We start from the raw sequence: 66,980 nt of genomic DNA on the forward strand, positions 1-66,980 counted from the left end.
GTGACATTTGGGGTTTAAACCCTCTAAAAAAATGACATTGTTAGGTTGAAACTGCCCCAAAAGTGACACTGTGAGGTTGAACCCCCCAAAATGGGACATTGAGGGGTTAAACCCCCAAAATGTGGCACTGAGGGGGTGAATGCCCCCAAATGTGACACTGAGGGGTTAAACCACCCAAAATGTGACAATATTGAGTTGAAACTGTACAAAATGTGACATTGAGGGGGTGAACCCCCCCCCAAAATGAGACATTGAGGGATTGAACCCCCAAAATGTGACAAGGAGGGGGTGAATCCCCCAAAATGTGACAAATGGGGGTTAAACCCCCCAAAGTGTGACAAATAGGGGTTAAATTCCCCAAAGTGTGACACTGAGGGGTTAAACCCCCCAAACTGTGACACTGAGGGATAGAACCCCCCAAAGTGTGACACTGAGGGGTTAAACCCCCCAAACTGTGACACTGAGGGGTTCAATCCCCCAAAGGGTGACAAATAGGGGTTAAACCCCCCAAAATGTGACAATATTGAGTTGAAAATGTCCAAAACGTGACACTGAGGGATTGAACCCCCCCAAAATGTAACACTGAGGGGGTGAATCCCCCAAAATGTGACATATAGGGGTTAAACCCCCCAAAGTGTGACACTGAGGGATTGAACACCCCAAAGTGTGACACTGAGGGATTGAACCCCACCAAAATGTAACAAATAGGGGTTAAACCCCACCAAAATGTGACATGTAGGGGTCAAACCCCCCAAAATGTGACAAATAGGGGTTAAACCCCCCAAAATGTGACAAATAGGGGTCAAACCCCACAAAGTGTGACAAATAGGGGTCAAACCCCCCAAAGTGTGACACTGAGGGATTGAACCCCACCAAAATGTAACAAATAGGGGTTAAACCCCACCAAAATGTGACATGTAGGGGGTCAAACCCCCCAAAGTGTGACAAATAGGGGTCAAACCCCCCAAAGGGTGACAAATAGGGGTCAAACCCCCCAAAGTGTGACAAATAGGGGTCAAACCCCCCAAAGTGTGACAAATAGGGGTCAAACCCCCCCAAAGTGTGACACTGAGGGATTGAACCCCACCAAAATGTGACATGTAGGGGTCAAACCCCCCCAAAGTGTGACAAATAGGGGTCAAACCCCCCCAAAGTGTGACAAATAGGGGTCAAACCCCCCAAAGTGTGACAAATAGGGGTCAAACCCCCCAAAGTGTGACAAGTAGGGGTCAAACCCCCCAAAATGTGACATATAGGGGGTCAAACCCCACCAAAATGTGACAAATAGGGGTCAAACCCCCCAAAGTGTGACATGTAGGGGTCAAACCCCCAAAGTGTGACAAATAGGGGTTAAACCCCACCAAAATGTGACATGTAGGGGTCAAACCCCCCAAAGGGTGACAAATAGGGGTTAAACCCCCCAAAATGTGACATATAGGGGTTAAACCCCACCAAAATGTGACATATAGGGGTTAAACCCCCCAAAATGTGACATGTAGGGGTCAAACCCCCCAAAGTGTGACAAATAGGGGTCAAACCCCCCAAAGTGTGACATATAGGGGTCAAACCCCCCAAAGTGTGACAAATAGGGGTCAAACCCCACCAAAATGTGACATGTAGGGGTCAAACCCCCCAAAATGTGACAAATAGGGGTCAAACCCCCCAAAATGTGACAAATAGGGGTCAAACCCCCCAAAGTGTGACAAATAGGGGTCAAACCCCCCAAAATGTAACAAATAGGGGTTAAACCCCACCAAAATGTGACATGTAGGGGTCAAATCCCCCAAAGTGTGACATATAGGGGTCAAACCCCCCGAAGTGTGACAAATAGGGGTCAAACCCCCCAAAGTGTGACAAATAGGGGTCAAACCCCCCAAAGTGTGACATTGAGGGGTTAAATCCCCCAAAATGTGACATGTAGGGGTCAAACCCCCCAAAGTGTGACAAATAGGGGTCAAACCCCACCAAAATGTGACAAATAGGGGTCAAACCCCACCAAAATGTGACAAATAGGGGTCAAACCCCCCAAAGTGTGACAAATAGGGGTCAAACCCCCCAAAATGTAACAAATAGGGGTTAAACCCCACCAAAATGTGACAAATAGGGGTCAAACCCCACCAAAATGTAACAAATAGGGGTCAAACCCCACCAAAATGTGACATGTAGGGGTCAAACCCCCCAAAATGTGACAAATAGGGGTTAAACCCCCCAAAATGTGACAAATAGGGGTTAAACCCCCCAAAATGTGACATATAGGGGTCAAACCCCCCAAAGTGTGACAAATAGGGGTCAAACCCCCCAAAATGTAACAAATAGGGGTTAAACCCCACCAAAATGTGACAAATAGGGGTCAAACCCCCCAAAATGTAACAAATAGGGGTTAAACCCCACCAAAATGTGACATGTAGGGGTCAAACCCCCCAAAGTGTAACAAATAGGGGTCAAACCCCCCAAAGTGTGACAAATAGGGGTCAAACCCCCCAAAGTGTGACAAATAGGGGTCAAACCCCCCAAAGTGTGACATTGAGGGATTGAACCCCACCAAAATGTAACAAATAGGGGTTAAACCCCACCAAAATGTGACAAATAGGGGTCAAACCCCCCAAAGTGTGACATGTAGGGGTCAAACCCCCCAAAATGTAACAAATAGGGGTTAAACCCCACCAAAATGTGACATGTAGGGGTCAAACCCCCCAAAGTGTGACAAATAGGGGTCAAACCCCCCAAAGTGTGACAAATAGGGGTCAAACCCCACAAAGTGTGACACTGAGGGATTGAACCCCACCAAAATGTAACAAATAGGGGTTAAACCCCACCAAAATGTGACATGTAGGGGGTCAAACCCCCCAAAGTGTGACATATAGGGGTCAAACCCCCCAAAGTGTGACAAATAGGGGTCAAACCCCCCAAAGTGTGACACTGAGGGATTGAACCCCACCAAAATGTAACAAATAGGGGTTAAACCCCACCAAAATGTGACATGTAGGGGTCAAACCCCCCAAAATGTGACAAATAGGGGTTAAACCCCACCAAAATGTGACATATAGGGGGTCAAACCCCCCAAAGTGTGACATATAGGGGTCAAACCCCCCAAAATGTAACAAATAGGGGTTAAACCCCCCAAAGTGTGACACTGAGGGATTGAACCCCACCAAAATGTGACATATAGGGGTTAAACCCCCCAAAGTGTGACAAATAGGGGTCAAACCCCACCAAAATGTGACATGTAGGGGTCAAACCCCCCCAAAGTGTGACAAATAGGGGTCAAACCCCCCAAAGTGTGACATATAGGGGTTAAACCCCACCAAAATGTGACATGTAGGGGGTCAAACCCCCCCAAAGTGTGACAAATAGGGGTCAAACCTCCCAAAGTGTGACATGTAGGGGTCAAACCCCCCAAAGTGTGACAAATAGGGGTCAAACCCCCCAAAGTGTGACATTGAGGGATTGAACCCCACCAAAATGTAACAAATAGGGGTTAAACCCCACCAAAATGTAACAAATAGGGGTCAAACCCCCCAAAATGTGACATATAGGGGTCAAACCCCCCCAAAGTGTGACAAATAGGGGTCAAACCCCCCAAAATGTGACATTGAGGGATTGAACCCCACCAAAATGTAACAAATAGGGGTTAAACCCCACCAAAATGTAACAAATAGGGGTCAAACCCCCCAAAATGTGACATATAGGGGTCAAACCCCCCCAAAGTGTGACAAATAGGGGTCAAACCCCCCAAAGTGTGACATTGAGCCCCGGCCGGCCCTGCCCCGAAGGTGACATCGCGGCTCATGACGGTCACAGGGCTCCTCCGGGGCGGGGACACGGCCCTATAAATCCGCCCCAAAAGCGCCTTTTCCTCAATGAAAGGCTCGGGGAGGCAGAGCAGAGCCAGGGGGAGGAAAAGGAACAGGGACAGCGCGGGGTTTGTTCCCCTCTAAGTTCTTTTAGCCGTCCCAATTTATTTTTTTTTTCGCCCCCTCCCTCTCCACATTCCGGCTCAAGAGGCGACTCGGCAAAATGAAATATATTATAGGCATCGGAGGGTAAGTCCCTGCTAAAATCTGGCTTATTTTGTGTTTTTTCTGCTTTAATTTTTGGGGGTTATTTGTCTGGGATATAGGATTTGAGATATTTGAGGATATTCGGGGTGTAGGATTTGAGAGATGATGCAACTTGACGAGTGTTGAATCGTGGTGCTTAAATACAGCAGGGTGTATTTAAGGCACACTTAAAAGACATCAACTTTTATATATTATTTAATATATATCTTAATATATACTTTTAGATGTACTTTTATTTGATATTTCCTTTTATATATTTTATAGGATTTAAAGGATGGATGCTGCTTCAAGGGAGTTTTGCAGGGCAGCACATCCTTTCATGCAGACTTATCTATATACACTTTATATACATTTTTTGTGCTTATTTGTGTTATATACATATTTATATACAACAATTTTATACTTACTTTATATATTTTTAGAGGTACTTTCATCCACAGTTTTATATATCCTTTTATAGTTTTAACGAGGGATGCTGAGATGGCAGAAACTCTCTCAAGTAAAGTTAGAGGCCAGATAGACCAAGAAAATTATTTTTAAATTTTCTCTGAAAGACGAAGAGGGGGGAAATCCCATTTCTAATAAGATGGAGTGGTGGTGTATAAAAGGCATTGATTTTAATTTTAAAAGGCAGGATTTAAGGTGTGCCCGTGCTGGGACGGGGTGAGAGTGCGGCGGGAGAGTTCCGGAAATGGAACAGTGGAGGGTAATATGGGTTATTAGAATGATAATATATTAATAATATGCGACCAAGGGATTTATACCGCCTCGGGATTAAAAAAAATGAAAGGAGGAATAGTTAAGTTATTCAGGGCTTTTACATTAAACAGGTTATGGGGCGCATGAGGGAGCGGCGAGGCCGCTGCATCTTGAGCTGCGGGACCGCGGGCGTGAGGGACCGGCCATGGCGGCCCCGCTCCCTCAGGAGCCCGGGCTGTGAGGGACCGGCCATGGCGGCCCCGCTCCCTCAGGAGCCCGGGCTGTGAGGGACCGGCCATGGCGGCCCCGCTCCCTCAGGAGCCCGGGCTGTGAGGGACCGGCCATGGCGGCCCCGCTCCCTCAGGAGCCCGGGCTGTGAGGGACCGGCCATGGCGGCCCCGCTCCCTCAGGAGCCCGGGCTGTGAGGGACCGGCCATGGCGGCCCCGCTCCCTCAGGAGCCCGGGCTGTGAGGGACCGGCCATGGCGGCCCTTCAGGGGCCTGGGCTATGAGGGACAGGCCGTGGCGGCCCCGCTCCCTCAGGGGACCGGCTATGGCGGCCCCGCGCGCGCTCCCCCCTCAGCGCCGCCGTTGCGCGCGCGCGGGAACCGGCGCGGCCGTTACACGCGGCCGAGCGCGCGCGCGCGGCGCTGGAAGGGGCGGGACCGCGAGGGGCGGTGACAGCCAATCGGCAGCCGGGGAAAGGGCGGGTCTGTGGGTGATTGCAGCCAATCGGAGCGAGCGGCGCTGGAGGGGCGGGAAATTCAAACGGGGGGCACGGGCGGGGTTGGGGACCCTGAGGGTCAATGCCGGGGTCCCCTCAGAGGCTCGGGTTCCCCTCAGGGACCTCCGCCTCCGGGCCAGGTTCGGATCCCTCAGGGGCAATTCCCGGGTCCCCTCAGGGGCTGCCGGGCCAGGTTCGGATCCCTCAGGGGCAATTCCCGGGTCCCCTCAGGGGCTCCTGCTGCCGGGCGGGGCTCGGACCCCTCAGGGCTCGGCTCCTTCAGCGGTGTCGGTCCCGCCGCGGGTCCCCGGGGCTCCCAGACCGGTTCTAATGCGATTCTTTCACCTCTGTCTCGCCCCGCTCCCTGCAGGGTCACCAATGGTGGCAAAACCACCTTGACCAACAGGCTCGTCAAGGCGCTCCCCAACTGCTGCGTGGTCCATCAGGATGATTTCTTCAAGGTGAGTCTCCTCTTCCTTGCAGCGTTAATTGTACATGCAGGGCAAGTCAGTTTTGACAGCTTAGGAGCCACAAGCTTTCTGGTTTTGTGGGAGGCTTTATATATATATATATATATATATATATTTAATTTTTAAATGACTGGACAGGTGGGAAGTTCCTGACCTTTATAAATGCCACAGGAGCCTATAAGTGTTAACAACAGATTTAAATTTAGTGCTGATTTCAGACAGAGGTTATTTATTGTGCTCTGCATGAATTATTTTCTCCATATTGGGATTTCCCGCGTTATTTTATTAAATTAAGAATTAGACTGCTAAATTATGCTTCAGGATTTAAGCACCTCTATGCTGGTTTAAATATGGAAAGGGGATTTTATGGGGGGACTTTGATCGCTCTGTATCAGAACCCAATTAAAATATTGCAGAGAGTAATGCAGAAGACCTTCACTGCCTTCTGCCTGGGAGTGCAGAGTGTCCCTAAACCCTGCACATTTCATGGGAATGAGGATATCCCTGGACCCCACCACACGTGGAAGTCCAAGAGATGCAGGGATGGACTTGGAGCAGTTGTGGGTCGTTCCCAAAACAAGAAGTGCTCCAGCCCCAGCATCGTGTGCTCAGTCTGTGCTGCACAGATTTGATCACTTAGGAGCCCTCGGGGGAGGCATTCTGTTTGATTTTCCATAAAAATCTGTAACCTCTCTTTTGAGGGAATGCCAACAGGAGGAAAGTGATAACTGAGCAACCAAAGTGCTGCATTTTTATTAGAGGAGTTCAAATACCTATTCTTTTGAAAAACCCACACATTCTAGCACTGATTTAACTGTGATTTCCAAACAACGCCCTGTAGTATTTCACCAACTACCAAACAATCAAGTGATTAACGTGAACACCTTTATCCCAAGTGGTTTGAGTGGGCCAAGGGAACTCCCCAGAGCTCTTGGGGTTGGGGCAGGCTGGGAACGTGGCTGTCCCTGCAGGCCCAGCTGGGGCTGTGGCAGTGCCCAGGGGTGGTTTGTGTTGCACTGGTGGCCAGGTGCTGATGGCATCGGAGGGAACTGGTCCCGCTGAGGTTGCAGCAATGTTTTATTGCTCACTATATTTCAGCCACAAGATCAAATAGAAGTCGGGGAAGACGGCTTTAAGCAGTGGGATGGTAAGAGCAGTGTTCCCTATAGGATGCAGTAATGTATATTCTTTTCCTAAGTATTTCTTTTTTTTTTTTTTTTGTTATTAAAAGCTTTAACTGTAAATTTCCGTAATTGTAACTTTACCAAGCTCAATCTATTTTATACTTTGGAGCCCCTGGTGTGTGATGGTGTTTGATGGTGTCCCTTTTTCCCACCCACCCCCTTTCTCCTGACCAGTGTTGGATTCCCTGGATATGGAGGCAATGGTGAGCACCGTGCGGGCCTGGATTGAGAACCCAGTGAAGTTTGCCCGTTCGCACGGGGTGAATGTCACACCTGGCTCTAGAGAGCCAACCTCCCAAGATATCCATATTTTGGTCATTGAAGGCTTCCTGCTTTATAATTACAAGTAAGGTTTGGAGAACTCTTCGTGGTTTGCCAGGGAAGATCCTTAAATCCCTCGTGCCAGAGCTAAAAACTCCTTTTTACTAATTTCCCCTTCCTGCCTTGTTCTGAGTTCTCACCCCACAGAGTCTCCTGCTGAAAAATGTAAAATTAACTCCTAAATGTAGAAGTGAGGTGAATTTAAGGTTCTGATTTGGGTCTTGAACTCCAGGGGAGTTTCAGAGCAGGATTTTTGCAGGCTTCCCCTCATCCTCCCACCTTGGTGAGAACAGGGCAGCAATCCATTCACCACCTGGAATCTCTGCTGGAATTTTGGAACAGTTCTCTCCCATGCTTGCTTAACACTGACTGCACTGAGCTCAGTGAGAGGAGCAAGCTGTGGCAGAGATGACTCCCTGGGTTTTTGTGGAGGACCACGGAATCCCAGAATGGTTTGGAAGGGACCTTAAAGCCCATCCAGCCTGGCCTTGGACACTTCCATGAACATGAGCTGAGGAGTTGCCCTGTCCCAGATTTTGCTGCGAACTGATTTTGGAATGATCTAGGAAGAGGCAGGGTTCCCAGCCTGATCCTCCACAGGATCCCCCTGATCCCCCTCAGGACCAGTGGCAGGTGTTTGGCTGGGAGAAGTCCCTGCTCGGGCCATTCTGACCTTCAGAAAGAAACTTTCTGTGGTTTTGAGTTAACAAACCCGTGAGGGAAGCACTTACCCTTGGGTTGTCTTCAACAGACACAAATCCCATAGAGGCAGAGAGATTTTTGTGCTGTCTGGGGTATTTCATGCTTTTTGCTGTCATGAAAAGTGAGATCTCCACGTTCTGTCCTTGCCCCTCCCCAGACCTCTGATCGAGCTCTTTGACCTTCGCTACTACCTGGCAGTGCCCTACCACGAGTGCAAGAGGAGGAGGAGGTGAGAACATTGCTGGGTGTGCATCCAGGCCTTCCCTCCTGTCCTTCACCCTGCTCTCAGTCATGGAATCGTGGAGGGGTCGGGGTTGGAAGGACCTTAAAGGTCCTTAAAGGTTATCTCATGGAATCATGGAGGGGTCAGGGTTGGAACGTCCTTAAAGGTCCTTAAAGGTCACCTCATGGAATCATGGAGGGGTTGGGGTTGGAAGGACCTTTAAGGTCCTTAAAGGTTATCTCATGGAATCGTGGAGAGGTTGTGGTTGGAACGTCCTTAAAGGTTCTTAAAGGTTATCTCATGGAATCGTGGAGGGGTCGGGGTTGGAAGGACCTTTAAGGTCCTTAAAGGTTATCTCATGGAATCATGGAGGGGTCAGGGTTGGAAGGTCCTTAAAGGTCACCTCATGGAATCATGGAGGGGTCGGGGTTGGAAGGACCTTTAAGGTCCTTAAAGGTTATCTCATGGAATCGTGGAGAGGTTGGGGTTGGAACGTCCTTAAAGGTCCTTAAAGGTCACCTCATGGAATCGTGGAGGGGTCGGGGTTGGAAGGACCTTTAAGGTCCTTAAAGGTTATCTCATGGAATCGTGGAGGGGTCGGGGTTGGAAGGACCTTAAAGGTCCTTAAAGGTCACCTCATGGAATCATGGAGGGGTTGGGGTTGGAAGGACATTTAAGGTCATGTCATGCCAGCCCTGCCATGGCAGGGACACCTCCCACCACGCCAGCCTGGCCTGGGCACTGCCAGGGATGGACATCACAGTTCTGGGATGTGTTGGTGTCATGAGCTGGATTAGAGTGGGAAATTTGACCGGAAGGGGAGGAGGGGAGTTTGATGTGGTCAGCTTGGAAGGGCTGGGCTTGGAGAAGACCTCTGAGATGGAGCCCAGCCATGAACCCTTCACCGCTGACCACGTCCCCAAGTGCCACATCCACCACTCCCAGTCACAGCCACGGGGACTCCACCGCTGCCCTGGGCAGCCTGTGCCGATCCTTCACAAGCTCTCCCCTGAGAATTCCTTTTCCTAACACCAAGCTGAAGCCCAGCCCCCCTCCCTGACACTCCTTGTCCCCGCTGTCGTTCCAGCACACGGAATTACACCGTGCCCGACCCCCCCGGCCTCTTCGACGGCCACGTCTGGCCCATGTACCTCAAACACAGGAAGGAGATGGAGGACGCTGGGGTGGATGTGGGTGAGTCTTCCCCCAGCACAAATCCTTCAGCCTCGGCACTGGAATTTCAGACACTGGGTGATTTCATTCAGGGAGACTTCCACTGTGATGATGCAGGGTGATATTTTTACTCCCAAGTTGTAATCCTGACCTACTTTGGATAAATGCTGGCAGTTTTGGAGCTAAGAACTTCTCCCCTTTGATTTGTAGCCTTAAGGACTCAGAGGGGACAAAAAAGTTCCAAAGAAAAAGGGATTTATCACAGATAAGGATTTCATTTTCAGGATGGTTCTGTTTTTCCAAGTTGTCCTTTGGGTCAATAAATAGGAAATATTTAAAAACTAATCTCCCAAAATGTTATTCTGCTGGGAAGCCCAGCCTGACTCCCCCTTTTTCCTCCCAGTTCATTTAGACGGCCTGAAGTCCAGGGATGAACTCTACAACCAAGTCTTTGAAGATATTCACAACAAGCTCCTAAATTGCTCCTAGGTAACTAAACTCCAGAGGGTGGGAGATGAGGGATTGTGCTGGGAACAGTCTGGATCTCACTCTTTTTGCCCTCCTCCTTTCCAGGGTTGGGAGGATCCCGAAGATCGGTGTACAGCGATGTAAATAATACTTGGAAGTGGGATTGGGAATTTGTGTGAACTCCTCTCCCACTGCCCTTTGGCAAATCCCTTCTGTATATAATTGAAAACTGAGGATAACTTATTCCCACCACGTGGACAGGATGGCCTCGGTGGGGTTTATTTTTTAATTATTTTATATTCCACTGGCTTACAGAGAAGCTGGAAACAGCATTTTTATAGCAGAGCAAGTAGAGCTGTGCTGGGAAAACGAGAGAGCTCCTGCAGACACAAAGGCTTCGTGCAAGGCTTGTTTGTGACATCCCCAACTCAGTAAAAATCCACTTCAGTCTCCTCTTGAGGTCCTGATTTAATTCACCACTCAGCTTTATTGCAATAAAGTGGGTATGAAGCTCATCCAAAACACAGCAGCTCCTTTTTCCTGGGTGTTTGGAATTCCAGCCCTGGGTGGCCTCAAAGCTCCTTCCACGGGTCACTGCTTGGGTTTGGGTGCTCACGTAGGCCCCAGCCAGTGGGAATGGCTCAGTTTGTGAGTTTAAACCATGAGGTGAACTGGGGGATTTCTCAGGGAATGAGAAACGAGAACTGTGCTTCCCTAGGAACTGTTTTAGGCATTAAAGCTGAAACAGCACCCAGATTTCAGCCTGGGAGGGGCAGTGCCATCCCTGAGTGTGTGGGGCCTGCCCTACAAACCCTGGGGATGAGCACGGGCAGCTCTCAGGCACTGAAATAACTTGGCTGGGGGTCCCTTCCCAAGATTTTGGGGCCTGAATTAGAAACTGCTCTGGAAAAGCAGCTGCTCTGGATTAATTAATTTAATTTTAGTTAATGAGGAGTCACCCAGAAACCCACCAAGGGGGGCTTTCAGCAGCCAGAGGGGAGCCAGATCCATCTCCTTGCCCTCATCCCACTGCGATGGTTTCCCAGTTGTGCTGCAGGGATGGCGTGGCCAGCAAGAGCTCTGGGGACACCCACCCCACTCTGATGGCACCGTCCCCAGGCAGGGACACCGTGCTGTGAGCTGTCACCCTGGGCAGCAGTGCCCAGAGCTCAGCTCTGGCAGGAGCAGCAGATCCCGGGGGATGCAGCCCTGGGGTTTCCCTGGGCCTGCACGGGTTGGTTTGAGCCGTGCAAAAGCCTTTGGGGTTTGGGAAGACTTATAAGGGAAAAGCCCTCGCTCCCACCTCCTGCCAAACTCTGGGAAGCAGAAATGGGAGCCTAAAAAAGGCATTTTGGTGTCTGTCCACAGAGGAGGGAACGTCACGGGGTGGTGGCAGCTCCAGCTGCTAAGAGGGGGCTGGAGCAGAACATCCTGGAAACGTCCCAGCCCTGGAACCCCCTGGGGCAGCACAGCCCGGTCCTGAGTTCCTACAGGCCTCAGATTAGGAGACTCGTGGCATCATGAATCACACCCCAAATTCTGCTTTTCTAGAGCTATTCTGGTGTCATTTCGTGCACCCACGTGAGTGAGATTCCCCTGCTGCTCCGGGGCCAGGGTGAGTGACCGGTGACTTCCAGGAGCTTTTTGGGAGAGTGAAACCCAAACCCACGGCAGGAAGAGAATCCAGGAAATGTTTCTCACTATGTGACCTTTGCCTGCCTTGGGAACAGCTGGGCCTATAGGATTTCCATACATCCTTTCACCCACTGCCTCTGCAGAGAGCTGGGGCTGCAGCAGATCCACCCTGAGGGCCCTGAGCCCCCAGGTGTCCCCTGACTCACGTGGCCAGAGCCCGTGGCCTGGGGGACAGCCCCAGTCACGCCACCTCCCCTGGCAGCCAAGTGCCTTGGCAGGGAGCACCAGGGCAGATTAAATTATCACAGGTCCACGTGTCCCGTGCATGGGGGTGAAACCTACACCTGCTGGAACGTCAGCAGGGCCAGGGACATGGGGCACAGCCCCTCGGCCCCCCTGATCCCCAGGGAGCCACTGGGGACATGAGAGCAACAAATAAATCCTAAATGGAGCAAATCCCCTGGGCCCGGAGCTGAGCTGGAGGTGAAGCCACCCTGGCCAGCCAGGGGGACGCCTGCCATCCACTGGCATTTGGCTGGTGATTCCCCCGGATCAAATTCTGCTGCATCTTGGCTCCAGGGGGCCACAGGCAGTCGGAAAGCCCGCGGGGCTCCCGGGGGAAACGTGCTCCCTGCTCTGGTGTTCTCTGGAATGTGGCGCTTGGGACCTGGCTCCCCCTGTCCCCAGGAGTGAGGGATCTCAGGCAAGAGGAGCCGAGGGCTCCCCCAGCCTGGGAACACCCCACAAACCACCCCCAGCCCTCCCTCCATGCCCACAGCGAGCTCACCCACCAGCACTGGCTCTCATAAGGAAAAAAAAAGCATTTTTTCCCCCCAAATTAAGGAAGTTGCTCTGGGATGGGAGGACAGGGGGGAGCTGTCACCACAGGGCACATCCTTATCTCCCTCCAAGCCCTGTCCCGCCGTGGCAGGAGCTGAGGCAGCCAGCCCACTAGACAGAAACCTTTATTCTGGGAAAAGGGGGAGCCAGGGCTGGGACAGGGGGACAAGGGGTGCAGCCCCCTGGGGGGAACGTGGGCTGCAGGGGCTTCTGGGGGGCTGCGGAGCGTGAGGCCACGCAGGGATCAGTCCTTGGTCCCAGCCCATGCGTGGCTGCTGCTGCAGTGCAGAGGGGAGCTCTGCCCACCAACCCCCCCACGGGGCGCTGGGGCAGCTCGGGGACCCGGGTGACAGGGGGGGACAAACGTCCCGGGGAGCGCAGGGACACGAGCCAGGCAGGAGCTGCACGCGGGAAGCCAAGCCCCGGGGTGGCACAGCCCCAGCCCCCCGAGGTGGGGGCTCCAGGGAGGCACAAGCCCCCCAGGCACACCGGCAGGGCCGGGGCACTGCCCTGGGGCGAGCAGGGGAGCAGCGGAGCCCCCGGGGCCGGCCGGGCTAGCGGATGCTGCCGTCGCCCTCGCTGCTCTGCAGCTTCTCCCTCTCGATGGACCACACCAGCTCCTGCACAAACTTCATCTCCGAGGCCACCTGCTTGGCCAGGGCCTCGTAGTGGTTCTCCAGCTTGCGGTAGCGCCGCTTGAGCCCGTTGGCCGCCTGCACCACGCTCTTGGTCTCCTCCTGCGCCTGCTTCTTCAGCGCCTCCGTCTTCTGCAGCTCCTGCCGGATCTGCCGCAGGTCCTGGCTGATGCTCTCGTTCTCCTCTTTGTACCACGACTCCTTCTCCTCGTAGATGGACAGCAGCGCCTCGATGTCCTCCTGGAAGGACTTCTTGTTCCTCTCCAGCTCTCGGAGGCTCTCCTCGGCCGCAGCCACCTCCTCCATGACCTTGGAGAAGCGCTCGAAGTTGATGTAGGTGTTGTTGGGGGGCATGCTGGAGTGGGATTTGATGGTGTACTCCTTCAGGCGCGTGGTCTTCAGCCGGCGCCGCTCGGGCTTCTTGCCGCTGTCCTCGTTGCGGACGTTCCTCCTCTTGATCACCTGTGGCAGGGACAGTGGTGGCTGCAGCACCCACTCCCAGGCCGTGACACCACACCGGCCCCCACAGGGCTGGGGGAGCAGCAGAGCCCCGGCCTCGGGGGGTCAGGCACCCAAAAAGTGCTGATTCTTTGACTTCTCACCTTAATCCAAGGGTGCTCCAGGCTCTGGGCGATGGTCATTCGCTTCCTGCAAGCACAGCAAGGCTGGGATCAGGGCAGAGGCTCTGCTCCTCTTTCCCTGTTACAGCCCTGGAAAAGCAGCTTGGATCCGGTGATTGCCTTTGGGGTCAGGCTGAGCCTTGCTGCACTCAGGGCCCCCCAGGCAGGAGCTGTATCCAGCCCCCAAGCCCTCAAACTGCCTCCCAAGAGAAACACAGGCAGAGGATCCTGTGGGTGTCCCCTGACCCCACTGCTCCTTCCCAAACCCTGAGCCCTGGGGGCCCAGCTCAAACCCTCCCAAAGCCCAGTGGAACTACTGCACCCTTGGGGTGATCTCAGAATTCATCCCACCCTGGTGCAGGCAGGAGAGAGAGAGCTGCCTGTGCACAGCAGGGTGGGCACGGGGGACTGTCCCCTCTGCCAGAGACACCCCCAGCTCTGCTCCCTGTCCCTCACTTGGGGTCCTTGACGAGCAGGCGGCGGATGAAGTCCTTGGCCAGCTCGCTGGTGTTGCTGAAATATTCCTCGTCGAAGTCGTAGTTGACAGCAGAGATGTTGGTCAGCGTCTCCTGCTTTGTCTCCCCCAGGAATGGGGAGGCTCCACTCAGCCTGAGGAGAGAGTGGGTTGGGACACCCCAAAAAGGCTCCAGCCAGAGCTGGGGGGCTCATCCTGCAGCCCTGTCCCCTCCAGAGCTGCCTTATACTCACAGGATGTAGGTGATGACCCCGATGCTCCTGGAAGAGAGAGGGAGGGGAGGCTGGGGTCACACTGAGCTTTTGGCACGAGGGGAGACCCACCAGCACGAGGGGATTGGCTGCTGGAGCCATGGGAAGGGGCTCGGGAGGGGAATCACTCACCACATGTCGGCCTCCAGCCCCAGGGGCTCGTAGTTCACAATTTCTGGGGCTTTAGGAGGAAAGGGGAGAAAATGGATTTATTGTAGGGGAAGGAAGCCTGGCCCCAACAGACACATCCTGGCAGCAGCACCAGAGCGCTGGGTGTCTCTCCAGGATTAATCCAAAGCTTTCAGTACCCCAAGGAGCCCCCAGGAATGCTCACCTACAAACTCTGGGGTCCCAAAGATATTCTTGAACTCGTTCCCAGCCTCGATCTTGTGGGCGATCCCGAAGTCGATGAGTTTGATGCGAGGGCTTGGCACGTTCTTGTCCAGCAGCATGATGTTCTCTGGCTGTGGGGGGAGAGGAGCTGGGTCTGTCCCTACACACCAGCCCCTGGGCTCCTCATTCCAGAGGAGAGGATGAGTGCCTCAAGCTGGGAGAAATCCCAAGCACCAGCCCCACTGCTCTGCAGGAGAGCTCTGACCCCCACTCCTCAGCGTTGATTTCCAGACCCCACCTGGGAGTTTATCCCTGCTCCCAGTGTGGTGTCTGCAGCTCCCAGAGCTCACCTGGGGGCTCATCCCTGCTCCCAGTGTGGTGTCTGCAGCTCCCAGAGCTCACCTGGGGGCTCATCCCTGCTCCTGGGGGGTGTCTGCAGCCCGCAGATCTCACCTGGGGGTTCATCCCTGCTCCCAGTGTGGTGTCTGCAGCTCCCAGAGCTCACCTGGGGGCTCATCCCTGCTCCCAGTGTGGTGTCTGCAGCCCGCAGATCTCACCTGGGGGTTCATCCCTGCTCCCAGTGTGGTGTCTGCAGCTCCCAGAGCTCACCTGGGGGCTCATCCCTGCTCCCAGTGTGGTGTCTGCAGCCCCCAGAGCTCACCTTGAGGTCGAAGTGGGCGATGCGCTTGGAGTGCAGGTAGTGCACCCCATCCAGGATCTGCTTGAGGAACTGCGTGGCCTCCTCCTCCGTCAGGGATTCCTTCTCGGCCAGGAAGTCGAAGAGCTCCCCGCCGGACACCAGCTCCAGGATGAGCACCACGTCGGTCTTGTTCTCGAAGATGTCGTGCAGGGTGATGATGTTGGGGTGCTGGATCTCGCGCAGGATGTCCACCTCGCGCTCGATCTCCTCGCGGCTCACGCCCCTGCGGCTGGACGACAGCCGCCGCTTCTTGATGAACTTGGCCGCGTACTCCAGCCCCGTCTTCCTCTCCCGGCACTTCCTGACGATGGCGAACTGCCCGCTGCAGGGGGAGGGAGGAGAGCATGTCCTGCCTGGCAGCAGCTCCAGGATGGGCACGGCAGGGTGAGGTTCCCCCCCAAGGAGTGCCCTGAGCTGGGATCTGGGGATGCCCGCCAGCTCCCGGGCTTTGGCAAAGGGTGGAGGGAGGAAATTCCTGCCAGGACTGTGGCAGCTGCCAATCCTCCCTGGGCTGTCCAGGTGCTGCTGTGATCACCCAGGGTGGGAGATGCTCCCATCAGCCCTCCCTTCCCAGCCAGGAGCCCCCAGGAGCAAATCCTAGAGCCCAGTGGTCCCGGGAGACCCCAAAGCCCTGATGGAGAAGGCAGAAGCCTGAAATCAGAGTGACTGCACCTGGACCTGAGACTCCTTTACACCTTTATACATCCCTGGATCATGGCCAGGGAGACTCCTCTATACAGCCCTGGATCATGGCCAGGGACATGCACAGCCCTGGGGGGCAGAGTGGGGTCTAGCCATGGGCACCACATCCCTCCCCATGGCTCACAAACAACCCCAGCCACAGAGAGGCAAAAGAAACTGCAGAAACTCCTGGACGTCCCTCTGCTTTGAAAAAAACCCCACTGAAGTGACCCAAAACGTCTTTGGTGCCCAAGTGCCCGAGGAGGGGCCACGGCACGGGGCTGGCGCGGCCGAGGCAGCGCTGGAGGATCCCGAGGCGGCTCCCCCAGCGCCGCCTCTGCATCCCGGCTGATTAAATCCCATCTGCGGGCTCTGAGTCACCCTGGATCCCTCCCACAGGCGCCGGGCCAGGCGCAGCCACCGAGGAGGGCGGAAGCCGCCAGCCCCGGACGGGAGCTCCACCGGGAACAACGTTAATTAACGCTTTTTAAAAAAATCTCTGTCTAACAGAGGTGCCTGACTCTGCACAGCCCTGGCCCTGCTGCCTGCAGAGGGGGCACAGGGACACCGCGGGGGATCCAGCAGCCGGATCCAGCGAAGCTCCTGGCAGGGCTGCAGCCATGGAAGCCCCCCCAGACCGCAGTGGGATGTCCCTCACCTGCCCAGCTCCTCGCCCATCTCATAGAAGTCCTCCACGCTCTCCTGGCGGAAGGTGGACATGGCTGTGGAGCCCTCTGGAGCGGGAGCCGCCCCGCTGCTGTCAGCGCTGGATGTCAGGAGCAGGGAGCAGCCGGGGATCAGCACCTGTGGCACCGGGAAAAGGGGGGGCTGTGTCCCGGGAGATCACACCAGCACCCAGGGATCAGCACCTGTGGCACCGGGAAAAGGGGGGCTGTGTCCCGGGAGCTCACACCGACAGCCAGCACGGGGTCCCCGGGGGATGCACAGCCCCGGGCCGGGCGGTGAAGGGCGGCCGAGCCACGGGCTAGTCCCGGGGATGCCCCCCGGTCTCACCACGCCCCAAAACCCAGGGGACAGAGAAGGGAAGGGGGCCACAACCTTTCCCTGCTCCACACCCGCTGTCCACCCAGTGTCCTCCTCATCCCTTTCCTGGCCCATTTCCCCTCCTCTCCCAGCCCTCCACTGATCCTCCCTGCCCCACAGCCCCCCCTCCAACCCCCACACCCACTCAGCTCCCAGTCCCTGCGCATCCCTTTCCTGCCCCACAGCCCCTCCCCACCCCAATTCCCCAGAGCCCCTCTCACACCCACAGCCCCCCAGTCCCTCCCCATCCTAATCCCTACCCCTCCTTTTCCAGCCCCACGGCCCCTCCCAATCCTGCTCCCACACTGCCCCTCCCTATCCCACAGGCTCCCCAATCCCTCCCCACCCCAATCCCGACCCACAGCACCTCCCAGCCCCACAGCCCCACACCCACAGCCCCCCCCATTCCTCCCTTTCCTTCCCCACCCCACCCCACAGGCCTCAACCCCCACACACCGCTCCCCGCGCCATCCCTCCCTCCCCACCCCACGCAGCCTCCCTCCATCACCCCTCTCCCACCCGCACAGCCCCTCACGTCCCCTCCCGACCCCACATCGCCCCTCACGGACCCCTCATTAGCACCGGTCCCCCCTTCCCAACCTGGGCCGCCGCCGCCCGCGTCGGCGCCGCCACATTCCAGCACAGCAGGCCCCGCCCCCTCCTACACAAACCACGCCTATCTCCGCATGAAGCCCCGCCCACGTCGCGGCACCCTCATGCGAACAAGCCCCGCCCATCCTCCGCCAGAGGCCCCGCCCCGCCGCTCACGGATGGGCGGGGCCAAGGGTAGCACCACCCCTTCACGCCCACCAGAGGGCGCCACCCTGACCCTTAAAAAAACCCCAAAAATTCACTTTTCGTCACCATTTATCCAATTTTATTAATTCCAGTGGCACTAATACAGGCGGCGATGGGCACGACGGACAGTCAGGCTGCAGATAAGGCATCCTCACCCCCTCTCTCTTACCCCCCATTTTCCTTGTCCTCTTTAAGCACGCCCCCACTCCCTTCCAGGCCATTCTGCAGCAGTAATTTTTTTTTTTTTTTGAGTCAAATAAATACAGAATTGGGCAGATCTAGTGGAAATGTTTTAGTTACAATGGCAAAGATGAGTCATGTGCAACACAGAAACCTATAAGGCTTTTTTTTTTTTTTCTTTTTGTTTGTTTTCCTCATTTGAAGTTCTCAAAATCGCTATGAAACCCATTTAATTAACAAGATGGTGGTCACAGGCGTCTAGCCCCTGGCGGCATGGGTGATAACGCTAATTAATTAAATTTTTCCTGCTCTCCCAGAGTTCCATGAGTGTCATTAGAGTTTGTCCAGGAAGTTGTCGAGGGCAGGGATTCCTTCCTTCAGCCCTTTGCGTTTGCGGGTCTCGGCCACCACCTGGCACGGCCGGCTGGCACTGTCGAAGGGATCCCCGGGCAGGATCTGCCAGTGGTCAAAGACACACTGGGGGAAGGCCTGGCCACCCGTGTTGGACCTCAAATCTGCTGTGAAACCTGCGAGGGACAAGATAAAAGGTGAGGTGGGACAGGACTGGTCGTAGTTCAATGTCGGGTCCGTAGAGAGACCAGAGGCAGCCAGAGCAGCGCTCAAAAGGCTCCTGAGATCCCAACCAATGTGAGGTGGGAATGGAAAAAAGGCTCCAGGAAGAACTTCGAGACCCTTCCAATGCCTAAAACTGGAGAGGGACTTTGGACAAACTTATGGAAGGACAGGACACAGGGAATGGCTTCCCACTGCCAGTGGGCAGGGACAGAGGGGATATTGGGCAGGAATGGCTGGGAGGGGCTGGGATGGAACTCCCAGAGCAGCTGCAGCTGCCCCTGGATCCCTGGAAATGTCCAAGGCCAGGAATAGCGGGAAGGTGTCCCTGCCCATGGCAGGGGTGGCACTGGAAAACCTTGAAATGTCCCTTCCAACCCAAAATGTTCTGCAACCTTGGTCTCTTCTCCCAGGCAACAAGTGACAGGATGAGAGCAAACAGCCCTCAGCTGCACCAAGGGAGGGTTGGAGATCTCTAGGAACACTTTATCCCTAGAAGGATGGTCAAGCCCTGGCACAGCTGCCCAGGGCAGTGCTGGAGGCCCCATCCCTTGGGAGCTTTCAAAGCTGTGTGGATGTGGCACTTGGGGACACTGCTCAGCGCTGGGTCAACAGCTCGACTCAAGGATGTCTCGATGCCCTTCCCAAGGCTGTCCCTCCCAGGAGGGCTCCAGGACTCACCGAAGGACTCGTTGACAGGCAGGTAGGCCTTGACCACGAACATGGGGGTCCCGGCCACCTGGGTCTCCTCAAACACATGGCCACGCTTCCTGTTCAGCACCCCGTAGATGCCTCCCACCACCTGCTCCGGGCACTGCAGGAGAGACTGGAGTCAGGACTGCACCCAGCTGCCATACCCCCTTCCCTGAGGGCTGGCAGGGGCTGTGTTGTGTTGTGATTTCAGAGTTTACCTCAGAACCCCAGGTCCCTCCCCTGAAGATTCCCTCCCAGGTGTGTCACTCAAGTCTCCTCTCCCCTCCCTGACCCCTGCTGATCACTGTCAATCCTGGAATTCCAGAAGGGCAGTGAGTGATTGGCAGATTCAAAGGATGCCCTCCACCCCTGGGGGGACCCTGGGCTATCCAGGTGTCCTTTGTTCCTTGAGACCTCCCCTCCTGCACCTGGCTGGTGGCACCCTACCCCTTCCCTACCCTCTCCCTGGGGTTAAAAGGAGCAGCACCCACACGGTTCAGGAGTTCTGTTGGAGGAGCTGCTGGATTCAGAAGCCTGTAGGCCAGAACAAAGCTCTGGATCCAAACCCTCCATCAGAACCGACTCCTTTCCTTCACCATCGCCTTAAAGCTTCTCCACAGTGGGAAACCTGAGGAGCAGCCCCTCCACAGGAGGAAGTTCCATCCCACCACCACCAGAGCTCCTGCAGCACCCAGCTGGCCAAGAGTGTCTCTGGGCTGAAACACCACAGTGCCACTGTTTGGTTCAGCACCAAGGGCCACACAAGCTCAGGAACGTCCCGTCTGCAATAGTGGTAAATTTTTCAAGAGGGCTGCTCACCTGGATCTCCACCAGGTAGATGGGCTCCATGAGGCGTGGCTGGGCCGTGAGCACGCAGGCGTAGAGGCAGCGCCGGGCCGTGGGGATGATCTGGCCGCCGCCGCGGTGGATGGCGTCGGCGTGCAGGGTCACGTCGTGCACGTCGAAACGCACGGCGCGCATGTTCTCCTCGCACAGCACCCCCTGCCAGGGCACAACGGGGGCACGTGTCACCACCCCGGGCACACCCACATGGCTCACAGGAGCTCTGTGGAAGCAGCTCCTTGAGCAGCAAGCCCATCCAGGTGCCACTCAATCCGCCTGCTGAGGGATGAACCTTCAAACCTACAAAGGTTGGACTCTGGGAGGTCTTTTCCAACCTCAGGGGTCTGTGGGGCACCAGCTCCCAGCCATGTACCACCACTGCAGCATCCTTGTGATCAGCTCAGAGGTTCAAGCCACAAGAGCTGTCACACGTCTATGGTGCTGAAACCCAAGTATTTGGCCAAGGGAAATGTTTTGTTTTTTTTTTGGTCTCAGTAATGTCACAGGAGTTGCTGGCTTGGAATCTCCTTGAGACTGAAAGCGAATGCTATACAGGAAAGTGAATCCTTCCTGTTGCTGTTCCCAGTCTGTCAATTTACCCTGCAGTCCTCTCCTGTCTAATCCTGAAAATAATTGCCAGATAAGGCCAGATCCCTGTCAAGACCCTCAGAGCACCTTTCCTCCTGAAGCCAGTTACGTTATTCACCACACTGTCCAGATATTACATTTTGCTCCATGAGAAACATTAAAAAAATAAGGATGTGCAGAACGACAGATGCCCCCCAGACCAAGACAGCAGCCCTCACCTCCTTGGTGGCCCACTGGAAGCCGGCCACCACGCTGTCCTTGATCTCGTTGAGGTACTGCACCCCCTTGGTGATGTCGGTGAGGATGTTGGGGCCGGTGCCGTCGGGCCCGAAGCACCAGATCTTCCTGGCCTCGGTGACGTCCCACTCGTACTTCTCGGCCAGGTACCGCGCCCGCTGCTTCAGCTCCTGCCGGGCCGACACCTCGCCCTTGTCGATGTCCTCGGCCAGCCCGTCGGGGAAGGGCCGTGCCTTCATGTACAGCCGGTTGTGTTTGTTGGGGGACTTGGAAAGGCACATCACGTTGGACTCCTCGCTGACCGTCTCGCGGTAGGACACCACGGGATCCGATTTCTGCGGGGACACGGAGGGTGTGAGGCACCACAGGCGGACAAACCCCACCCCGAGCTCAGCCAGCACTCAGCCTCTCTACCTTAATGGGGATGCAGGCATGGTCCTCCTCCAGGTCCTTCAGGCAGATCTCCAGGTGCAGCTCCCCGGCGCCAGCGATGATGTGCTCCCCAGACTCCTCGATGATGCACTGGGAACACCAGGAGAAGCTTCAGAGCCACAGCCACGAACAAGAGCAACTCTCCATGTTTTCTGTGTTTGACCCACAGAGCTACTTCCAGATGCTCTCCCCACTGATCTGGTGGTGTCACAGACCAAGCCACCGACCAACATTCAATACTTTCCCAGGACTGGAAGCAGCACCCCTGGATCCATTCCTGCACCATGCACTCACCTGCACCATGGGGTCAGACTTGGCCAGGCGCTTCAGCCCCTCCACCAGCTTGGGCAGGTCGGCCGGGTTCTTGGCCTCCACGGCCACACGCACCACGGGGCTGACGCTGAACTTCATCACCCTCATGTTGTGGGCGTGCTCGAAGGTGGTGATGGTTCCAGTCTTCACAAGGAACTGGTCCACGCCGACCAGCCCCACGATGTTTCCACAAGGCACGTCCTCGATGGGCTCCACGTAGCGACCCATCATGAGAATGGTCCTTAAGGGAAAGTTGGGTTAGTGAGGGTGGCAAGGGGAGGAGATCCCACTCAGCCCATAGATCCCTCAATGCCCCAGCCAGGACACACCTTTGAATTGGCTTCAGGTACAGATCCTCCTTCTTGCCAGGGGTGTAGTTTGGTCCCATGATTCTGACTTTCAAGCCAGTTGAGACGAGACCGGAGAAGACACGGCCAAAAGCGTAGAAACGTCCCTTGTCAGAGGTTGGCACCATTTTGGAGATGTACATCATCAGGGGGCCTTTGGGGTCACAGTTCTTAATGCCTGGGAGGGGGAGAGAGACCAGCTTAGCCCAGAGTTATTGATGTATCTAGCACCCAGCCGAAAACCCCAACTCAAGACCTACCCCAACTGTCTCAGCCCAAGGGCTTTTGTCTGGACAAGAGGAAATGGAGAATGGCTGCCCACTACCAGAGGGCAGAGACAGATGGGATATTGGGAAGGGATTGCTCCCTGGGAGGGAACTGAGGCCTGGCAGCAAAGCAGCAGCTTGTCCTACCTATGGCAGCCTCATCGTCAGGGGGGCCCTCGTAGAGCAGCTCGCAGCGATACTTCTGGGCTGTGACGGGGGAAGGCAGGTGGATGGTGATCATCTGCAGCAGGGCATCTCCAGCTGGCAGCCACCGCCTCATCACGGCCTGGGCAGAGCAGCAGGACCCAGTCAGAGTGTTCCCAACAGGGCTTCACCTCTCCCTCCTTCCCCACCTCCCAATCTCCTAAGTAGGATGACGGTGACACAGCTGGAGCAGCACAACTGCTCAGCTGCTCCCCAGAGGACTCAAGACCAGCCTCACCTTCAGCAGGGGTTTGCCCTCCTTGTCCTTGTCCTCACTGTCCAGCTTGATGTCCAGTTTCTCAATCAGTTTAGCAGCCTCTTCTTTCTTGAAGTTCATGATTGCATCGAAAACCTGCGACAAGAGCAGCCCTTGGAGCGTGACCCAGTTTGGAGCAGCTGCACCACTGCTCCTGCAGAGAATTCCTGCTCCTCCTCAGCACCCAGCCTCCCCCCAGGAGATAGAGCCCATGTGCCCTCAGAGTAGCCAGGTGTGTCAGACAGCTGAATTTCTTCAATCAAACAAGTCAGGTCAAAGTGAAGAAATTTTCCATCATCACGCACGGAACAGAAGCGCAGAGTGGGAGGCGCCGGCCAAGGAGGAACTCTGAGGAACTCACCTTGAAGATGGGGTCAAGGATGAGCTGGCAGAAGGTCCTGGGCAGTTTCTTTCCATCAGGGCTGGTGGCAGATTTGCTGAACTTGCCAGTAGCAGGGTCAAAGTATCTGCAGCGAGAAGGAAATCAGACAAATGTCCATGCTCAGGTCAGCTACGGACATACAGCTTGTTCTGCCTGCTCAGGGCAGAGCCAAGGGCTGCTGAGGAAGAGCCAGTCCTGCTTTCCCCCTCCTTCAGCTTTCCAGCACTCACCAAAATGTAATTAACTCCTGTTAAACGAGGCACAGCCACGCCCTGCCCCCCTTTACCCATCCTCAGTGTCAGGCTGCAGCCAGGCAGAGCTGATCTGGAATTCCAATCTCCACCGTTTCCCTCCTCACCTGTCTCCCCACAGCTTCTTCATCATGTCCTCGACTTTCTTGGCACGCTCGGCTGGGCTGAGCTGGGCATCTCCCTTGGCAGCAAACTTTGCCACGTACATCTCAGCAAACTGCTTCAGGGTGAAGGCCCAGCCGTGCAGGCCCGAGCCAAAGCCCACGGTCCCGAGCACCGGGTCAATCTGAGAGGGAACAGCAGAGCTGGCTCAGGGGAGCAGCCTCAGCCCACCCCATCCCAAAACCACTCCAGTACAAAATGGGCCTTCAGAACACAGATTGTGAAGTAGCTCTGTCCACCTCTGAGGTCTGGGACGGGCACCACTTTAGCTTTGCACCACAGAACTGGGTTGGTTTTCCTCCACTCCCACCGGGTGTGCGCTCAGGTTCACGTGCAGGTAGGATTCCCATCCTTCCCAGGAGGATCAGGAAGGCATGGACACCTCCAGCTTCTCCTCAGAACCTGACACCCAGCCCTGCTTCCTTCCCAGGAACCCAGCAGCAGAGCAAGCGGCAAGGCAAGACCATCCCACTCCACCTCTGCCATGAGCAGGGACACCTCCCACGATCCCAGGGTGCTCCAAGCCCCATCCAGCCTGCCCTTGGACACTTCCAGGGACTGGGCAGCCACAGCTGCTCTGGGCAACAATCCCAGCCTTTATTTGCTCAGGCCTTGAACAGGAAATTTGGGAGGGGAGCCAGCAAGAGCCCCAAGCCATCCCAAGCCTGGGAGTTCAGGCACCCTCACAATCCCCCATCCTGCCCTTGGGATAGGGAATTCTCCCTGAGGAGGGAGCTGCTCCCTCTCACCAAAGTGGCTCCATCCCCGTACTGAGAGCCTCCCTCACCATGATGTTGCCCATGGGGCCGCTCTCTCCCTCTCCATAGGTGGAGATGATGACATTGACGTTCTCCACGATGCGCTGGAAGGTCTGGTACAGCTCCTCTGGCTCCAGCTGCAGCTCCAGCAGCGCTCGGTCCATCTTGTTCATCATCAGCACAGGCTTGATCCTCTCGGCGATGGCCTGACGCAGCACGGTCTCTGTCTGCACACACACGCCTGCCAAACACAGCAGCAGTCAGGAATGAGCTAGCCCCAGCTCCAAATCCCAGCTCCAAATCCCCCAAAGTGCTCTCCAGCTGCACAGAACCTCACCAGAGACACAGTCCACCACGACCAGGGCACCGTCAGTGACTCGCAGAGCTGCAGTGACCTCTGAGGAGAAGTCCACGTGCCCAGGGGAGTCAATGAGGTTGATCAAGAAACCAGAACCATCCTTGCTCTGCTTGATGAAGGCCAAGTCGTTCTCTGACAGCTCATAAAACAGAGAAATGGCTCTGAAAGGAAGAGGAACTATTAAAACTGTGATCTGTGTTATTCTTCCATAAAGTCTAGAAATGTTTTGCTCCACACAAACAGCTGCCATTCAGTGCTCTGCTCTGGGTTGGAGTTGGTGACCTTGGAGAGCTTTTCTAACATAGATGCTGGGCTCCAGGATTTCCTGAAATCCATTCCAGAGAGGTCAGTTTGAGAGGTAACAGGAGCACAGGCTACAACCTGTCCTTTCTAAACCATAACACCCTCCAGAATCCCAACCTCCTCCAACTCCCTGCAGTTCTCCAGCATACATAAAGGGTTCCATACCCAAACCATGGATTTAAGCTTTTCCTACTAATCCAAACCATATTCTCCACCCCTTTTCCAGCCCCTCAGAGTCCTCACACTCCCTGTGGCAGCACAGAAACCACGAACATCCCCAGAGATGCTCCCAAGGGTCTCCACACCACATCCACGGGACATCCAACAATCCTGGTGCTGAGCTGGGATGATGAAGCTCCTGCTTTTCCAGTGCCCAGCAAAGAACTACTCAATGACTGAGCACAAGCCAATCAACGCTTGTTCCATCGTTCAACACCCTCAGGAGCACAGAATGAGCTTCTGGACTAGACCAAAGGCCAACAGCATTTTCTTCCACCTCCTGGAGGAGCCCAATCCCCCCCGAGCCCAGCCCAGGGAGCAGCAGGAGCCCAAGGGGAGGGCACTCACGTGGATTTGATGGTGATGCACCGTTCCTGCTCGTCCTTGCGGGTGTCGGTGAAGCGGGTCTCACCGGCCCGTGCCGAGGCGATGATCCCGGCCTTGCACACCAGGGAATCCGTCAGCGTGGACTTGCCGTGGTCCACGTGGGCGATCACGGACATGTTCCTGATGTTGGCCTTTTTGTCCATGATGGCCCGTATCTGGTCTACTGTGAAGTTCACCTTGAGGGAGGGGAGAAAGGGGACTCAGCGTGTACAAAAACAGCTTTGGCGACTGAGAGGAAGCCGAATCTCCAGTAAATACCTGCCATAATCATGGTGACACCACCTCTGCCTGGCTGACAACACAACCCCGCAGCAAGGGCAGCGCAGTGGGGCTGCAGCACCAACCCCTCCCTGCCCAGTGTCCCTCAAGCCCGGTGTCAGCGGGTGCAGGGCGCAAATCGCCCCCAAAACCGAGCCCGGGCCGGTGCCGGTGCTAGTGACAGCCCAGACCGCAGCGTTACATAAGGCACGACCGGCACCGCAGCGCCCCGTCCCCGGCGCCACCAGCGCGGTGCCACATCAGCGCGGCCGCTCCCGAGCCCCGCGGGGCAACGGCAGCCCCGGCACCGACACCGGCGGCTCCTGACAGCCCCAGGGGTGTCACGGCCGCCCAGACCGGCCCCCTCTCGCCGCCCCACCCTCTCCCCGCAGCCGCGGCCCAGCCCGGCAGCACAGGCCGCAGCCGCTGCCGTGGGACCCGCGGCGCTCGCGGAAGCCCCATCCCCGGCGATACGGGAAGCGCGACGACCGCTCATCCCGCCGGGAGCGGCGGAGAGCGGCGGGGGCTCACCATGGTGGCGGATGGCGGCGGATGCTGCGGGGCGGGGGGGGTCACGGCAATGGCGGCGGCTCGGCCCTGTCTCGCTGGCGAGCGCAGAGCGGGCGGAAGAGAGCGCTGACGTCAGCCGGCGCCTTCTTATAGGGCGGCGCCACCGAGGGGCGGGGACTGCGCAGACCGCGTGCGCGGCCGTGCCGCTCTATCCCGCAGCCTCTATGGTCGGGAGGCTGTTCCGCCTCGCCGGCACCACGTGGGTGTCACCGCGGCTGCACCGGGACTGCAGCGAGGCGACACCGCGGGAACAGCGACCGATAGCGGCAGCCCCGCCCCGCCCGGGCTGCAGTGGGTTGAAAGTCACACCGGCAGCGGGAGGGGCGAAGAACCGGCCCGGGGCACCGGGGTCAGTGAGGCCGCCCTCAGAGCGGTATCACCGAGCGGTAGCCGAGCACGGAGGCTCGGCCACTAGGAGCAGGCGGTAGGGCCGAGCCCGGTGGCATGCGGCGGCCCCGGGCACCGGTGGGTCCGAGCCGCCCCGCCCCGGTCCCGCAAGGTGCCCGCAGTGCGCATGCTCCGGGCGGGCCGGTGCTGCAGCGCCCCCTGCGGGCGGGGAGGAGCGCGGGGGCAGCACCGGCCGGAGCCCCCGCCGGGCCCGGGGTCACCGGGCTGGCACGGAGCTCAGGGCCTGGGGTCTTCGGGCTGGCATGGCGCTCAGGGCCTGGGGTCACCGGGCTGGCACGGAGCTCAGGGCCCGGGGTCACCGGGCTGGCACGGAGCTCAGGGCCCGGGGTCACCGGGCTGGCACGGAGCTCAGGGCCCGGGGTCACCGGGCTGGCACGGAGCTCAGGGCCCGGGGTCACCGGGCTGGCACGGAGCTCAGGGCCTGGGGTCACCGGGCTGGCACGGAGCTCAGGGCCTGGGGTCACCGGGCTGGCACGGAGCTCAGGGCCTGGGGTCACCGGGCTGGCACGGAGCTCAGGGCCCAGCCTCCGAGCCCTCCCTGTGCGCCCTCATCCACCTTAGAGCCGGCAGGAATCACGGAGTGAATGGTTTGGCTCAGAAGGGACACGGAGGAACATCCAGTGCCATGGCAGGGACGCCTTCCATCGTCCCGTCCAGCCTGGCCTTGGGCACTGCCAGGGATCCAGGGGCAGCCACAGCTGCTCTGGGAATCCCATCCCACCCTCCCAGCCGGGAATTCCATCCCAAAATCCCATCCAGCCCTGCCCTCTCGCAGTGGAAGCCAGTCCCTGTGTCCTGCCCCTCTGTCCCTTCTCTCTCTCCGTGTTTCTTGTGGGGTCCCTTCAGGTCCTGGAGGCCACAATGAGCTCACCCCAAAGCTGCTGCTCTCCAGGCTGGGCCGTGCCAGCTCTGTCTCTGGCAGCTCCCACATTCCCAGCACATTCCCAGCACAGCCCCAGGCTGCCCATGTGAGGCAGGGACAGGCAGGACAGACAGAGTGACACCCAGGATGGCTTTGGGCCTGGCTCTGCCACCGTGACGGGATGAATTATCGGCCTTTGGGGTTTCCATAGCAATCTGGTGGGTTTTTAGCACCGACCCTGGCTTTTGCCAGCCTAGAAGGGAAAACTGGGAAACCTGATTTGCATCCTACTCTTCCTGAGAAACTGTTAATTGCTTTTTTCTTTAATTAGTACGTGGGGTCGATGGCACGGAGAGGAAAGTGCTGGAAAACCTCACCCAGTGCAGCAATTCACCCCAAACACTGCAGTTACCCTGAAATCATCCAGAACAACTCCTGGCCCTGCACAGACACCCCAACAACCCCACCCTGTCCCAGAGAGTTGCCCAAAGGCTCCTGGAGCTCTGGCAGGTTGGGAATGTGCCCATTCCCGGCGGAGCCTGGCAGTGCCCACCACCCTCAGAGGCAGAACCTTTCCCTGAGCTCCATCCCAAATCCCTGGCACAGCTCCAGCTGTTCCCGGGCTCCTGTCCCTGCTCCCAGAGCAGAGATTGGAGCTGCCTATTGGGAGGAAGACGCAAACCACAATATATTTATTACTATTATTATTATTATTATTATTAAGGTATTGTTAATTAGCAATGTGTTAAGTTGCAGAAAGGGGCACAAACACTGACTGGCGAAGGAAGGCTTGGGGGTCTCTGGGACGTTGCTGCCACGGAGCAAATTTTGGCCAGGAGATTCCCCTGTCCTCCCATCCCCATCCCTCCTCTCCCAGAGCCCCCCATCCCCTTCCCTCCTCACCGGGGACGGCGGCGGAGCCTCAGGCCAAGCTCACCGGGCCCTGCCCTGCCCTGCCCCGGGGCAGCCACCTGCCGCCATCTTGGGGGCAGCCCCCATCTCCTGCCCACCCCCAACCCCTCCCGCAGTGCCCGCGGGGCCGCCTCCATCCCCGCCCCCACCGCTCCCGCCGCCGTTCCCCCGGTTTAGCGGAGCGCGGCCCCTTTAAGACTCCCGGGGAGGCGTGGCCTGGTGGGGCGTGTCTCGAAGGGCGTGGCCGGGGAGCGAGGGGCGCGCTCGCCGATTGGGCGGTGTTCGCGGCCCGGCCCCGCCCTCCCCCCGGCGCGAGGGCGTCACGTGACCCGGCGGCGGCGGCGCCCGGCGCGGTGGACGCTGGAGGCCCAAGATGGCGGCGGAGCTGGTGGAGGCGAAGGTGAGGGAAGCGGCGCCGCCGCCCCGCCCGCGGGGCCCGGCTGGCACCGGGCGACTCCCGGCGCGGGGGAACGGCGGGGGGCGGCGCTGCGAACCGCGGGGGCGGCGCTCCGGGGCCTCCCCCTCGCCTTTTTACCTCAGAGACTGCCCCGCCCCGGCCTCAGGGCCGCAGCCCCCGCCGGACCTCCCGGGGCCGAACCGGGCCGGGTCGGCCCGCGGTGCTGCCCGCCCTCCTCGGGGCTCTCCCCGCGGCGGGCCGCCCCCGCTAAGTGCCGGCATTAAGGAGCGCTGGTGCTGCCCCCGCGCCCCCCCGGGCCGGTCCCGCTGCCCGCCCCGGGGTGGAGCGGCTCGGTGCGGAGCTGTCCGGCGGGCGGGGGTCGGGGAGCCGCCGGGACGGCACTGCCGGGGGCACGGGCGGCCGCAGGGCCCCGCTGGGATGGGGCGAAGCGAATCCCTGCTCGCAGTTGTGTTTCCAAGGCGGTTTGTGCCTTGGGAAGCAGCGGGAGCATTTCCCGGTCCCCTCGGGATCCCGGTTCTGCGGGAGCCGGGGCAGCGGCCGGTGGCAGCCGGTGCTGAGGGCGGTTAAGGAGCAACGGCAGCGGCCGGGAAGCGTTCCCTGGAAGTGTTCCCAAGGAAGTGTTCCCCGGGAAGCGCTCCCCGCCCGCAGGAGCAGCCCTCGGCAGGGATGGGGCTGCATGGCCGCAGCCATCCCGGCGGGAGAGGCTTTTTGGGGGGCTCTGCCAGACGGGGAACGCGCTTCCCAGGCATCGTGGTCGCCGCAGAGGCTTTTGGTGGGGTCGGAGCCGTCCCACACGAGGGGTCTGAGAGGAGGAACGGCCGGGAGTGTCGGGAATCTCGGCAGTCCATGTGCTCTCCCTGCTCTCACGGGGCAGCTCGAGCCCTCGGTTTGCTTTGTCTGGGGTTTGTTGTTGTTGTGTTGCTGCTCAAATCTCATCAGCTTTAATTCCTTCAAAATGGAAACTCTGGGCTCCAGCTCCACTTTCCAGGCCGAGAGTCCTGGGTGAGGTGCTCCAGGAGCAATTCCCACAGGAGGAGTTCTGTCTCCTGAGCTCCTGGGATGCCCTGGTACCTCCTGCTGCTGTGTCTTGATGAATTTATCTTTCCAAATACACCTTTTATCCTCAAATCCCTCGGGGACCACAAGATTCTCTCCATTTCCTAGCACAGTTTAATGATCCTGGTGGGATTTCATCAGAGTTGATGATCTTGGAGGTCTTTTCCAACCTTAATGATCCTGATTCTAATTTTGAGTTGAAGAGAACCGAGGCACAAAGTAGATTTCTCCAGGATTTCACAGGAGGTGTGTGCTGGAGCAGCACCATGAATCCAGGGCTCTGAAATTCTGACTTTCTGGCAATTAAACATCTTTTCTCTCCTCTTTAGTCATCAGGCTTTTTTTCCTCTCATCGGGGATATTTTGGGACTCATCACGACTCCCAGAAGTTCTCACTACAGACAGTGACATAACAGCTTTTGGGTTTTCAGATTAAATGACATATGTAAGGGAAAAGGAGAAAATCAAATGGCATTTCTCTCTCTCTCATCTAATTCCCACACATCCAAAAGTGGTTGTGAAATGTTTCTAGAAACAGTTGTGTATTTCTTAATTAAAAAATAAAAAAAAAAATCTGTAGCTGGTTTATTCTAGGAAATTATAAGATTGTTAGATTATTTTTTATGCTTTCTTTTTAATTATTAATTGAAGAGTAGGGTAGAGGTTGGGGAAGATCTGCTGGATTTTTTTGGTGGGGTTTCTTCTTGAATTCCCACATTCCCCACAAACTAGGAAGGATGTGGAGTGAATATGTGTGGATATCTACCAGGTTTATTTCCAGGGCAGCTGGAATTTCCCAACCCATGAACTTTATTAGCCACTACTTTGTGATTTTAAGGTTTGGTGTTTGGGGATCTGAACTGCCAGCCTGGAGCTGTGGGTTCAACAGGAAGAATTCCTGGTTTCTGATGGGAGGTTGCCTTGTGGCCTTTGACTCTGCTGACAGTTCCAGGCCTGAGTTGCCAGAGAGAGGGAATTCTGGAAGCCTGAGCTGGGTTTTGCTGCTTATCAGACTGAAATTGATAACTGCAAGGCAGCTGCTGGCTGGGATCGCAGGGGAGTGCTTGGCATTGTTCTCCTGGGAACACACTGCTCTCCTCAATAATCTCAGTATCCTTCCATACTCTGAAATATGTGGGTTTTTAAAGATCCCTGGATGTGGAGAGGATTCTGGAGGGGTTTTCCCATCCAGAAATCCAGCATTGGTGGCCCCAGTTCACCTCAGCCTCACCTGACTCGTTTTGATTTTCCCCTTGTGCCTTGCACTGGCACCGTTTGGGATGAAGTTTTCCGTGTTTCTCTGGGAATTCTGGATCCTCAGGCTGCTGAAGGAGTTCATCAGCTCTTCCACAAGCATGGCCTCTTGGTTTAGACCTTTGAGGTCGCTCCTGCTTCCAGCTGAGCTGTCTTGAGGATGTCCAAGTGATTTTTGAGTCATTTGATGACTGTGCTGGTGGTTTTGTCCTTCAGTGGGCGATCGCCGCGTTTGTGTTGCTCAGACAAGAAATGGGAACCAGAGTCAGGTGACAGCGCTGGGTTTGGACAGGTTTGGGGTCTTTCTTTGAGGGGAAATTTTTAATATCTTGCCTTGTAGTTATAAAGTGACAACGAAACCTTTGCCTTTTATAACTATGAGAACATCTTTTAATTTTTTATCCCCCAGAACATGGTGATGAGTTTCCGAGTCTCAGATCTTCAGATGTTGCTGGGTTTTGTTGGCAGGAGTAAAAGCGGACTAAAACACGAACTAGTGACCCGAGCTTTGCAGCTGGTCCAGTTTGACTGCAGCCCCGAGGTGTTCAAGAAGATCAAGGAGCTCTACGAGACTCGCTACAACAAGAAGGGCTCGGAGGTGGCGCCGCCGCCGGCGCCGCCCCGTGCCGAGGCGCTGGCCCTGCACTCCTCCTACGACCGCGGCAGCGCCGTGCCCCGGACCCTGCCGGCCGCCAGCATCGACTACCCTGCCCTCTACGGCAAATACCTGAACGGACTGGGCAGGTTGCCCCCCAAAGTGGCCAAGCCCGAGGTTCGCTTGGTCAAGTTGCCCTTTTATACCACGCTGGACGAGCTGTTGAAGCCCACAGAGTTAGGTGAGTTTGGGGGGGTGTTGATAAATAAGTTATAAGGTGAATAAAGTTGATAAATATAAATGGATAAATAAGTTGTGGTTTTGAGGACTTTCTGAAGTTGTGTGGCTGGAGAGGCTGATGGTTGGGGTGGTGAGACCCCCTCTCTTCTTCCCCCTTTTTCTCTTTCTCTCTCCCTCTCTTCTCCCATTTCTCTCTCTCTCTTTCTCTCTTTCTCTCTCTCTTCTTCCCCCTTTTTCTCTCTCTCTCTTCTTCCCCCCTTTCTCTCTCTCTCTCTCTTTCTCTCTCTCTCTCTTTCACTCTTCTTCCCCTCTTTCTCTCTTCTTCCCCCCTTTTTCTCTCTCTCTCTTCTTCCCCCCTTTTTCTCTCTCTCTCTTCTTCCCCCTTTTTCTCTCTCTCTCTTCTTCCCCCCTTTTTCTCTCTCTCTCTTCTTCCCCCCTTTTTCTCTCTCTCTCTTCTTCCCCCCTTTTTCTCTCTCTCTCTTCTTCCCCCCTTTCTCTCTCTCTCTTTTCTTCCCCCCTTTCTCTCTCTCTCTCCCCTCCTTTCTCTCTCTCTCTCCCCTCCTTTCTCTCTCTCTCTCCCCTCCTTTCTCTCTCTCTCTCTTCTTCCCTTTCTCTCTCTCTCTCCCCCCTCCTTTCTCTCTCTCTCTCTTCTTCCCTTTCTCTCTCTCTCTCCCCCCTCCTTTCTCTCTCTCTCTCTCTCTCTCTCTCTCTTCCCCCCTCTCTTCCCCCCCATGCTCAGAATATACAGAGGAATATTCATCTCTGGGCTTGCCAGTGCTCAAAGGTAACTGACAAAAGAGGGAGAGTGGCTTTTTACAGCGAGGGAGAGTTCTGGGAAAGGGGGAATGGTTTCAGACTACAAGAGGAGAGATTGAGATGGGATGTTGGGGAGCAGTTCCTCCCTGTGAGGGTGGGGAGGCCCTGGCACCGGGCAGGAGAAGCTGTGGCAGCCCTGGGAGTGTCCAAGGCCGGGTTGGAGCACCCTGGGACAGTGGAAGGTGTCCCTGCCTGTGGGATGGAGTGGGATGAGCCCTCAGGTCCTTCCCAATCCAAACCCTGTGCTCCTGTGATTTTCCTCAGGCCTGGAATGTGGTCACTTTGGAATCCCACCTTGTTTGGTTCCCATGGAGTGTGGAGCCATATTCCACACTAATGCTGGTTTTCAGCACTAAAAATCCCTGACCTGAAGCATCCTATGGATAAAAAAGATGGTGGCCACACCTCAAACTGTCTTTTTGACCTTTCTGTGTGTGCTTGTCACAGTTATTTGTGCGTGGTGCTGTGTGTTCTGAGGGGTAACCAGAAAAACTGGAGGAAAAGCTTTTTCCCTGGGGTGTGGAGACTGATTTTTCATTATTTTGGTTTGGAGAAACAAAGGATGTTGTTAACTGATGTTAAATAGAATGTTCTGGTAGCAAATTCAGCGTGTCCAGAGAAGTTGAGTTCTGCTGAGTGTCTCATAAATTCATGTGGTAATGTCAGAATTCTCTACCAAATGATTCTACAACTTGAGCTGGTCTGGCTTTGCTGAAAATATGTTTGTTGTGGCTTGGGGGAAAAAAAGTAGAAAAAGATTTGATTGTGCAGAAACAGAAAGATAAAGGTCTAATTAGTCAGATTTTATGTAATTTCTTCTTCATTTGAAGGCGTTAATGCTGTGACAAAACAGCTGAGTGGTGACAGAGTCAAGCTCAAACATGATAATTGTGTGGGGAATGGTTTGTTCGGTGTTAAATGTGTGTTAGTCAGCAATTCCAAGATGGGATTCTGAAGGAAAACAGATCTCCAAGAGGTGGAAGCACGCAGAGGCAGAAGAGGCTGGGTGCACTCGCTGGGATTCCCAGGTTTTGTCCCAAGTTGCCATTAAATGTCCCCTGCATCAGCTCAGACCCGAGGGCTCGTTACCTGCAGCTCTGGCCATGGTAGGTGACACCTCCCCTGGGCCAGCCAGGTCCCTGCAGGGCTCTCTGGTTTTCCCTGCTGGTGCCTGAGGTTTCTGTGGAGCCAGCAGGAGCTGGGCACCAGCAGAGCTTCAGGTCTCACACCTGACCAGGCTGCACCTCCCAGATTTTGGGTTTCTGTTCCAGCAGCAATTTGATTTTTGTGTAAAGGAAGAGTGAGCTGATAGAAATGCAAAATAAACCACGAGCAGCTTCTCACTTTTCCTAATCAGGTTTGCTTTGTCTTTGTGTGGCTGAACAATCAGCAGGACTCAGTTCATTGGCAGTTTCTTAATCAGAAACATTAAAATTACTTTTTGTTACTGTCCTTGTCAATCATCACTTGCTAAAAATACCTCATGAAATGTTTTACTTTCTGCTGGTTGTTTTTGTCAGGAGATATTTGGGTGGAAACTGGAATTAAACAAAAAGTTCCACAACGGTATCTTAATTCTTACTTCTGAAATGTATTTTTGAAAGTTCCATTTGCATTTTTAAAACAGAAATGGGACCAAAGGGGAAGCACCTGGAGTGACTCAAGCTGTCACCAGGTCTTCCAAGAGCTGCTGAGGTTTTATCCTTGCTTCATCTCCTCTTTTTCATACAAAAGTGAACTTTCCTCCTTCTGAGCTCCTGTTGGCTTTGAATAACCATGCAGTGGAAGGGAGGCAAAGCAAAACACCCAATTCTTGCTAAATAATTTTTAGAAAGCTGTTTTAGCACTTCTTCTTTGTGTTCCTCCCGTGACTTTCAGCAGCTCAGGGGCTGAACTTTGCTTCGAGACACAAAACTGAAAATAAAACGTGTTTGGATTGAAGCACAGGTTGCAACAAAAGTTTCCCACGTCTCAAGCTTCATCTTCCCCACGTTAAATGCACTGGATGTTAAAATTATCAGTGTGCAAAAGGCCCCAGTTAATGCTGGGCTCTCTCCAGCCTCTCTGCTGTCCCACCCTCAAGGTCAGGGGGTTTGAAGTTGTGTTTTGTCTCTTCCAGCTGCTTTTTGTGTTGCTTTTTTATTATCTGAGCTAATCTTTTTTTGTTGCTGGGGTTGTTTTCTTTCTTTTCCAGAACCCGCCTGCTCAGTCTGGTTGGTTTTGGGCTTTTGTGTCAGGCTCAGGTCTCCTCTTGGGCTTCTTGAGGATGTGGTCACACTGTGACACCACTGATGTGGTGAGCTGATGGCTCTTGAATTATTTGAGGGGAGGAAAAATAATTTTAAAAAGAGAAAAATCAAATCCAAAGCTTGTGCTGGTTGCACTGAACAGTGAGAATAAATGAGCAAAGCTCTGATCAAAGGAGAATTACCAAAACAGGTGAAAACTGCAATTCTGGGGGTTGGGAGAAAACAAGACTTGGAGATAAGCAGAGCATAACAATCACCTCGTGCTCAGAGCTGCCGTTCTCACTTTGATGGACACTCTTTTCTTCCCTCCTCAGTTCCACAGAATAATGAGAAGCTTCAGGAAAGTCCGTGCATTTTTGCATTAACACCAAGACAAGTGGAGCTGATCAGAAATTCCAGGTACTCCTCACTGGGTGTTAACAGTTCCAGAAAATGCAGCTGCATAATTCCATCATTCCCCTGCGTTCCCTGCCCGGGGAAGCTTTTGTTCTCTGCAAGGGAACAGGATTTGTGTTAGGACATCAGGCTGCTCCTCATGGACAGCAAAGAGCTTTGGGGGGAGTGGGAGCTGCAGATTCCCCCATGCAGGTCCTTAAGTTTCACTTGTGCTGCTCTAATCTCCCTCTGGAATGGTGCATTTGGGCAGGAGAATCAGGATGAAATCATCGATGACCTAAATTCTCTGCTGAGCTGGTGGTGTGAGTGTCTGCAGCCCTTCCTCTGTGCCAGGTTCAAAAGGCAGAGTGTGAGGCTGTTTGCATCTTAAAGGAACTTCCTTGGTGGGGAGGAGGCTGCAGGAACTGCCCCAGGAAACATCTCGGATTAGGATTTACCCTGACCTCTGTCAGCTGCAACTTTTGAGTCAAACAAAGGCTCCCCTCAGAGGTGGCAGTGCAGGCAGGGAGGTTTCCTCTTGGCTGACCTGCTCCCTTCTTCACACAGAAGAATTCCTCCAAAAATTCAACATAAAACCTTTGACTATTTCTCTTTGTCATAAATTAAAGAGCTGGAGGAAAAATATCTTGGTTATTTTGTTCTCCTGGTAAAACATCCTTGTTGTGTCTTCCATTTCTTTCCTGATTGCAGTTAAAATCCTGTCAGGAATAGCCCTGGTGGAGGTTGCAATATTCACAGTGGGGCCTTAACATTCAGTCCCTTGGTTTGCATGAGCAGCTTCAGCTGAATAATTAAACACAGAGAGTCTTGAACACTGTCAGGTAAACCTGACCTTAAAACCCAGTTTTTATAAATTCTCACAAATCACCAGAAGGCACCTGAACAGTTTTGAAAACCCAGAGAAAAGCTGTAGGTTGGTGCATCAGGAAAAAAAAATAATTACAGGACAGCTGATATTTGCAGGGGGAATTGTACTATTTAAATAAAATTCTGTGAGGTATTTTTTTGAAGTTCTATTTTAAAAAATTAGGAACAACTAAAGTTCTTGAGTCTGGCAGCTGGTTTGGGTGATTCTTTTGGGGTTAGGGATTTTTTTTTTTTACATAATTAATTTGAAGTTTTCTGTTCTTTCATTTACCAGGGAGTTGCAACCCGGCGTGAAATCGGTTCAGGTGGTGCTCAGGTAGGTCTGGGCTGGGCTCATTGAACATCAGGGGCAGCAGGGGGGAAGGGAACGTTCTAGCAAGTTCCAACATGGATTCCATGGCTCCAGAGAGAATTTCCAGTGAACTTTTTGTTCTTGGGCCTCACAGGAGCATCTTAAACTCCGCTTTTGAACCTCAAGCAGAAGCAGCAGAGTCCCACCTGGATGGGCTCTGCTGAGGGAGCCTGGATTGGGATGGGGATGGGCATTGGGACAGGGCCTGTGGGAGCTGGGGATGTGCAGAGTGTTGAGCTATTATGGGATGTGTTGTTTGTGCCCAGAATCTGCTACACAGACACCAGTTCCCCCCAGGAGGATCAGTACCCTCCCAACATCGCCGTCAAGGTGAACCACAGCTACTGCTCCGTGCCGGTGAGCACTGGGGGACTGGGGAGGAAAATCTGGGGGGAAGTCTGTGGGCTGTGGAAGGAAATGGCTTCCCTGATGAATGCCACACTATAGAAGTGCACTGCTTAGTTCAAGACTAATTTTTTAATGGATTAGCCATGTTGTTAATGAGCTGTTCTGTATAAAGGCTCGATCCTGTTTACTTTGTGCTCCAGATGTACTCAGCTCCTTCCCCCCATCCCTGAGACTGAGTGCAATTTAATGGAGCTGATCAACAGATGTACCTTGAGTAAAAAAATAAATATCTGTACTTCATCTTCCTGCTCTAGGGCTACTACCCCTCAAACAAACCCGGGGTGGAACCCAAGAGGCCCTGCAGGCCCATCAACCTCACCCACCTCATGTACCTGTCGGCGGCCACCAACCGCATCACGGTCACCTGGGGCAACTACGGCAAGGTGAGAGCCCAGGGAGCCCCCAGAGGTGCCCAGGCAGCCCTGCAGAGCAGCCTCCTCATCCTCTCCTCCCTCTCTCCCCAGAGCTACTCGGTGGGGCTGTACCTGGTGCGGCAGATGACCTCAGCAGAGCTGCTGCAGAGGTTGAAAACCATCGGCATCAAACACCCGGAGCTCTGCAAAGCACTGGGTGAGTGGCTCAGGAAGGGCCTGTCTGCAGCCTGCTGGGGAATAACCTCCACCTTTCACACCTCTGCTTCCCTCCAGCTGTGTAAACCCCACTTTTTATCTGAACAGACTTGCTGAGCTGTGTGTGAGCCGTGGGAGGTCACCCCAAAGCCGTGGTTCTGGTGGCTCTGCGGCAGCTCTGTAGTTGGCTGTAGGATTTGTGCCGGTGTCGTTGTGACTGGAAGGGCTTCATGCCTTCAGCTGAGTCAGTATGAGCAGCACTGACCTCGGGATTCCCAGAGGAGATTTCTGGAGCGAGGGATCCTGGTGACAATGTCCTGCTGCCCCAGTCCCTGGGACTCCTTGGGGTGGCAGTGGGATGTCACCAGCAGCACTTTGATATGCCTTGAGAGCTTCAGAGAAGAGATGGTCCCCAGAGATGCTTATCCCAAACCACTCAGGTAAATCCTCCTGGTATGAGGCTCATGTAAAACATTACTGGAAATGAGGGGAAATTACTTTTCCAAGGTGGAATGGAAGCTCATGACTCGGAGCTCATGAGTGTGAAAGATTCCCAGTTTCTCATGTTGCTGGACAAAACCTTCTCACTGTTTCATTCTGCGTGGAAGAACTGCCCCCGTGATCCTGATGGTCTTTAAACCTGTCCAGATCCTGGAAAACTCCCAAGGATAAGAAACTGTCAGGAAACCCCAGCTCAGTTTGGGTTGGAAGGACCTTAAAGCCCATCCAGTGCCACCCCTGCCATGGACAGGGACACCTCCCACTGTCCCAGGCTGCTCCAAGCCCTGCCCATCCTGCCCTTGGGCAGTGCCAGGGATCCAGGGGCAGCCTCAGCTGCTCTGGGCACCCTGTGCCAGGGCCTCACCACAGGGAGGAATTTCCCCTGCACATCTTAACCCCAGTTTCCCCTCTTCAAGCTGTTCCCCCTGGTCCTGTCACTACAGTTCCTAAAGAAGAGCCCCTTTCCAGCATCCCTGGAGCCCCTTCAGGGACTGCAATGCTGCTGGGAGGTCTCCACTCAACCTTCTCTTCTCCAGGCTGAACTTCCCCAGCCTGCCAGTCTTGGAGGTGGATGGTGGTTCCAGGTGTACCCAGCCTGCAGACACCTGGATTTCGGGCAGGGATCAGTTGTATTTGGTGACTTTAAATAAAACCAAATAAGAGCAATCTCTTATTTCAGCTCCTTGGTGTTTTCGTGCTTGGAAGTTGTTTAGATATCCAGAACTGGCCAACCTGAGGAGATCCTAAACTTTGCTTTTCTAGCTCTGGCCTGCTCTGCAAGTAATTCCCGGTCACTGAAGCTGTCCTTTGGCTTCAGTCACATCTCACTGCTGACTCATCTTGCTTTGCATAAAATTCTGCAGAACTTAATACAGGAACATTGTCTGAGAACAGATTATGGCTTTGGATCCAAAATCCTGATCTGGAGATCCTAGAAAATTCTGCTTCCCAGGTCTCCCAGTAACTGATGCACAGAGAAAGCTCTTACAAAGAACTTCATAAAAAATTAAGCTTGGATGAAAAGGCTCCTAATGTGAGGAAAACAAGCCCAAATCTTGTAATCTCCTGGGAATTTCACATCTGAGAAGTCACTCTCTAATTAAAGCTGGGTGTTGCAGAGCTGCATGTAGCCTCATTGTCTGGAGACATCTTGTTATGATCTGAAAAGGTCAAAAGAAATGGTTGACTTGCTCCAAAGAAAAACGGTGATGGAAGTGTCAGAGGCATTGCAGACAGCAGTGGGAGCAGCAGCTCCTCCTCAGGACTTGGGGAGCAGTTCAAAGCTCGTTTTGTTGATTTTTGCACCTTGGTGTGGGACCTGCACGCGTGGGACCTGCCCATCTGCTGCTTTCTTTGATTTCCCTGCTGCTCCTCTGGGTTTTCTTTTCAGGCTGCAGCAGCAGGGGCAGGATTCCTCCTTTCCTAACATCTGATTCTTCCCAGATCTGTGCTGGATGGCTGCTGTGCCTGGTCTTGCATGGCTGCCTTGCTCTGAGCTGTCTGCCTGGGTACGTCTGGGCCCATTTGTGGTTCCTGTGGAATGTTCTGGAATAAAGGAGGTGGCCAGTGTAGAGGAGCGGCAGCCCAGCAGTGCTGAGAGGAGGCTTGATAACCTGATGGCAGAAGGATGGGATGTGTTTTCCCTCTCAGTTTGTTTGCTCACTTGTGGGGGGACTTGCTCTGAGCTGGAAGTGCCAGGGGGAGACCTTCCCCCCATCCTGCTGCCACTGAGCTCAGGAGGGAATTAACCCCAGGTCCGTGTGTTCATTCCCTCCCTGACAGGGAAAGGGATCCACTCTCACTCCAGGGCAGGGGTGAGCTGCTCCCCCAGAGCTGCCAGGGGCTGAGCTTTGTTAAATGCTGTGTCCTCTGCTCTCCCTGCAGTGAAAGAGAAGCTCCGCCTGGACCCTGACAGTGAAATCGCCACCACCGGGGTCCGAGTGTCCCTCATCTGTCCGGTGAGACCCTGCAGGCTCCTCGTGGAGTTGGAGTTCGGGTTGGAAGGGAGCTTGAAACCATCCAGTGCCATGGCAGGGACACCTCCCACTGTCCCAGGCTGCTCCAGCCTGGCCTTGGGCACTGCCAGGGATCCAGGGGCAGCCACAGCTGCTCTGGGCACCCCGTGCCAGGGGCTGCCCACCCTCACAGCCAGGAATTCCTTCCTGATATTCCCTCTGGCAGTGGAAGCCACTCCCTGTGTCCTGTCCCTCCATCCTTTGTCCCTCTCCAGCTCTCCTGGAGCCCCTTCAGGCACTGGAACCCAGCCCTCCCAGTTTAATCCAGAACCAAGGAGCTCCAGCTCTCTTTTAGTCTGGTTTTGTCAAGAACCCAAACCATACTCCCAGACCAGCTTTGCAAACTCACAAATGTTTTTCCTTCTGAGGGGATCTGGGGGTTCCTTGCCAGGTGTCCTGGCTGATGCTCTGCTCTCTGCCCCACAGCTGGTGAAGATGCGCCTGTCGGTGCCGTGCCGGGCCGAGACCTGTGCACACCTGCAGTGCTTTGATGCCGTCTTCTACCTACAGATGAATGAGAAAAAGCCCACATGGATGTGCCCTGTGTGTGACAAACCTGCCCCCTACGACCAGCTCATCATTGATGGGTGAGTTTTGCTCCTCTCTGCCCTTTCCCCTTCCCCACTGGGTGCAGCATCCAGCTCTTGGTTGAAGTTCACTTTGAAACTGATGAAAGTTTATTCTGCTGGTGCTTAATATTCTGGTTTCAGTGTTTTGGTGTGTTAGAGCAAGTGGGAATGGGCTGGGGGGGAACAGGCTTGTGGTGCAGCACTTTGGGGTGAGTTTGGAAGCAGCTTTGTGCCCCCAAATGCTGGGAGCCTTCTGTAGACTGGGACCACTGGGACCTCGTGGTGCTGGCCAAGGGCTGCTGGAACAACAGACGTGGCTCCTGCCTGCTGGGAAGTGATCTCCACCCTCGTGGCTGTGGGATTGGCCTCCACTGCAGGCTCTCTCAAGAGCAGGGAGAGTTTGGGGTGATGTTTGGGGTGGCTCCAGCTCCCCTGGCACGGGGAAGTGAGCAGACCAGTCTGTTCCCAGCCCCACCGAGGGCTCCGGGAGCGTCGCTGCCTTTGTGGGCCCTGGGCAGGTCCAGGAGCTGTGGCTTTCCAGGCAGCCTGGAGCAGCCCCAGCACAGATAACCTGTTTGCTTTGTCCCCTGGCCAACCCTGACAGGAAAATCCAGTTCCCTGGAGATCTCTGACAGGGGGAGATGCAGGGGAAGCTGCGAGGGGTGGGATTGTGGAACCCATATGGGTCAGCCATGCCTGTGTCCTGCACGAGGAGCAGCAGGATGTCCCTGGGGAAGGCTCAGCAGACTTTTGTCCCTGCTCAGGGCTGGATTTGATGCCAGTTCTGTTGGGTGAAGTCCTTCCCAGATTCCCTGGAAGTGAGAGAGGGAAGCTGGCACTCAGCTGAGTGCTGGGAGTCAAGAAAGAGCCAGAGGCTCCTGAGCAGGGAGGGAGGTGGTTGGTCAGGTCTGGGATCCTCAGGGCCGTGTCAGCTTTTTGGGAGCTGCAGCTTGGTGGTTGCTGCGCTGGTGATGGGATTGCCTGAGGGGAAAATTCCTACAGGAGCTGGGGAAAGCTGAAACTCTCCCACTGGGGTGCCACAAAGTTTTCCTGACCTTGGAAGTCTTTCCACTAGGAGTTCTCCTTCCTCCTGAAGGAAAGTGCTCAAGTCCAGGAGGGAGTGAGGCCTGGCAGAGGAGCATTTCCAAATAAACATCCCAGGCAAACGCTGGGACACAGGGAATAAAGCAAGTCTCCAGTTTCTCTGGAATCAGGGCCTCATTCCAGGTGTATTTTCATGGTTTCATGGTGTTCCTGGTGCAGGAATGTTGTTCTGGTGGCTATTGTAGAGATTTGGGAAATAAAACTAGGAAGGAAGTGCAGTGCTGTTTGTTGGATTGCTGAGTTCCTAATGCCAAAGGGTATCTCACCTTTTGCTAAAGCCTTGCTGGGAATGTCCCTGGGAATGTCCCATGGGATGGGGCAGCAGCCGCCTGCCTGGAAGCAGTGCCTGGGAAACTGGGTGAAGAGGCAAAACTGTCTTTAATTGCAGCTAATTAAGCTGGTAGTTGATGATTTGGGTGCATGGACAGGAAGGGCTGGGATGGATTTGCACTGTCAGAGCCTGCGCTGGTTTTATGGGGAGTAAAGTCCATGACTCCAAGGGCTCAGCTCAGGAGCCAGCAGCAGGTTCCTTTTGGATCCAGGGTCACTGCACACGCCCTGCTGATGGCCAGGGGTGTGACAGCTCCTGCTGTCCCCTCCGCAGGCTCCTGTCCAAGATCCTGACAGAATGTGAAGATGCAGATGAGATCGAGTACCTGGTGGATGGCTCCTGGTGCCCCATCCGAGCCGAGAAGGAGCGGAGCTGCAGCCCTCAGTGCCCAATCCTGGTTCTAGGTGAGCCTCCCTGGGGGAAATCACACCATTCCAGAATGGCTTGGGTTGGAAGGGACCTGCAGGATCACCCAGTCCCAGCCCCTGCCATGGCAGGGACACCTTCCACTATCCCAGGTTCCTCCCAGCCCTGTCCAGCCTGGCCTTGGACACTTCCAGGGATCCAGGGGCAGCCACAGCTGCTCTGGGCACCCTGTGCCAGGGCCTCAGCACCCTCACAAGGAAGAATATTCCCTCTGGCTGTGGAAGCCATTCCCTGTGTCCTGTCCCTCCATCTCTTATCCCCAGTCCCTCTCCAGCTCTCCTGGAGCCCCTTTAGGCTCTGAGCTCTCCCTGGAGCCCTCCCTTGTCCAGGCTGACCAGCCAGGAGTGTTGGATCCTTCCCTGAGCTGGCCAGGAGTGGGTTCAGCTCCTCCTCCTCCCCGTGCCAGGTTCCTCGGAGGTGAACGGGCTCCTGGCCACCGCCAACGGCACCGGCGAGAACGGCAAAGCCCCGGCGGACGTGGTGGATTTAACACTGGACAGCTCCTCCTCGGAGGAGGACGAGGAGGAGGATGAGGAGGAGGATGATGATGATGAGGGACCCCAGCCCAAACGACGCTGCTCTTATGAGAAAGGTTTAGTCTCTGCCTGCTGACTGCAGCCACGGCTCGGAATTCCCAACGGACAGACTTGAATACTCTGGTGCTTATTAAACTGGAGGAGGGGGAGAACGTCCTCTCCCACCTCATCTCCCTCCCTCCCTCATCTCCTGTGACTTTCCTATTCCAAATTACTCATTAAAACGAGAGAAAAAAGAAAAAAAAAAACAAAAAACGACACAAACAAAAAACAAAAACCATTGAGCTGCTTCTTGGTTGGAAAACGACCCCACTCAGAGCCTGACCCTGAACTGGAGCCTGAAGTAAAGAAAGTGTCTTAAGCCAGGCAGGATCCTCCCTCACCTGGATCCCGGGATCGGGGGAGCTCCCCTGCACACCTCCAGGACACCCACCCCTGCATCTCCAAAGCCGTGTGCAGTTTGATCCTCTTGTTAATTAACCATTCCTTAATTAATCTAAAGGTTTTGCTGGACGTGTGAGTCCGGGGCGGGGCGGGGGGGGGGGGAGCGGGGAGGGCTCTGGGGGGGTTGTGTAACCCAGAGGGGATAGAGGGGGGTTTGTAGGGGTGGGACTGGGGGCATGGGGTGCCAGGGGTGAGATGTCCAGTTGGAAGTGGCACTGTTCTAGCTCAGAGCTCCAGCAGCTCTGCACCTCATGTAAAGAGACACGTTTGGAATTCTAACCTAATCCCAAGGGAAGTGTAGAGATTTGTGCAGTAGTGACTCGTTTTAGTTGAGCAGAAGCCATGGGGGGGTGGGGGGTGGGAGGGGGGGGCTCGAACCACAGATCTGTTGTATTTTTGAAGTGCAATAACTTTGGTGTTTTTGAAGACTGACAAGGGCTGCGCATTCCCTTTTCGTTGAGGTTGGTTCTGGAGGCGCCGGCCGTGACCTGCAGGACACCCCCAGGCCTGGGGACAGTGACCTGCAGGCCACCCCCACACCCAGGGATGGGGACAGTGACCTGCAGGCCACCCCCACACCCAGGGATGGGGACAGTGACCTGCAGGCCACCCCCACACCCAGGGATGGGGACAGTGACCTGCAGGCCACCCCCACACCCAGGGATGGGGACAGTGACCTGCAGGACACCCCCAGGCCTGGGGACAGTGACCTGCAGGACACCCCCACACCCAGGGATGGGGACAGTGACCTGCAGGACACCCCCACACCCAGGGATGGGGACAGTGACCTGCAGGACACCCCCAGGCCTGGGGACAGTGACCTGCAGGCCACCCCCACACCCAGGGATGGGGACAGTGACCTGCAGGCCACCCCCACACCCAGGGATGGGGACAGTGACCTGCAGGACACCCCCACACCCAGGGATGGGGACAGTGACCTGCAGGCCACCCCCAAGCCCGGGGATGGGGACAGTGACCTGCAGGACACCCCCACACCCAGGGATGGGGACAGTGACCTGCAGGCCACCCCCAAGCCCGGGGATGGGGACAGTGACCTGCAGGACACCCCTAGGCCTGGGGACAGTGACCTGCAGGACACCCCCACACCCAGGGATGGGGACAGTGACCTGCAGGCCACCCCCAAGCCCGGGGATGGGGACAGTGACCTGCAGGCCACCCCCAGGCCCGGGGATGGGGACAGTGACCTGCAGGCCACCCCCAGGCCCGGGGATGGGGACAGTGACCTGCAGGCCACCCCCACACCTGGGCACACCTGGCACCATGAGCAGGAGCAGGGCAGGGGGGTCCTTCCAGAAGATGCCGGGTGGGGGAATCTCAGTTTTTAGCCAACTACCTCGGTAACTCCAATTCAGGTTTCTTTGAGTCCCGAGCCCGTCGCGGGCGGGTGCGAGGGCGGGGCCCGGGCGCTGCCGCCGCTCCGGCCCCTCCACTTTTCTGTCCCAGCCTTTGGCCCCGGAGCCAAAGCTCCTCCTGTGCTCTTTGGTGGCAAAACGTTGTTGCTTTTGAGTTTGCGAAGCGTCACCTTTTTGACTTTGTCTTGGAGAGTTTCTGTCCCGGCCTCTGCGTCAGCTCTGCTGTTCCCACTGGCTCCTCCCGGCTCTGGTTTGCTCTGGACCTCGCTGGCTTCTCCCCCTGGAGCTCAGGAGAACCCCGGGAGGGAGCTGGCCCTGCCCCTGGGCTGGGTGAGGAGCAGGGGCCGTGTCCCTGTGCCCAGTGCTGGCCTGAGACCCCCGAGGGTCCTGGTGTTGCTGGGCACTGCCAGACCCCAAACCCTCCATCCTCCCTTTATCCTCCCCTCAGGGTACCCCAAACCCTCCATCCTCCCTTTATCCTCCCCTCAGGGTACCCCAAACCCTCCATCCCTCACCCCAGTAGCCAGAGAGGGGGGTCTTGGTGCCTTTCCCAGCACTTCCCCCTCACTCCAGAAAATTCCACACATGGCCAATCCCACCTGGAGGGAAAAGCCCCCGAGGTCCAGCCAGAGCTGCCCTAAATCCTCGTTGGCCACTTGCCCAAAAGCAAAGACCCCTCTCCAGAGTGAGGAGGGGTCCCCTGCCAGCCTGGGGGCTCCTCTCCCAACCCCCCTCTCCCAAACGGGGTTGGGGTCCCTGAGCCCCTGTGGGAGGGGGATTCTCCCCTCCTGCCTGGCTGGGTTTTGTCTGCAGGCCTGGAATGGAAGGGGTGGGGATCAACCCCCCTTTGCCCAGGCCTGGCAGGGGGGACCCGGAGCAGCTCCTGCTCCCTCTCCCCCAGGGACACCTGCACCCCTTGGCCCAGGCTTTGCTTTCCTTCTCTTTCCTGGCTGTAAGCAATATGTTTTCAGGTTGAAACGGGGGTGGGGTGGGAAAAGGGGGATGAAAACAACTGACAAAAACCCGGGTAGAGCTCCCAGATTAATTTTACTGTACAAAGTTCTGTGCTCGCGGCCCTGGCTGCACAGTAGCTTTAGAGTCCAGTTGTTTTCCTAATATTTTTATTCTAATTTAATTGCTTTTAAATTTTCCAGGCCAAGCAACTGTTTGGAAACACCATGCTTGTTTTAGTGCTTTCTGTTGGAGTTGGCCAGCTCTTCCTGTACATATGTTGGTTTTATTTTTTTTCTTATATCCTGGTTTTTTTTCTTCTTTGTTTTGTAAAGAGAAGAGAAAAAAAAAACAAAACAAAAAAAAAAAGAAAATTATTTTTCTTTCCCTCAGTACACATTCTTCAAATTATAGTGTTTGTTAAATAAAATGAAAGATTTACATTTAATTCTGTGAAAGTGTGTTGGGATTTCTCACCCCAGAGTCCCCAGAATCTTCTCCCAGAGGGTCCCAAGGATCTCACCCAACAGCCCCAGGATGTTTCCAGGGAAAATCTTCCCACAGGGCCTCCCCAACCTTCCTGGGGTTCCCCAGGATCTCCCCCAGGCTCCTGCGCTCTCCAGAGGGTCCCCAGCATCACTCCCAGCTCACCCCAAAATAAAACCAGGGCTTTTCATGCATGGCAGGAGGGTCCTGGGGCAATCCCAGCATTTCCCTGGACACCCCAAGGTCTCCCAGGGTCTCCAGGATCACCCCAAACGAGCCTGGAGGGCTCTGAGGCAATCCCCACCCCCTCCCGGTTCTCTCCTGGGTTTTGGGGGGCAGCCGGACCCCCGGGCCCCCCTCAGCCCCGTCCCCACGGGCACCTCCTCGGTGCCACTTTGAATTCCTCCACCTCCAGCGGATTAATCATTTTATTTATGAGGCTTAAGGGCCCAAATCCCGTTAAAGCCGGGGCTTTGCCAGATAAACAGCCCGCTTTGGGGGCAGCGCGTTTGTGAAAACACAATTAGCAAACGCTGTAATCTGCACTAATTACCGGGCCATGAGCGCCGGCACTCGCCGGCAGCACCTGCACCATGGGGGACACGGGGGACACCGCTGGGGACGCGGCTGGGGACGCAGCACCTGCGCCCCGGCGCCCGCCCGGAGCCTCCTTCACCATCGAGTACCTGCTGTCGGGCCGGGGGGCCGGGGCCGCCCCCAGCCCGGAGCCCCCCGGGCGGAGCCCCCCGGGCGCCCCCCGGCCCCCGCCGGAGCCCGGGGACAAACCGGCGCAGTCCTACATCGCCCTCATCTCCACCGCCATCCTCTCGTCCCCCGAGAAGAAGCTGCTGCTGTCCGACATCTACCAGTGGATCATGGACAACTACCCCTACTTCAAGAACAAGGTGAGGGCTGTGGGGCCGGCAGCGTTTTCTGGGAATTTCCCTCGATTTCCAGGGTTTGGGGTGAGCGGTGGGGACTGGGCCGGGGAGGTGAGCCGGCTCTGCGGAGCTCGATCCGCCGGGAAATCCATCGGGGGTGCCCAGCGCTCGGGGCCGGCCGGGTCGGTGCCTCCGGGCTCGGTCTGGAGCCTGCCGGTGTCGGCTGCCCCCGATCCTCCGGGAGAGCGCCGGTGCCGCTGGCCGAGCCCGGGCCGGCTTCTGCAGGGGTGGGGTGGGCACGGAGGGGCCGGGGGCTCGGCCTGAGTGACCCCTTCGGCCCTGACTGACCCCTCCAGGCCTGACTGACCCCTGTGGGCCTGAGTGACCCCTCCGGGCCTGAGTGACCCCTCCAGACCTGAATGACCCCTCTGGGCATGACTGACCCCTCCAGGCCTGACTGACCCCTCTGGGCATGACTGACCCCTCCAGGCCTGACTGACCCCTGTGGGCCTGAGTGACCCCTGTGGGCCTGAGTGATCCTGTGGGCCTGAGTGACCCCTGTGGGCCTGAGTGATCCTGTGGGCCTGAGTGACCCCTGTGGGCCTGAGTGACCCCTCCAGGCCTGAGTGACCCCTGTGGGCCTGAGTGACCCCTCCAGGCCTGACTGACCCCTGTGGGCCTGAGTGATCCTGTGGGCCTGAGTGACCCCTGTGGGCCTGAGTGACCCCTCTGCACACAGGAGAAGAGCTGGCGCAACAGCGTCCGCCACAACCTGTCCCTTAACGAGTGCTTCGTCAAGGCCGGCCGCAGCGACAACGGCAAAGGCCATTTCTGGGCCATCCACCCGGCCAACCTGGAGGACTTTGCCAAGGGCGACTACCACCGGCGGCGGGCCCGGCGCCGTGTCCGCAGGTCAGGGGCCCAGGGGCTCTGAGGGGCTCAGGGGGCCTGAGGGCTCCGGGAGCTCTGAGGGCTCTGGGGGCTCTGAGGGGCTCTGGGGGCTCTGAGGAGCTCAGGGGGCCTGAGGGCTCTGGGGGCTCTGAGGGCTCTGGGGGCTCTGAGAGGCTCTGAGGGGCTCTGGGGTCTCTGAGGGACTCAGGGGATCTGGGGACTCTGGGGGCTCTGAGGGCTCTGAGGGTCTCCGGGCGCTCTGAGGGCTCTGGGGGCTCCGGGCACTCTGAGGGCTCTGGGGGCTCTGGGGGCTCTGAGGGTCTCTGGGCGCTCTGAGGGCTCTGAGGGTCTCTAGGCGCTCTGAGGGGCTCCGGGCGCTCTGAGGGCTCTGCGGTCTCTGGGCGCTCTGAGGGCTCTGGGGTCTCTGAGGGCTCTGGGGGCTCTGAGGGACTCAGGGGATCTGGGGACTCTGGGCGCTCTGAGGGCTCTGGGGGCTCTGGGGGCTCTGAGGGTCTCCGGGCGCTCTGGGGGCTCTGGGGGCTCTGAGGGGCTCCGGGGACTTTGGGGGCTCTGAGGAGGGATTTGTGTCTCGGCGCTGACCCCGCTCTGTTTCCCCTCGCAGGGTGAACGTCGGCTACTTGCACCCCTACGCCCTGTACGGCCTCGGCTGCTGCTGCCCCTGCTGCCCCCCGGGCCCGGCCGGGCCCCCCCGGTGCCCCCTGCCCGAGCGGCCGCGCTGGGGCTGGGGGCGGCTCCCGCTGCCCCGGGGCTCCGCGCCCCTCCTGCCCCGGGCCCCCTTCCTGTGACCCCCCGGGGACAGCTCTGGGGGTGGCAGGTGTCCCCTCTTTCCCTGGCACCGCAAGGGTCACCCCTGCGTGTGTCACCAGGACAGGGCTCATTCCACGTCCCCATCCCGTGTGTCCCCAGTGCTGTCACCCAGGATGGCACCCGCTGTCCCCCCGCTGGGAGGGGACACTGGGGACCCCCACCCTTTGCCTTCACTACCTCACAGGGCTTTCCCATTGGGGGAAACTGAGGCACGGCCCAAATTTGGGCTGATCCCCCCTCAAACCCCCTTGGACACCCCCAAACCGGGGGTCCCCCAATCCCCCCTCCCCTCACACTCCGGCACATATGGGGCTTAAACCCTGCAGCGGCTGCTCCTGCCCTAATTATTCCCTTCCTAATTGTCCCTGACGCCCCTAATGAAAATCGCGGCTCCCAGGTGTTAAGTGGCATTAGGGCGTCTCGCTAAGAAAGACGACTCGGCCATAAATCCCGGGATAAAGCCCCAAAGCCCCGAACAAGGCAGATTATGACACAAATTAATCCCCTCCCCTCGGCCGTGCCCTCTGGGGGGGCTGGGGGGGCCCGGGCTGGCTCCTGCCCCCATGGACACATCGGGATTTGGGGCATTTTTGGGGCATTTTTGGGGCATTTTTGGGCTGTGGGGTCGCATGTGTGCACCGCCTTGCCCCGTCTGAGGGGGCCACATGGGGCTGGGGGGGTTTGGGGAGGGGGGGACACCCCAAACGTGTCCCCTGAGGCTCCTTAAACCGCGGCCATCTGTCCCCAAACGCGATTAGGGTCCCCTGACCCCCCTCAGCCCCCCCCCAGCGGCTTAATGGGGCCGGGGGTGCTGGGGGGGCACTGGGGGGGCACTGGGCAGACTGGGGGGGTGGGACCCCCCCTTTGCTGTTATTCTGTAAGGGGGGGGGGGCTTTGTTCCTTTTGGGGAAACTGAGGCACGGCCACAGGTCGAGACAGAGCCCCCCCCCACCTCAACCCCCTTCCTGCAGCAGCCCTGGGCACCCCAAAATGGGAGGAACATCCCCCCAAAAAACCCCAAAATAGGGGAAATCACCCCCCAGAATATCCCCCCACAACCTTGTAAGCCCCCAAAACAGGGAATCCCCCCTAAAAATCCTCTGTGCAGTTGTGGAGTCCCCAAAATGGAGGAAATCCCCCAAAACAACCCCCCCACAACCTCGGAAACCCCCAAAAGAGAGGGAGCCCCCCTAAAAATCCCCTATGCAGCCCTGGACATCCCTGAAATGGAAATCCCCCCAAAATCCCCCCCTCCACAGCCCCGGACCCCCCAAAACCCCCGGGAGCCTCCAGCCCCTGCCCTGCTCCTCCTGCCGGGGGCTCCCCAGCCCCAAAACCAGCAAAAAAAACCCAAAATCATTAAAACCCCACCAACCCCCCCAAAACAATCAGGGGGACACCCCAAGAAAGAGGCAGTGCCCTCCATCCTCTCCTCCCCCAAGAAATCCAGCGGGCTCCGGGTGTATTTTTAATATATAGTTTATTTCTCTCTTTTTTTTTTTTTTATTTTAAAGCCCCCCCCCAAAGTGCAATTTTTATTATTTTAATTTTTTTTTGTCGTTTTTTGTCATAGTTTTTATTTTTTTTTCCTCATCTCCCCCCACTTTATAAAGAACTATCAAAGTTACAATCTATGGAATGTCTTTTCTGTGCTTTATTTATTTTTTTCATATATTTCTTTATTTTTTTTTCCTCTCTCTCTCTCTCTCTCTCTCTCTTCCTTTCCTCACTCCTTTTCCTTCCCCCCCACCCACCCCCGAGAAAATCCTCACCAAAAAAACCAAAAAAATTGGAAAAAAACACATAAAAACCGCTGCAACCTTTGCGAGTGCTTGAAGATAAAGAATCTCTTTAATAGATTATATAGAAAGATGCAGGAAAAAAAACAAAAAAAAACCAAAAAAGGGAAAAAAAGGAAAATAAAATTAATATTTATAATAAAGTGGCCCCACCTCGAGCATCCTTTGGGGTCCCCGAGCTCGGTGTCCCCCCCGTCCCTGGGGACATTTCAGCTCTTGCTGTGTATATATATATATATATATATATAGATAGACAGATAGATAGATAATTTTATTATATAAAACACAATTTAATGCAGCATTTTGCCCCCTCCCCGCCCCAAAATTTCCATCCCGTTTTGCTCTTTTTTTTTGTTTCTCTTGATTGAAATGAATTTTTTTTTTGCTCGTCATGAATCAAAAAAAAAAAAAACAAATTAGAAAATTTTAGAGAGAGAAATTCAGGGGTTTTTGTCTTGATTTATAATTAAATTATTAAATAGTTAAATTTGGGGGGGGATGGGGCTGGGGAGGCTCTGAAGGGTTGGGGGGCCCTAAAGGGGGGGATGAAGGAGAATTTTGGGGTGGGGAGGGGGAATCAGCCTTTTCCTGTGGAAAAATGAGAAATGAAACCCCTCCTGCTCGGTCTGGGGGGCAGGACCCCCCCAGAGCCCATTCTGGGGGAAAAACCCCAAATTTGTCCCTTCTCAGCCCAGCAGGGGCTGCAGCCCCTCCCTTGGCACCCCCAAAGCCAGGATTAAACCCCCGAAGTTGGGCTGAGCCCAGCTGGGCTGGGCTCTGCCCCCCAAACCTGGGTTAACCCCCAAAACTGGGCTGAGCCCCCCCCAAAACTGGGTTAACCCCCAAAACTGGGCTGAGCCCCCCCAAAACTGGGCTAAACCCCCCCAAAACTGGGCTAAACCCCCCCAAAACTGGGCTAAACCCCTCCAAAATTGGGCTGAGCCCCCCCAAAACTGGGTTAACCCCTAAAACTGGGCTGAGCCCCCCCAAAACTGGGCTAAACCCCTCCAAAATTGGGCTGAGCCCCCCCAAAACTGGGCTAAATCCCCCCAAACCTGAATTAACCCCCCAAAATTGGGTTAAACCCCCCCAAACCTGAATTAACCCCCCAAAATTGGGTCAAACCCCCCCCAAACCCGGGCTGAGCCCCCCCAAACCTGAATTAACCCCCGAAACTGGACTAACCCCCCCAAATCTGGATTAACCCCCCCAAACCCGGGCTGACCCCCACGGGGGGAGTGGGATGGGGGAAGGAAAGGGGGGAACACACAAATTTCTTCTTTTTTCAAATCAAAAAAATCCTTTTTTTTCCTCCCTATTTCCCCTTGCCCCTGCTTGGCTTCGATCCAAATTTTATTATTTCCTCATTTATGATGATGATTATTAATAATAATAACTTTTATTATTATTATTCCTCTCTCTCCCTGTCTCTCTTCCCACCGTAACTCAGCACTTTCTTTGGCAACACTTTCATCCCAACCTGGATTCAAAAAAGAAAAAAACAAAAAAACCAAAAAACCCAAAAACTTCAAATGAAATTAAAATTAATCAGAATAAAGACAAAAATCTCCATGCTGAGCTACGGGGGGGATTTTGGGGTGGGGGTTTAAGGCGACGGGACAGGGACAATCCTGGGGGATTTGGGGGGTTTAGAGCTTTTTTTTTTTTTTTTTTTTTTTTGCTTTTTCTTGATTTATTTTTAGTGCAAACTTCACCTTGTGCTAAAGTGTTGCCAGTGTGGGGGACAGGGAGGGGACATGGCTGGGGGAATCCTGAGTCTGCTCCTCTCTCCTCTTCCTCCTTTGTGCTCTTTTTCCTTTGTATTTTTCCTCTTTTCCTTCTTTCCTTCCCTGTTTTTCTCCCCTTGCCCCCCCCCCCCAATTTATTCCTTCTTTTCTCATTTTCCCCCCTCTTTTTCCACCCCTTTTTTTCTTTCTTTAATTTCTCATTTTTCCTTCTCCCCCCTTTCCTTCCCTCATTTTCCCTCTTTTATTTCTCCCCTCCAATTTCCTTTTCCCCCCTTTTTTTCCTTCTTTATATTTTTTTTATCAATCCCCCTTTATTTTTCCTTCCCCTTTTTCCCCTTTCTCTGCACACCTGGAAGCTCCCACCCCCTTCACCCCCTCCCGGTGCTGCTTCCCCAGAGCCCCCAAAATTCCTTTGGGATTGGGAAGGGGGAAGGAAAAGCAGCAGCGAGGGTGGGAAAATCCCAGGGGGAAAAAACCCCAAAAGCAGGACGGGAGGAGCCACCACAACCCCGAGCACAACTCGGATTCCCAAATCCACCCGGAATTTTCTTTGCATATTCCCAAAAATCCTCAGCCGGCGCTGCCAGAGGGCCGGCCCCGCCCGGAGCCCCCGATCCCAGCTGGGATCAGCCCCTGCCCGGGGGGATCCACTCCCAGATCCCAAACCTGCTGCTCAGGGAGGGATGGGGACCCACAGGGAGCTGGGATCCCGATTCTCCTGCCCAGAGGGGGAACGGGAGGGACACAAATCCCCGGGGTCTGGGATCCCTCCAGCTCCTTCCCAGGAAATCACTGCCACATCCCTGGAGGGATCCAAACCCAGGGGCTGGGAAAACCCCAAAGGCAGCCTGGGCCTGGGTCCCTCCAGCACTGCCCAGGGGGATTCCCTGCCAGGATCCCAATTCCCTGCCCAGATCCCAATTCCCTGCCCGGATCCCAAATCCCAGCCTGGATCCCAATTCCCTGCCTGGATCCCAATTCCCTGCCCAGATCCCAATTCCCTGCCTGGATCCCAATTTCCTGCCCGTTTCCCAATTCCCTGCCCGGATCCCAATTCCCTGCCTGGATCCCAATTCCCTGCCCGTTTCCCAATTCCCTGCCCGGATCCCAATTCCCTGCCCGGATCCCAATTCCCTGCCCGGATCCCAAATCCCAGCCTGGATCCCAATTCCCTGCCAGGATCCCAAATCCCAGCCTGGATCCCAATTCCCTGCCCGGATCCCAATTCCCTGCCCGGATCCCAATTCCCTGCCCGGATCCCAATTCCCTGCCTGGATCCCAATTCCCTGCCCAGATCTCAATTCCTTGGCAAAATCCCAATTCCTTGACCAGATCCCAATTTCCCAGCCCAAATCCCAATTTCCTGCCTGGATCCCAATTTCTCAATCTAGATCCCAATTTCCCTACCTGGATCCCAATTTCCTAGCTCATATCCCAATTTCCCATCTGATATCCCAATTTAATTCCCTGCTCAGATCCCAATCCCCCTGCCCAAATCCCAATTTCCCAGCCCAAATCCCAATTTCTCAATCTAGATCCCAATTTCCCTACCTGGATCCCAATTTCCCATCTGATATCCCAATTTCCCAGCCCAAATCCCAATTTCCTAGCTCATATCCCAATTTCCCATCTGATATCCCAATCCCCCTGCCCAAATCCCAGTCTCCCTGCTCCAGGTGGGATTTTTCCAAGCCCACAGGGATCCCGACACCTCTGCGCTGGCACTGGCTAAAAAAAACATCGAAAAAATAAAATTATTTCTACAAAAAAAGAATTAAAAAAAAAACACCAACAAAACCCAAACAAACAACCAACCTCCTCAAGGCTGTGGGGAGCAGTGAGCGAGCCACAACCCCCAGGATTCCTGCCTAAAATTCAAGCTTCCATGGATTTTATTTTCTATTTAAAATTCCCGAGGGTCAGGGCATGTCACAGAACCTAATTAGCATCTTCCTCCCATCCTCCAATCTCACTTGGATTCTGCCTATATTTGTATTTTTTTCTAGGTTTTTTTTTTTGTTAAATATATATATATATATACACATTTTTTTTTCTTACAAAAATAAATTTAGGCTTTTTTTTAATAATATTTTTTTTTCTCCGTAGAAGTCTTTTTTTTAAAGTTTTTTTTTTTGACTTGTAAACATCTTGAATCTTGCTTTTTTTTAAATTAAGATAAAGTGAGCTCAAAGTACCCGTTCCATCGCAAAGTGCTAAGACTTCTTTGTTTTCTTTTTTTTGTTTTATTATTATTTTTAAGCTTTTTTTTTTTGGAATTTTTTATTGCTTTTTTTTTTGTTTTTCTGCATTAAATAAACATCCATCTCTTCCCCCAGCCCCACCACTCACCCCACCCCCAGCACACACTCCCCTCTCACTCCCTCTCCAAAATACATTCGGCCAAAACCTGCTCTTTGCTTTTTGCTTTTGAAAGTAAAAACACCAAAAAAAAAAAAAAAGGAAAAAAAACCCAAAAAAAACCAACGAAAAAATTAAAATAAAAGGAAGAGAATCTAAAAAGTGCTTTGAAAATAAAAGGGCTTAAAATCTCTCTGGTTTTTTACTCTTTTTTTTTTTCTTTTCTTTTTTTTTTTAGCATTTAAAAATGTGCATTTAGAAAACAGGTGACCAACTCAAAGGTGCCTTTTCCCCCCGAGGGTCGGGACCCGCCTCTCCAGCCATAGAGCATCTCTAGATATATATTTATATATATTTTCTTTTCTTTTTGGGAAGGGGGCTGGGGGGCCAGGCTGCTCCCCCTCCCCAAAGGCCTCCTGCTCCTTTAGGGGAGACCCCCCAGAACCTTTTGGCCAAAGGGACCTGGAGGCGTTTTTGGGGCAGGAAAAAACTCCCTGGAGGGGGGTGGGGGGGAAAAAAAACCCCTGGGGGGGGAGGGGAGGGGAAGAAAAATTCCCTGGGGGGGGATTTGGGACCCCCCAGCCCCAAATTCTGCCGGCAGCGGGGGCTGGGCTGACTCAGGCACTTCCTGGGCACCGCGGGGTGGGGACGGATGTGGGGACACGGGGAGGGACAGGGACGGACACAGGGACGGACACAGGGACGGACAGGAGTCCATGGCACGGCTGAGCCAGCCCTGCTGTCCCCAGCCCTGCTGTCCCCAGCCCTGGCCTGTCCCCATCCCCAGCGTCCCCAGCCCCGGGTGCCCGACACAAACCCTGCCGAACCTGCTGCCCTCTCTCACATGATTTCTTTTTTTGTTTTGTTTTGTTTTTTTAGGCAATTTTTCCAGCAATTTCCAGCAATTTTTCCCCACCCGGAGCCCTCGCTGCCCGACTGAGCCTCGCACTCGGGGGGGCTGGGGGGACAGACCCCAAATCCTGACCCCGATCTCCTGGGAAGGAGCCCCCGGCCCCCAAATCCCAAACCCCGCCCTGCCACAGCCCTTCCAACTCCTACCACTCCTTTTTTTTTTCTATTTTTTCCTTTTTTTTTTCTTAAATAGATCTCTCTCTGAAATAACTTTTTTTTTCTTTTCTTTTTTTTTTTTTTTTTTTTTTTTTAAACGCGTGTTTGGACACAAAATAAAGCTTTGGATTTACATGGAAGCTCTTTTCCATGCGACAGAGCCACTTTCCATCCCCACCTCGTGCTTCCCTAGCGTCCTTGCCCTTTCCAAGAAAAGGTCCTTGGCTACGAGGGATCCTCGGGGGAGAGCCCCGCTTACGATGGGAAGATTGGAAAACATTAATATAATATCTCTCTTTTTTTTTTTTCTTTTTTTCGCAGCTTTTTTGTTTTTTCCTTAAAAAAAAGGGAGAGAAACATCTTTTAAAGAGAAAAATCGGAGGAAAAGTACTAACTAGATTTTGTGACTTTGTTTGTTTTCAGGTGGTTGTTTCATTGTTTCACCAGTTGGGGTTGTTTTTGATTTTTTTTTTTTGGTTTAGGAGAGTCCTTGCTCATTACCCTCATCCGACCCTCCTGCTACATTCAATCCCGGCGCTTCGTTATTGGAATTCTCCTCAAAGTGCTGCTGCTGCTGCTGCTGCTGCTGCTCCTCGCTGCCCGTGGCCGTGTCCTCGGGGGCCGGGAAGCTGCCGTCCTCGGCGCTGCCCGTGGGGCGTGGGGGGGCATGGCCCCGGCCTCCCTGACCCGCGGCTTGCGGCCCCTCCGCGACGGGATCCCGTTGCATCCATCTTTTTTAAGGTGCCTGTGCAGGTGGTCGGAGCGGACGAAAGTCTTGCAGCAGCTGTCGCACTGGTACGGCCGCAGCCCCGTGTGCACCCGCATGTGGTTCTTCAAGTCGTAGTTGTGGGCGAAGGCGGCCCCGCACTGCTGGCACAGGTAGGGCTTCTCCCCCGTGTGCTTCCGCATGTGCACCTTCAGCTTGTCCTGCCTGCGGGGACACGGGGACACGTCAGGGAGCGGGGCACGGAGGGGCAGCGCTGGGCGTGGGAGGAGGGTGGCGCTGGGAGGGGTGGCACGGGTGGAGTGGGGATGGCATCGGGGCTGGGCAGCTGCTGGAGTGGGGTTGGGCAGCAATACAGGGCTGAGTATCAGCTGGAATGGGCCTGGGCAGCTCCTGGTGTGGGGATGGCATTGGCACAGGGCTGGGTAGATCCTGGAGTGGGGATGGCATCGGGGCTGGGCAGATCCTGGAGTGGGGATGGCATCGGGGCTGGGCAGATCCTGGTGTGGGGATGGCATTGGCACAGGGCTGGGCAGCTCCTGGTGTGGGGATGGCATTGGCACAGGGCTGGGCAGCTCCTGGTGTGGGGATGGCATCAGGGCTGGGCAGATCCTGGAGTGGGGATGGCATGGGGGCTGGGCAGCTGCTGGTGTGGGGATGGCATTGGCACAGGGCTGGGCAGCTCCTGGTGTGGCGATGGGCATTGGCACAGGGCTGGGCAGCTCCTGGTGTGGGGATGGCATCGGGGCTGGGCAGATCCTGGAGTGGGGGATGGCATTGGCACAGGGCTGGGCAGATCCTGGAGTGGGGATGGCATTGGCACAGGGCTGGGCAGCTCCTGGTGTGGGGATGGCATTGGCACAAGGCTGGGCAGCTCCTGGTGTGGGGAGGGGCATTGGCACAGGGCTGGTGTGGGGATGGCATCAGGGCTGGGTAGCTCCTGGAGTGGGGATGGGCAGCAATACAGGGCTGAGTACCAGCTGGAATGGGGCTGGGCAGCTCCTGGTGTGGGGATAGACATTACAAGGGGCTGGGCAGCTGCTGGTGTGGGGCTGAGCATCACCCAGTGCAGGGTCTGAGGGTAGGGTCACACACTGTCACATATGAGGTCACACATTGCCCCATATGGGGTCTGAGCAGGGTTGTGGGGTCACACATTGCCCCATATGGGGTCTGAGCAGGGTTATGAGGTCACACAGTGCCCCATATGGGGTCTGAGCAGGGTTATGAGGTCACACAGTGCCCCATATGGGGTCTGAGCAGGGCTGTGGGGTCACACAGTGCCCCATATGGGGTCTGAGCAGGGTTGTGGGGTCACACAGTGCCCCATATGGGGTCTGAGCAGGGTTGTGGGGTCACACAGTGCCCCATATGGGGTCTGAGCAGGGTTATGGGGCTATATATTGCTCCATAAGAGGTCTGAGCAGGGTTGTGGGGTCAGTTTGCCCCATATGGGGTCTGAGCAGGGCTGTGGGGTCACACCCTGCCCAGCCCAGGGCTGCTCACAGCTATGGGGTCACACATGGCTCATTTGGGCCAGGGCCAGCAGGGCCACGTGAGCCATCGCTGCCTCCTGGAGGCAAAGCCAGCCCCGAGCACGTGGCCAGGCAGGGGAGCCCCTCCTGGCCTGCCCAGCACCTGCCCGACCCTGCCCAAGGGGATCCACCCCGCTCCTGGACGGATCACTCAGATCCCAGCCCTGAACATTCTCCCTTCACCCGCAGGATCCCAAAATCCTAAAGCTCCCGGGAAGGATCAAAGCCCCAAGGTCGTGTCCAGCTCTGAGTGACACACAAAGTGGCTTGTGAAATTAAAATTTGGCATTTTATAACCATCCAACTCTTTTTTTATGGCAGCTGCTCCTCCCCCTGCGACCGTGGAGGAACCAGGAAACGCCAGGGAGCAAAAATCCCTGAGCAGGGCCGGGAACACCCGGCTGGAGCAGCCCTGCTCCTCCCCTGGCACACCCCAAACCCCCTCCCAGAGCCAGACCCCTCCCACGGAACAGGGAAGGATTTGTTTTCCAGGGGGAAAGGAAAGCAAAGGAATAATATGGAATGAATAATATGGAATGAATAATATGGAATAAATAATATGGAATAGATAATATGGAATAGATAATATGGAATAGATAATATGGAATAAATAATATGGAATGAATAATATGGAATAAATAATATGGAATAAATAATATGGAATGGATAATATGGAATAAGTAATATGGAATAAGTAATATGGAATAAATAATATGGAATAAATAATATGGAATGGATAATATGGAATAAGTAATATGGAATAAGTAATATGGAATAAGTAATATGGAATAAGTAATATGGAATAAGTAATATGGAATAAATAATATGGAATAAATAATGAATGGAGCTCGGGGTATGGGAACAGCAATGCCAGGGACAGCTCCCTGTCCCTGTCCCTGTCCCTGCCCCTGTCCCTGCAGCCCCAACCCACCATGGGAAGAAGCAGAGGATGTGTTTGGGCTGGAAGCTGGTGGTTTACAAAAGCAGCTTTTTCACAGCTGCCAGGCCCCCCTGGGAGCCAGTGGGGAGCAGATCCTGATCCCACAGAACGGGAGCAGGATGGAAAAAGGATGAGGTGGCCCTGGCCCACCAACTCCCCCTGCCCACGGGCCCCTGTGCCTCCCCTCGTCTCGCAGGGCCAGCAGCTGCCAGGGACACGGTGGCATTTCCAGGTCCTGCAGTGCCCTGGACGGTGCACGAGGGCAGGGGGACGGCTGTGGGGTCACTGGGATGGCTGTGGGGTGGCTGTGGGGTCACTGGGATGGCTGTGGGGTGGCTGTGGGGTCACTGGGGGGGCTGTGGGGTCACTGGGGTGGCTGTGGGGGGGCTGTGGGGGGGCTGTGGGGTCACTGGGGTGGCTGTGGGGTCACTGGGGTGGCTGTGGGGTCACTGGGGTGGCTGTGGGGGGGCTGTGGGGGGGCTGTGGGGTCACTGGGGTGGCTGTGGGGTCACTGGGGTGGCTGTAGGGTCACTGGGGTGGCTGTGGGGTGGCTGTGGGGTCGCTGGGGTGGCTGTGAGATCGATGTGGGGTCACTGGGGTGGCTGTGGGATCGATGTGGGGTCACTGGGGTGGCTGTAGGGTCACTGGGGTGGCTGTGGGGTCACTGGGGTGGCTGTGGGGTCGCTGGGGTGGCTGTGGGGTCGCTGTGAGGTCACTGGGGTGGCTGTGGGGTGGCTGTGGGGTCACTGGGGTGGCTGTGGGGTGGCTGTGGGGGGGCTGTGGGGTCACTGGGGTGGCTGTGGGGGGGCTGTGGGGTCACTGGGGTGGCTGTGGGGTCGCTGTGGGGTCACTGGGGTGGCTGTGGGGTCGCTGTGGGGTCACTGGGGTGGCTGTGGGGTCACTGGGGTGGCTGTGGGGGGGCTGTGGGGTCACTGGGGTGGCTGTAGGATCGATGTGGGGTCACTGGGGTGGCTGTGGGGGGGCTGTGGGGTCACTGGGGTGGCTGTGGGGTGGCTGTGGGGTCACTGGGGTGGCTGTGGGGTCGCTGTGGGGTCACTGGGGTGGCTGTGGGGTGGCTGTGGGGTCACTGGGGTGGCTGTGGGGTGGCTGTGGGGTCGCTGTGGGATCGGCCCCGGCCCGGAGCTGGGAGGTGCCGCGTGGCAGGGCCGGGGGAGCAGGGAGGGAGGGCTGGCACCCTGCCCCTGCCATTATCTGCATTCCTCAGCTCTCCAACGTGGGCTGGGTGCGGCCGGGACCAGGGGAAGGGGCAGGACACGGCCTCCTGCCCCTCGGGCTGCACCCTGCTGCCCCGGGGATCCCACACGGAGCAGCCCCACGGGATGGAGCCCCCCAGGCACCAGGGCCTGGAAGGGCAGGGGGGAAGTGGCACAGTGGGAACATCTGGGCAGGCAGGGAAAGGGAAAAGGAGCAGGGAAAGGGAAGGGAACAGGGAAAAGGAAGGGAACAGGCAGGGAAAAAGAAGGGAAAGAGAGCAGGGAAAGGAAAAAGAGCAGGGGAAGGGAAGGGGAAGGGAAGGGAAAGGGAAGGGAAAGGGAAGGGAAAGGGAAGGGAAAGGGAAGGGAAAGGGAAGGGAAAGGGAAGGGAAAGGGAAGGGAAAGGGAAGGGAAAGGGAAGGGAAAGGGAAGGGAAAGGGAAGGGAAAGGGAGCAGGGAAAGGGAAGGGAGCAGGGAAAGGGAGCAGGGAAAGGGAGCAGGGAAAGGGAAGGGAGCAGGGAAAGGGAAGGGAGCGGGAAGGGAGCAGCCCCCAGGCCCAGCAGCCCACGCCGCCCCTGGCAGGGCCAGGGCTGCTCCGGGCTGGGACCCCCGGGCCGGCCCAGCCCCGGCGGCCGCAGAGCCCGGGGAGAGGAGGCGGCGCCCGGGCGCGGACTGGAGTGAACCGGAGCAGCCCAAACAATATCCCCTTTCTTTGGTGCTGCCGCGGCCCAGGCAGGGAGCAGAGCAGCCCTGATTAGGAACAGGGCCGTGGCAAACGCCCCCGGGAGCTGCACCGGGCCGCAGAGCTCGGTCTGCCAGGGACACGGCTGGGCTCCAACCTCCCTCCAACCCAGCCACCACCACCTCAGCCATGCCATGGAGCCATGCCCAAACCATTCCCCTGCTCCTGCCTCGATGGACACACCAAGAGCTGCAGCTGTTTCCCCCCCACGTCAGGTTCCCAGCAGAGCTCAGCAAGTCAGGACAGCGGGATGGTGGCACTGGCCATCGAGCCAGGCCCCTTGAGATAGCTCAAGTGTCACACCCCCAAACTGCTCCCTGGAAAACTTTGGCTTCCAGCCCCAACTCGCCAGTTAGGATGGAAACGAGTTGAGCAGAGAGATAAAATCACCCAGGATCAGCCCTGGGCTGGCTCCCAGGGTGAGGGGAGGGCCAGGTTTGGGTGCAGACCCCTGGTTTGGGTGCAGGCTCCGGGTTTGGGTGCAGACCCCGGGTTTGGGTGCAGGCCCCGGGTTTGGGTGCAGACCCCTGGTTTGGATGCAGACCCCGGGTTTGGATGCAGGCCCCGGGTTTGGGTGCAGGCCCTGGGTTCGGGTGCAGGCCCCGGGTTTGGGTGCAGGCCCCGGGTTTGGGTGCAGACCCCTGGTTTGGGTGCAGGCCCCGGGTTTGGGTGCAGGCCCCGGGTTTGGGTGCAGGCCCCGGGTTTGGGTGCAGACCCCTGGTTTGGGTGCAGACCCCGGGTTTGGGTGCAGACCCCGGGTTTGGGTGCAGACCCCGGGTTTGGGTGCAGCCCCCGTGGCCAGCCCGTACCTGGTGAATCTGACGTTGCAGATGTTGCACTCGTAGGGCTTCTCCCCGGTGTGGGTGCGGATGTGGCGCGGCAGCTTCCCGGCGCCCTGGATCACCTTCTCGCAGATGGGGCACTTCTGGAATGCTTTCGCCCTGATCTTCTTCTCCACCTTCTGCGACCAGGACGGGTACACGTCGCCCTCGCTGGAACTGCCGAAATATTTCAAGTAATAATCCATGACCCCGTCCTCGTCCTTGCGGTCGTCGTCGCCGAGCTGCTGCCGCCCCACCGAGTTGATCATCTGCTGGAGCAGGGCGCTGGCGGCCAGGTCATCCACCTCCCTGCCATCGTCCTCCGTCTCCGTGCCCGTGGGGATGAAGCTGGGCGAGTCCCCGGCTTCCTGCGGGTCCAGAGGGCCCCTGGGGGTGCCCCCCTCCTCTTCTCCCGGGGTGGCCAAGCCACGGCTGCTGTAATGTCCGTTCTGGGAAGGGGAGAACATCCCGCCGCTGACCGGCTCCTCGTCCTCGCGGTCCAGCCACATGGCCGGGTTGCTGTCGGGGTCACAGTCACTTGCCTTTGGTCTTTCGGTTGGGGTGGCTTGCGAGTAGAAGTCCAGGCCGTTGCAGTTCGACTCCTCCTCCTCCTCTTGGCCTCGGAAGTTCAGTCTCTGAAGGTCTCTCAACTCTGGGTTGGTCCACGGAAAGCTGCCTTGGTGGCCGTTCACGGGGTTGCTCTGGAAGAACTCCAGGTACTCTTTTGCTCTGAGATGGTTCCTCTGATCAATTTGATCTACTGTATCCATCTGGTCATTTTTGGCCAGAATCTTCCTCTCCAGGAGATCCGTGCAGACATCCCTGACGGCCGGGATCTCCAGCAGCGTGGCGGCGTTGAGGATGTCGTTGACGTTGGAAGTGCTGACGGTGAGGGTCGCGGTGTAGGCGAACTCCAGCAGCGCCGACAGGGCGTCCGCACTCACAAAGTCTATCTCATACACGTTCTGCTGGTCCACCACTAACCCTGAGGTGAAGAGCTTCTTGAAGTACTGGCTGCACGCTGCCAGGACGGAGCGGTGGGTGGGGAACTCCTGGCCTTCCACCAGGATGACCACGTCGCACAGCAGCCCGTTGTTCCTCTGCTCATTCAGGCTGCTGAGGATGTCGCTGCTGTGATCCGGGAACGGGATCCCTATGGGGCCGTCCACGCCACCCGCCATCTTCCAGGCTAAAGGCTGCGGGGAAGGAGGGCAAGGCCGTGAGTCAGAGCTTGGAGACATGGGGAGAATCCCCAAATTCCTGAGGGACGCGCCCGGCAGCGCCGCGTGTCCCCCGCGCCTCTCCCATCGTCCTGCCCGTCCTGTGCTTACCTGGCGAGGAGGAGGAGGAGGAGGAAGAACAGAGCCCAGGTGCTCTCAAGTGAGAACAGCTGAATTAGCACGGATCCTGGCCAGAGCAGCAAGCCTTGGCAGGGAGCTGGCATCACCCAGCCAGGCAGCACTGGAGCGGGCACAGCTGTGCCCAGCGCGGGGCTCCGGCGGCCTGAGCCTCCCCAGTGCATCCCAGTCCACCCCTGGGAGCATCTCCCAGTCCCATTCCTGCAGGGAAGGTCCCCAGCTCGACGAGAGCAGCCAACACAATGATGTCATCACTGGAACACCATCCCCATCACTCATCCCTGGCTGCCAGCAGCCCTGGAGATGTGGGCAGGAATATCCTTTGGGAAGGGCAGGAGAGGGGAGCCCCAGGCTGCTGCTGCAGGTGTTTGACAGACCAGAGCTGATCCCTGGAAGCTGAGGCAGCTCCTGCTCCTTCCTGCGAGCAGGAGAGAGGAAAGGACACTGGGATCACCAAGTGCCAGCACCAGACCTGGATCTTGGACAGGTTCCAGCAGAAGCAGCAGCTCTTCCCAGTGCCAAGGGATTGTTTGGGACAAGATAAATAAATAAAGTCACTCCTGACACATCCACTTGACTCCAAAGGCTGGAAAAACCCAGCCTTTGCTGGGAAATGGGCACTGGGGCCTGGCTGTGAGCCTGAGCAGCCCCTAATTCTCCCACAATCCCAGTCTTCTGATCCCAAAAGTTAGGAATAACATTTCCCTCCTGTCCATCTCAAGCAGCAAATCCACACGCTCCTTGAAGCAGCGATGCCTTTGCTGGAAAAAAAATGTAACTCCCCCCATCCCAAGCACTGGGATCAGCAGGAGCCAGGAAATCCACGCACAAACCCGTCCAAAAATCAGCCCAGCACAAGGCTGGGGTATCCAAGATCCTGAGCTCCAGACAGGGAAACTGAGGCACGGCGGGACGCGGCCTGTCCCACGCCACGGGGGGACGGATGAGTCAGGATGGCTCCAGAACAGGAATAATTATTCAGGAAGCAACTCCCAGCCCCGGGTCCCAGCACGGAGCAGGAGCCCAGGTTGCACAACTCCGGCTTCCCCCACCCACCCCCGGCCTCCTCAGTAGTTTTCCATATTTACTTATTTTTGAAACGTTTTGTTAAGCCCAGAAAATAAGTTTGACTTTGGCATCTTCCTGTTTTATACAGAGAAAAGGCAGGAGAAGGCAGGTCTGGGGCTCTGGAAAAGGGATCTGCAGCAAATCTCTGGGTAATCAACAGCAGGAGGACACCAGGATTCAGCTCCCAGCAGGAATGGGATGGGGCTGAGGAGGAGGGAGGACCCAGGGATGTGCAGGGCAGGCACCAGTCCTGCCACCAAGGCCAAACACCAAAGCCAGGTGGCTTCCTGAGACAGCAGGGATCAACTCCAGGGCCACCTCCTGAGCTCCAGGCTCTGACCTTTAAACCCCAATTTCACGGATTTGTACATCAGGGAGGAAAGGGCTCCACACTCAGCCCCAGCTTCAGGTGTGACCTTGGGCAAGGTCACCGAATCCCAGCATCCCAGGGGATCCTGAGCTGGGATTCCAGGGCAAGGTCACCCCATCCCAGCACCCCAGGGGATCCTGAGCTGGGATTCCAGGGCAAGGTCACCCCATCCCAGCATCCCAGGGGATCCTGAGGTGGGATTCCAGGGCAAGGTCGCCCCATCCCAGCACCCCAGGGGATCCTGAGCTGGGATTCCAGGGAGGCTTTGCTTCTCCCCTTCCCACCAGGGCAGCTCCACAGCTCCCCCAAACCTGACTGGAGCAGATCCCACATCCCTGCCAGCCCCAAAACCAGCACTGGAGCTTCCCCCTCTCCTTCCTCTCTCCAAGAGATGCTTTACAATTTTTTTTTCTCCCAAAACCAGTGAACGGGGGCTGCGTGCAGCCCTTGGAAGCTGCGGGCAGGGGTCCTGAGGGAGCTGTGTCTGTCCCCCACCCACCCCAGCTCTGGGGAGCAGCCAGGCAAGGCCCCCCCCAGCCTGGGGGCCAGGATAATCACCCCCACAGTGTGGGAATGGCTGCAGGGTCATGGGACTGCCACTGGAGCCTGCTCCAACTCGGCCACCCCGCACACAACACGGCCTTTGTGTCCCACGGCCGCGGTGGCCGGGGACAGCGGGGGGCACAGGGGGCGTCCCGAGCCCCCCAGGAACGGATTCAGGGCCTGCAAGCTCCAGCCACATCCAGAGACTGAGTCCTTAAAACATCATCCTCATTCCCTTCCCAACAGCTTAGGAATTGTCCATGGGAAATGGAGCATTCCAAAGTATGGACTTGGGGTTTTGGGAACTTCTCGAGTCTTTGTGAGGTGGGTGACTCAAAAGAAGTTCCAAACACCCCAAATCCACCGTTTGCTCATGGCACCAGGGCTCAATGCCACGATGGAATGGGCAAAATCCACTTGGGAATGTGCTGAAGCCAGGTGACAAGTGACAAAAGCCGCTGGCACAACCACAGCTCGTCCCTCCCTGGCAAGGAAAGGTCTGAATGGGCCACCAAGGGGGAGCTTCAACTCCTGACCTGGATTTCCCAGCAGCTCCCTTCTCTCCCTGCCTGCCTGCGAGTTCCAGGTTCCTGTCCCAGACTGGGTGGCCCTGCAGGGCTGAGGTGCCACATTTCACCCCAAAAGTGGCTGTGGGGGAGAAGTTTGGGAATGGCCCTCGCAGACAACTGAGAGGGAACCATCGAGGTGAAATAGAGCCCGTGAGGAAGAGGGGCTGGAGCAACAGCAGAGCCTTCCAGGTGATTTAGGAACACCACTGACAGCCCTGTGGGACACCCTGTGCAGCCCAACCCTGCTCTCAGCCCCCTCAGCGCTTCCAAAATCCCAACACAACAGAGCTGTGGCTATTCCAGCTCCACAAGTCAGCCTGGCACACACAGGCAGGAAAAATGTCGTTTTTTGGGTGGTGAACAGGAGTGAGGGAAGTTCTCCACCTGCCTGAGCTGATGTTCCACATCCAGCTGATTCCCCATCGCCTTTGGACGCTGCTCCTCAACACTGAAATGGAATTCCTGAGGTGGGAAAAGCCCTCCAGGGTCACTGAGTCCCAGCTGTGCCCAGTGCCACTCCAGGGATGGGGACTCCCTGGGCAGCCCCTGCCAATGTCTGCTTGTTCTTTCCATGCAGAAATTGTCCCAATATCCAACCTGATCCCGTCCTGGTGCAACTCAAGGCTGGTCCCTCTTGTCCTGTTGTCCCCTGGGAGCAGAACCTGACCCCTCCTGGCTGCCCCCCCAGGCAGGGAGTGCTGCAGAGCCAGAAGGTCACTCCTGAGCCTCCCCAGCTCCCTCAGATGTTTTCCAGACTCTTCCCAGCACCA

The 66,980-nt window shown here is 56.1% G+C and overlaps 5 protein-coding genes, 1 long non-coding RNA gene and 1 other non-coding gene across 7 annotated transcripts in view; 2 read left to right on the forward strand and 5 right to left on the reverse strand.

The window, feature by feature from the left end:
- Nucleotides 1–3,837: 3,837 nt before the first annotated feature.
- Nucleotides 3,838–10,546, forward strand: NMRK2 (nicotinamide riboside kinase 2). Its single transcript, XM_059869710.1, has 8 exons — nt 3,838–4,043; nt 5,854–5,944; nt 7,052–7,100; nt 7,312–7,483; nt 8,318–8,389; nt 9,471–9,577; nt 9,960–10,045; nt 10,130–10,546. The coding sequence occupies exons 1-7, from the start codon at nt 4,018–4,020 to the stop codon at nt 10,043–10,045; spliced, it is 603 nt and encodes a 200-aa protein (XP_059725693.1). The 5' UTR covers nt 3,838–4,017; the 3' UTR covers nt 10,130–10,546.
- A 2,060-nt stretch (nt 10,547–12,606) lies between these two features.
- Nucleotides 12,607–17,943, reverse strand: DAPK3 (death associated protein kinase 3). The gene is made up of 9 exons (XM_059869709.1): nt 17,839–17,943; nt 16,853–16,998; nt 15,475–15,835; nt 14,815–14,944; nt 14,613–14,661; nt 14,463–14,489; nt 14,211–14,363; nt 13,737–13,782; nt 12,607–13,596 (listed from the first exon to the last, which is right to left on the reverse strand). Exons 2-9 carry the CDS (start codon nt 16,912–16,914, stop codon nt 13,054–13,056), a joined length of 1,371 nt encoding a protein of 456 aa, XP_059725692.1. The 5' UTR covers nt 16,915–16,998; nt 17,839–17,943; the 3' UTR covers nt 12,607–13,053.
- A 149-nt stretch (nt 17,944–18,092) lies between these two features.
- EEF2 (eukaryotic translation elongation factor 2) lies at nt 18,093–26,732 on the reverse strand. The gene is made up of 15 exons (XM_059870226.1): nt 26,577–26,732; nt 25,749–25,963; nt 24,858–25,039; nt 24,550–24,761; nt 23,708–23,886; nt 23,329–23,434; nt 22,950–23,063; nt 22,655–22,793; nt 22,224–22,419; nt 21,877–22,135; nt 21,565–21,672; nt 21,132–21,485; nt 20,302–20,484; nt 19,471–19,603; nt 18,093–18,743 (listed from the first exon to the last, which is right to left on the reverse strand). The coding sequence occupies exons 1-15, from the start codon at nt 26,577–26,579 to the stop codon at nt 18,550–18,552; spliced, it is 2,577 nt and encodes an 858-aa protein (XP_059726209.1). The 5' UTR covers nt 26,580–26,732; the 3' UTR covers nt 18,093–18,549.
- On the reverse strand, nt 23,203–23,271 carry LOC132339805 (small nucleolar RNA SNORD37). Its single transcript, XR_009489723.1, has one exon. It is a non-coding gene; the product is annotated as a small nucleolar RNA SNORD37 (small nucleolar RNA).
- Nucleotides 26,733–29,093: 2,361 nt separating the features above from the next.
- On the forward strand, nt 29,094–46,715 carry PIAS4 (protein inhibitor of activated STAT 4). Its single transcript, XM_059869794.1, has 12 exons — nt 29,094–29,197; nt 31,935–32,361; nt 35,740–35,824; nt 36,963–37,004; nt 37,307–37,397; nt 37,703–37,831; nt 37,913–38,018; nt 40,403–40,476; nt 40,960–41,120; nt 42,811–42,941; nt 43,370–44,015; nt 46,471–46,715. Exons 1-11 carry the CDS (start codon nt 29,171–29,173, stop codon nt 43,573–43,575), a joined length of 1,479 nt encoding a protein of 492 aa, XP_059725777.1. The 5' UTR covers nt 29,094–29,170; the 3' UTR covers nt 43,576–44,015; nt 46,471–46,715.
- Nucleotides 46,716–50,816: 4,101 nt separating this feature from the next.
- LOC132339658 (uncharacterized) lies at nt 50,817–52,204 on the reverse strand. The gene is made up of 2 exons (XR_009489709.1): nt 52,065–52,204; nt 50,817–51,982 (listed from the first exon to the last, which is right to left on the reverse strand). It is a non-coding gene; the product is annotated as an uncharacterized LOC132339658 (long non-coding RNA).
- Nucleotides 52,205–52,519: 315 nt separating this feature from the next.
- The window catches only part of ZBTB7A (zinc finger and BTB domain containing 7A), a 24,903-nt gene continuing 10,442 nt past the window's right edge, over nt 52,520–66,980 (reverse strand). The window contains 3 exon segments of the mRNA XM_059869656.1: nt 52,520–56,987; nt 56,990–57,257; nt 62,291–63,498. Of these exon segments, the coding sequence (XP_059725639.1) occupies nt 56,805–56,987; nt 56,990–57,257; nt 62,291–63,483 (1,644 nt within the window). The 5' untranslated portion in view covers nt 63,484–63,498 and the 3' untranslated portion in view covers nt 52,520–56,804.

The sequence above is a fragment of the Haemorhous mexicanus genome, chromosome 29 (genome assembly GCF_027477595.1).
Source record: "Haemorhous mexicanus isolate bHaeMex1 chromosome 29, bHaeMex1.pri, whole genome shotgun sequence".
NCBI lineage: Eukaryota > Metazoa > Chordata > Aves > Passeriformes > Fringillidae > Haemorhous > Haemorhous mexicanus.

Excerpts from the sequence above, each read along its gene's own strand:
- NMRK2 (XM_059869710.1), top strand. The coding sequence starts at position 4,018 with ATGAAATATATTATAGGCATCGGAGG. Across the intron at positions 5,945-7,051 it reads ATCAGGATGATTTCTTCAAG|CCACAAGATCAAATAGAAGT; the intron begins GTGAGTCTCCTC and ends ACTATATTTCAG. Across the intron at positions 9,578-9,959 it reads GGACGCTGGGGTGGATGTGG|TTCATTTAGACGGCCTGAAG; the intron begins GTGAGTCTTCCC and ends TTTTCCTCCCAG.
- DAPK3 (XM_059869709.1), bottom strand. The coding sequence starts at position 16,914 with ATGTCCACCTTCCGCCAGGAGAGCGTGGAGGACTTCTATGAGATGGGC. Across the intron at positions 14,490-14,612 it reads GGGCTGGAGGCCGACATGTG|GAGCATCGGGGTCATCACCT; the intron begins GTGAGTGATTCC and ends TCTCTCTTCCAG. Across the intron at positions 13,597-13,736 it reads TGGAGCACCCTTGGATTAAG|GTGATCAAGAGGAGGAACGT; the intron begins GTGAGAAGTCAA and ends TCCCTGCCACAG.
- EEF2 (XM_059870226.1), bottom strand. Across the intron at positions 22,794-22,949 it reads AGGGCAAACCCCTGCTGAAG|GCCGTGATGAGGCGGTGGCT; the intron begins GTGAGGCTGGTC and ends TGCTCTGCCCAG. Across the intron at positions 21,673-21,876 it reads AGTCTGACCCCATGGTGCAG|TGCATCATCGAGGAGTCTGG; the intron begins GTGAGTGCATGG and ends TGGTGTTCCCAG.
- PIAS4 (XM_059869794.1), top strand. The coding sequence starts at position 29,171 with ATGGCGGCGGAGCTGGTGGAGGCGAAG. Across the intron at positions 29,198-31,934 it reads CGGAGCTGGTGGAGGCGAAG|AACATGGTGATGAGTTTCCG; the intron begins GTGAGGGAAGCG and ends TTTATCCCCCAG. Across the intron at positions 37,398-37,702 it reads ACAGCTACTGCTCCGTGCCG|GGCTACTACCCCTCAAACAA; the intron begins GTGAGCACTGGG and ends TTCCTGCTCTAG.